Source organism: Sceloporus occidentalis, unplaced genomic scaffold, assembly GCF_023333645.1.
Source record: "Sceloporus occidentalis isolate IW3139 unplaced genomic scaffold, rSceOcc1.0.p SCAF_403, whole genome shotgun sequence".
Taxonomy (NCBI): domain Eukaryota; kingdom Metazoa; phylum Chordata; class Lepidosauria; order Squamata; family Phrynosomatidae; genus Sceloporus; species Sceloporus occidentalis.
The window spans coordinates 182,565-247,822 of NW_028317383.1; the positions used below are offsets into that span (position 1 = coordinate 182,565).

Here is a 65,258-nt window from a genome sequence, read left to right on the forward strand (position 1 = left end):
AAGGGGTTAAGGCATGACTAGGCAAATTTTTGGCACTGAAAGTGTTAAGAATTGGTGGCACGTGCAGGGCCAGAGGGGAGGGGGTAATTACCCTCCCTGAGGGGTATATAAGGAAGGGTCTTTTCACTACAGGGGCAATTATTTTAAAGTGCATTTTCCCGCCCCTCCCTCCCCTAATTTTTGGCATTAGCCGGGGGCTCAGGTTTTTAAGCTGGTGCGGTGCAGGAGTTAACCCTCTAGGTGCGGTTACTTGTGGTGCACAGAGGTGTAAGTGCAGGACACTCCAGGGGCAGGCGCCCCCTGTGAATCGTAGGGTCATGTGACTGCCGCGCTAGGGGATGCCGGCAGTTCCAGCAGGGATACAGGTGGACACGCCCATACCAGCAGGTTACTTATTTGGTTATTAATTGGTTACAATTGGTTATATGTATGCTTTCATTTTGACTATAAATATTGATATATATGTTGTGTCAAAATGTGTTGTGTTAATATTTGACACTTTGTAAAACATTAATAAAGGTTGAGTGTCACGGTGCTGAAGTTATTTTAGTCCGCAAATAATTCCATATCTGACGATTAATACAATTTTTGAAATAAAGAAGTGTCTCTTGTTTTATTTGTAAAGAGGGACCGAACACTGGACGCTACTTCATTCATGCAATCCGCGTTCTTCCATAACAGATGTTACCGTCCCTTTAAATGAAACCCAGCGCGGCAGGAATTACAGATCCGGAATGTACAGTTTGGTGATTCATAATTTCGCTGCTATAACAGTCCCCGGGGTTCATGTCCGCGAGGGCCAGTAACCGGCTGTGTGAGTATATAGAGAGAGACAGGCACGGGGAGACAGACGGAAGGGCGGATAGATGTAGCGAGAGGACATTCCTCGTTCCGAATGAGACGCGTGCGATCCGTGTTATCTCCGATACGTCCCCGGTAAGTCCCACATACTAAGCCGCTTGGGAATTATTAGCAGTATAAACATGAATAATAATAATATTTTTATAACTCTTTTTATTTATTTTTACAGAAATTCCCTGAATCTGAGCAGTACCCGGACACATCACAAAGAGAGACTAGAGGTATCCCGGTTTGGTTATTAATCCTTTAGGAGAGCTTTATGCGCATGATTGAATCCCGTTACTGTGTTTGCCTGAACTACTTCCACTGTATGCCGATTCCAGGTATCTACTACCCTTTCTCTAAGGTGGAATTTTCTCACATCGCCCTTCAGCCTCCCCTCTAACTATAAATCCTGCCGTTTCTCCCGAGCTCCTCTTTTTATTTAAAACGTCCTTTCCTTGGACCTTTGAATGATTCTACCGCATCTCCCTGTCCCTTCGCTCTCGTGATCTGTTTTGTTAGTAAGACTCTCGAGCATTTATTGGCCCTTCATTGAAGGGAATTATTTGTCATTTTAAAGCCGGGGGCTCCAGAACTGGACCCAAGATTCTAAACGAGGTATCGTCAGTGGTCTGTAGGGTGCGGATTGGGATCTTTTTGTTACTTTTATCTAATGTATTTGATTATATTCTTGTTAACTGACCATATAGAATGCACGATGCCCACCTGTGTCAGCGGTGGCTGTTGGGCTAAAGGGAACGAAGTCCCCAGCGGGCAGCCCTGAATTGAGACTCCGTGGCTCGGTATTTTAATGTTGAGTCTCTGGAGCCGCCCACAGCTTCCTCCTTTAATGAAGATCCGGGGTAGCTCATGGAGGTCACGTGATGTAGCAGAGAGGTCAGCTGATCGTATGCGTGTTACATGGTGGTTTACAGTGACCAGGAAGGGAGCTCAGACACACGTGACCGCTTCGGTTTAGTGGTCGCGTCTTTATGGTTGGATTATCGGAGGCTCAGATTAACAGATTAGAGATTGATTTTTGAACATGAAGTTTAGTTCACATAAACTTTAGCACCTCTAGGCCGGGACCCACAACGAAGTGATATAAACAAATACTTTATCAGCCGTGGCTGTATGCCGCTCCGTTTTTGGATTCATGTTTGTTTCGGGTTTGGTTTAGTTTAATCTCATAAACCATTTACCTTTCATTTAAAGTTTTTGCAGGTTGTGAAGTCACTCCATGAGCCAATAACAAAGCCATATATTTGCATGAAGATGTTCAACCTGAGCGATTACTAGACTTGGGCACCAGGGGGCTCTTCGTGTTCGTCTTCGTGCTCGTCTTCGGGGAAAAAAAAATCTTCGGATTCCGCGAATATTCGCCCGTTCCTGTCTTCTCTTCGGGCGAATATTCGCGGACATTCTTCGTGCTCGTTTAATCTTCGTTTTCCTCCTGGTTGCCTAGCAGGGGTTAATACGGGGTTAATAACACATCACAGCAGCAGCAGCTGCCGTGAAGGTACGTGTGTGCAGCTCTATTGGTCGTTTCGGCAGGGGGCTGGTCTGGCATCAACGAGTGAATTGCAGAACTGCAGAATGCACTTCATTCGTTGATGGCAGGCGAGCCCCCTGCCGAAACGACCAATAGAGTTGCACACACATACCGAGGTGTACTGTCCATAGATGTTTAATAAAAGAATAGGGAATATTTTACATTTTTAAATTGATTTTGGACCACTTTACATGCCTAACATTTGCTACCTATTTACAATGGCATACTTTGCAACAACCCAACTTACTTATTGGACAGGACTGGAAAATAGCAGGACTGTCCACCAAAATCTTGGGTGTGTTGGCAGGTATGCTGATGGAAAAATGTTGGACAAGAACTAAAAAATAGCTTAGGGTTAATGTACGGTTATGTTTAAGATTAGTAGCAGTGCACTGGTTTGGTTAAAGATGGATTATGTCTAAATAATAATAATTTAATTTTAATGTTTTTTTTAAAAAAAAAATAGGGGTTTATTTAAATGTATTTTAAAGTTAGATTTATTATTTAGTACTTGATTATATTTATTAAATGTTTATAGTAGCGTTACCTACCGAGCTATAACTACCTATGTGTATTTGCATTTTGCATACCTAGTTTAGCTAAATTAGATGGGACAGGACTGGAAAAAAGCAGGACTGTCCCTGAAAAAGTTGGGTCTGTTGGCAGGTATGTGGATGGAAAAATGTTATAGGGTGAAGTGTGAGTTATAGTGTTAATGTAATGCTATTAGTGAGTGAAGGCCAGGGCAAATAACAAGGAAAAGGTCCTTGTGTTTTGTGCATTGTAAGTGTGTGTGTATGTGTGTTATGTGTGATGTCACTGTGTGTTATATGTGTTATATGTGTTATTGTGTGTGTTATGTTTGGTTGGTTGTGTATCAGAAGGAAAATAATGAAATGGAAAAGGAAATGGGAAAGGCAAATGAGTGGGCAATTGGCGACCCGCTCACCTGTTTCACCCCAGGGCAAAGCGCCCAAACACTGTCAGTCTTAGACGTTTGGCAGCAGACTTCCAGAGCTCAGACACAAGGCCCTAGCGTAAGCTGGCCACTCCGGCGGAGGTAGCAGGCGTTGCCACACCGCAGACAGAGGCAGCCAGGGGGGAGAAACTGCCCTTACAATTAGGGACATTTTGGGCATGACTCTAGCCAGGAAGCGAACTGGCAGAGAAGAGATGCTGGCACCACCACCACCACCACCACCACCAGCAGCATTGAAAAATTGGAAAGGCGAATGAGAGGGCAATTGGCGACCCGCTCACCTGTTTCACCCCAGGGCAAAGCACCCAAACACTGTCAGTCTTAGACGTTTGGCAGCAGACTTCCAGAGCTCAGACACAAGGCCCTAGCGTAAGCTGGCCACTCCGGCGGAGGTAGCAGGCGTTGCCACACCGCAGACAGAGGCAGCCAGGGGGGAGAAACTGCCCTTACAATTAGGGACATTTGAGGCATGACACTAGCCAGGAAGCGAACTGGCAGAGAAGAGATGCTGGCACCACCACCAGCAGCAGCATTGAAAAGGCGAATGAGTGGGCAATTGGCGACCCACTCACCTGTTTCACCCCAGGGCAAAGCACCCAAACACTGTCAGTCTTAGACGTTTGGCAGCAGACTTCCAGAGCTCAGACACAAGGCCCTAGCGTAAGCTGGCCACTCCGGCGGAGGTAGCAGGCGTTGCCACACCGCAAACAGAGGCAGCCAGGGGGGAGAAACTGCCCTTACCATTAGGGACATTTTGGGCATGACTCTAGCCAGGAAGCGAACTGGCAGAGAAGAGATGCTGGCACCACCACCACCACCACCACCACCAGCAGCATTGAAAAATTGGAAAGGCGAATGAGAGGGCAATTGGCGACCCGCTCACCTGTTTCACCCCAGGGCAAAGCACCCAAACACTGTCAGTCTTAGACGTTTGGCAGCAGACTTCCAGAGCTCAGACACAAGGCCCTAGCGTAAGCTGGCCACTCCGGCGGAGGTAGCAGGCGTTGCCACACCGCAGACAGAGGCAGCCAGGGGGGAGAAACTGCCCTTACAATTAGGGACATTTGAGGCATGACACTAGCCAGGAAGCGAACTGGCAGAGAAGAGATGCTGGCACCACCACCAGCAGCAGCATTGAAAAGGCGAATGAGTGGGCAATTGGCGACCCACTCACCTGTTTCACCCCAGGGCAAAGCACCCAAACACTGTCAGTCTTAGACGTTTGGCAGCAGACTTCCAGAGCTCAGACACAAGGCCCTAGCGTAAGCTGGCCACTCCGGCGGAGGTAGCAGGCGTTGCCACACCGCAAACAGAGGCAGCCAGGGGGGAGAAACTGCCCTTACCATTAGGGACATTTTGGGCATGACTCTAGCCAGGAAGCGAACTGGCAGAGAAGAGATGCTGGCACCACCACCAGCAGCAGCATTGAAAAGGCGAATGAGTGGGCAATTGGCGACCCACTCACCTGTTTCACCCCAGGGCAAAGCACCCAAACACTGTCAGTCTTAGACGTTTGGCAGCAGACTTCCAGAGCTCAGACACAAGGCCCTAGCGTAAGCTGGCCACTCCGGCGGAGGTAGCAGGCGTTGCCACACCGCAGACAGAGGCAGCCAGGGGGGAGAAACTGCCCTTACAATTAGGGACATTTTGGGCATGACTCTAGCCAGGAAGCGAACTGGCAGAGAAGAGATGCTGGCACCACCACCACCACCAGCAGCAGCATTGAAAAATGGGAAAGGCGAATGAGTGGGCAATTGGCGACCCACTCACCTGTTTCACCCCAGGGCAAAGCACCCAAACACTGTCAGTCTTAGACGTTTGGCAGCAGACTTCCAGAGCTCAGACACAAGGCCCTAGCGTAAGCTGGCCACTCCGGCGGAGGTAGCAGGCGTTGCCACACCGCAGACAGAGGCAGCCAGGGGGGAGAAACTGCCCTTACCATTAGGGACATTTGATTCATGACACTAGCCAGGAAGCGAACTGGCATCGAAGAGACACTGGCACCACCACCAGCAGCAGCAGCAGAATTGGGAAAGGCGAATGAGTGGGCAATTGGCGACCCACTCACCTGTTTCACCCCAGAGCAAAGCATCCAAACACTGTCAGTCCTTGGCGTTTGGGAGCGGACTTCCAGAGCTCAGACACAAGGCCCTAGCGTAAGCTGGCTACATTGGCGGAGGTAGCAGGCGTTGCCACACCGCAGCAAGTGCAACCAGGGGGGAGAAACTGCCCTTACCATAAGGGACATTTGAGGCATGACACTAGCCAGGAAGCGAACTGGCAGAGAAGAGACACTGGCACCACCACCAGCAGCAGCAGCAGCAGCATTGGAAAAGGCGAATGAGTGGGCAATTGACGACCCGCTCACCTGTTTCACCCCAGGGCAAAGCATCCAAAAACTGTCAGTCCTTGGCGTTTGGGAGCGGACTTCCAGAACTCAGACACAAGGCCCTAGCGTAAGCTGGCTACACCGGCGGAGGTAGCAGGCGTTGCCACACCGCAACAAGTGCAACCAGGGGGGAGAAACTACCCTTACCATCAGGGACATTCGAGGCATGACACTAGCCAGGAAGCGAACTGGCATTGAAGAGAGACACTGGCACCACCACCAGCAGCAGCAGAATTGGGAAAGGCGAATGAGTGGGCAATTGACGACCCGCTCACCTGTTTCACCCCAGGGCAAAGCATCCAAGCACTGTCAGTCCTTGGCGTTTGGGAGCAGACCTACAGAACTCAGACACAAGGCCCTAGCGTAAGCTGGCTACACCGGCGGAGGTAGCAGGCGTTGCCACACCGCAGCAAGTGCAACCAGGGGGGAGAAACTACCCTTACCATCAGGGACATTCGAGGCATGACACTAGCCAGGAAGCGAACTGGCATTGAAGAGAGACACTGGCACCACCACCAGCAGCAGCAGAATTGGGAAAGGCGAATGAGTGGGCAATTGACGACCCGCTCACCTGTTTCACCCCAGGGCAAAGCATCCAAGCACTGTCAGTCCTTGGCGTTTGGGAGCAGACCTACAGAACTCAGACAGAAGGCCCTAGCATAAGCTAGCTACACCGGCGGAGGTAGCAGGCGTTGCCACACCGCAGCAAGTGCAACCAGGGGGGAGAAACTACCCTTTCCATTAGGGACATCTGAGGCATGATTTCAGCCAGGAAGCGAACTGGCAAAAGATACTGGCACCACCACCAGCAGCAGCGTTGGAAACGGAAAAAGGTGAATGAGTGGGCAATTGACGACCCACTCACCTGTTTCACCCCAGGGCAAAGCATCCAAAGACTGTCAGTCCTAGGCGTTTGGGAGCGGACTTACAGAGCTCAGACACTAGGCCCTAGCGTAAATTGGCTACACCAGCGGAGGTAGCAGGCATTGCCACACCGCAGCAAGTGCAACCAGGGGGAGAAACTACCTTAAACATTAGAGAGAAAAAATTTAACTTTCCAAGCTAAGAGCTGGGTAACCCAATTTGGGCAGATTGAATTTAAGAAAGGCAATCTGCTCCATCAGATGAGGTGCCATGCGTGAGCGCTGTGGACTCAGTATGTTTCCAGTCATAGAAAACACGCGCTCACTTTGAACAGTGGTTGGCGGACATGATAGAAGCTGCTGCGCAACCCATGAGAGTGCAGGCCACACACTCTTCTTTTCATCCCAGTAGCTAAGAGGATCAACATTAGGAGCAGAAGGAACTTCACAGAGGTAAAGTTTGACCATTTCAGCAGCACTACTCTCCTTTCTGCTGCTAGCTCTGTCAGATGGTCCAACTATACTGCCAAGTGCCTCTTCCCAAAACGCAGCTGCTCCACTCAGCTGTGTTGTGCTGCTTGTGGCACTGCTGCTGATGCTGCTGCTAGGGGTAGCAGACCACATCATCTCTTCCTCCTCCTGCACCTCACCCTCCTCGGACAGCATTCCCATTTTACGCTGCCAGTCACGCACCTTGTTGACCAATTGCTCCCGGTAGCTACTGAGAACATTGAATTTCAAAGCTAGCTTTCCCTTAATTCTTGGATCACAAAGGCACGCTAGCATCATTTCGGGACTCTCTTCCATTCGCTTGCGAAGGTGTACTTTTAGCAGATCCTTCAGCTTCCTGACTATGGCTGCTACGTCAGGATGTAGAGTGCCACCTTGAACAGCCTCACGGTTTCCAAGGAACACATCCATCTTGCTGCCTAGATGGGAGAACACTGGGATTACCTGGGCCAGACTGGCAGTGTTTGAGCTTAAATTTTCTGTGGCATCCCTGAATGGTTTAAGGACTGCCACTAGCTGGGCGATCACTGTCCAATCCTCCCTATTCAATGGAGAGGTAATCCCAATATTGTGCTCTGAGGCAAGATTATGGATTGCCCTCTGCTGCTCCAAAATCCTCTCTAGCATGTCTAACGTGGAGTTCCACCGTGTACTGACATCCTGACGTAGGCAGTGTACGGGAAGACCTGACCTCTCTTGCTCTTCCCTCAAAAGTTGGCTAGCCTTAACACTATGGTGAAAGTGCCCAGCGATCTTTCTGCAGCGGGACAGAACTACTGCTGCCACATTAGTTCCTTCTGACATTGCTGCCTTCACTACAAGATGGATGATGTGGGCTGCACAGCGCACACCAACAATATGACCATCTCGCAGCGCTTTCACCATATTGGCACCTCCGTCAGTTACCACAAAACCAACTTCAACATTGGTGCCCGCCTCTGCTCCCACCCAAAGGCTAAACATTTTCCTAATCGCATGCAGAATATTTTGGGAAGTGTGCTTTTCATCCATTACTTCTGCATGGAGAAGGAATGATCGGTAGCCTGCTGCAGCAACTTCCTTAGACACACCGGGCTGCCACCAGTGTGCTGTCAAAGAAAGAAAGGCATGCTGGGCGCTAGGTGCACTCCACAAATCTGTAGTGAAATGAACACACTGACCAGCAGCCTTGGAAAGCTCCTCTTTCACTGCTGCAACACAGGACCGATACAGCGAGGGGACAATGTTCCTGCTGAAAGTGGAACGTGACGGAACTGTGTATTGTGGAGCCACAGCCGCCATCAATTGTTTGAAAGGCTCCCCTTCAATCATGGAGAAGGATGCCCCTCCAACAGCAATGAACTGACCAATAAGTCGCGTTACTTTATTGGCCTGCTGTTTAGGCATCGTTCTCTTGGAGTGGAATGCCCCAAATTCTTCCAGGGTGGGCTGGGCATGCAGTGCTCCAACCTGCCTTGGTCTCTGGCTGCCAGCACTAGTTGCTGCTGCTGCTGCTGCTGCTGCTATTGGCTCAGAAGAAGAAGCTGTTGGGGTTTTTCCACGGCCACCAGCTATGCTGCCTGCACTAAGTTTTACCTCTGCATCTTTCCCCAATAGCACAGCGTTGTGTTGAGTGCTGAGGTGATGCTTCATGCTAGCACTGGTAAAATGGCCAGACACTTTCCCTCTGCTTATTAGCTTCCCACAATGTTTGCACTTTCCATAGCGCCCTTCTTCAACATTTTCAAAGTGCTCCCAAATTGGGGCGCGCATAGCCTTGGAGTGTGCCTTGGGTGCTGCTCTTACTGCTCGGGGTGGATGAACAGAGGCAGAACTAGTGGTGGTGGGACTGGTGGTAACAGTACTGGCCATAGTGGGACTGCTAATTGCTTTAGATTTGCTAGGTTTTGCTGCTGCTGCTGGTGGTGGTGATGGTGATGATCGTAGCGGAGAAGGTGGAGGCTCAGGGGAAAATTGTGCACTAGTCATTTGGACACTGCTCCCTGAGGAATCTGATTCCTGACCACTCATCTCCTCTACTTCCTCTGGCTCATAGTCTAGCTCTTCATTAGCCAGATCGAATGGAATTCCTGCTAGGCTGGAGCTAAGACTGATATCGTCGTGAGACTCGTGACTAGTAGTAGTGCGAGCAGGAAGAATAGACTCTGCACTTGGCCTCTCAGTCTCAGGCTCCTCTGCTACCTCGCTAGGTGGAGTTCCACTATGTGTAGCCCTCTCTCTAACTGTCTTTACAAAAATTTTGTAAGGACTTGGTGGCTTGCTAGAGGTACTAGGAGGACATGGCGTGGCGGTACCAGTGGGAACAGTAGGCGCAGCACTAGTGGTGGTAGAGGCGGGGGTGGTGGTGGTGGTGGTTTTCCCTACAAAGGAATGAGATCGCTTTGGTTTGGCACCCCTCTGAGTCTTGCTGCTAATTTGGCTCTGCTTGGTACCTTGCATGCTGCTGGTGGATGGGGAAGATGCTGCTTGGGGCAAAAGGCACTTCTTTTTAGTCACTGGGCTGGTACTACTTGTGCTACCCTTTAACTTTGAACGTGCTTCTGGTGCTTTAGGCTTTCCGTAAAAAACCATAGAGCTTGTGGGCCTAGCCGCACTACTACTGCCTGCTTTTGGTGCCTTTCCTTTACTTGATGATCCTTCAAGCAATGCTTCCCCAAATGATAAGCGAGAGCTTGGCCTACTTGGCCGACTAGACTGACGCAAAGGCTGCATCTTAGAACTGGTGGTGGTGCTGGTGGTGGTGCTGGTGGTGGCGGTGGTAGATGGAGCTTGTCCCTCCTTAGTCCCAAAAGGAGGATCCATTTCAAATTTTGTGTTGTGTGTGTAGTGTAGTGTAGTGTTTAAAAAACTATAAAAAAAATAAAAAAAAATAAAAATAAAAAAAAAGGAAAAACGAATTAAAGACAAAAAAATTAGAGGAAGTTCTCTTCAGTGCTACTGCTTAAAAAGTAAAACTATGCACTACTGCACTGTGCTGTGTGCAATCTGCCAAAATCCTAAAGTTATTGAAATTATTAACTCAAGATTAACTATTTAATAACTAGCAGTATTTTATTTTTAATTTGAATTTACACGGACCTAAGAGCTTAGCCTACCACTATGCTAGCCTAAAGCTATATTTCCTTACTATAAGTCTACCTCTAGGCAGACGCTCTCAAACCCACTAAGCTAAAGTGAGGTTAAATCAGATTCAGTATATGATTTATTAATTAATATTAAGTTATATAATATTAATAGATTAGAACTAATTTACTTATATATTATGTATTATAGATAGAAGAATATAGATTATGAATTAGAATTTAGAATTAGAATTACTTATATTATAGATTATGAATTAGAATATTATTATTTATAATATATTATAGATTAAGATTAAAGAAGATTAGAATTATTTTAGTACTACAGCTAGTAGCTTGAAGCTTTGCTTAGTACAGCTCGTCACAGTCAATTTTTCTTGAAAAGAATTAGAAATAAAATAAAATGTCACAGCAAAACAGTTATCTTCACTGCTTGCTGCACTCACTAGCCCAACAAGTTCACTTCACTGATGGACTGAGGTGAGCAAAACACTAAGGGTACTTTTAATAAAATTGAAATAAAATGTAAAATAAATGAGAAAATCTTTGCAAAACAGTTAACGTCACTGCTTGCTGATCAAAAAAAAACACAGCACTTATGCGGCTGCACTCACTAGCCCAACAAGTTCACTTCACTGATGGACTGAGGTGAGCAAAACAAATGAAATAAAATGAAAGATTAATTAAGAAAAATTGACTTGGTCTCTTACTGTTGCTAAAACAAAGCACAAACTATAGAGCTGCAGCACCAGTACTAATAAGATTAGCTGAACTATACGCTAGTAGTAATTAATTAATATTATTACTTTTATTTATAGCTAATTTAATTAACTATTAAGATAAGAAAGAATTAGAGAATTATTGATATTACTGATTTTAGATTAGACACTAGTAGATGTTCTGAATGTCTACAGTACACTCTACACTAGTATACTATTACTAACTATAACTGACAAATATATATATAATTTTATAATGAATTCAATTATTAATTATATTAATTAATATTACTGATTTTAAATTAGACACTAGTAGATGAATGTCTACAGTACACTCTACACTAGTATACTATAGTATATATATATATATATGACTGACAAATATATATATATAATATTATAATGAACTATTAAATTATAGATTCTATTAAATTGTAATTTATAAATTCTATTTAATTTATTTAAGCAGGACAGGCAATAGGCACTAGTGCCAGCCCAGGGCAAGGGCACCCCAGAATTCAAAAAACAGCAGCACAGGCATTGGACGAGACCCTTAGCGTTACGTCACAAGAGTGAGCTGATTGGACAGACGAGGATCAGCTCACTCCTGTTTGAAATTTTGGCGGTTGCGCGGCAAAAACGAAGACGATCACGAAGAATCTTCGATTCTTCGTGATTGTGAGTCTTCGTCTTCGCCTACGGTTTGCCGGCACTGTATTCTGTTCTACGTTCCTTCGGAACGAACAAAAAAACGGCCTCTTCGTGCTCGTTTTCATGTTCGCCCGAAGACGAATGCACAAGTCTAGCGATTACCATCCGGAATTTTTCATTCTGAGTGGGATTCCCGGGCTGGAGGACGTCCACCTCCTCCTCTCCGTCCCGTTCTGCTCCATGTACCTTTTGGCTCTCGTGGGAAACTCCGTTTTGATACTTGTGATTGTGCGTAACGAGAGTCTCCACCAGCCCATGTACACGTTCCTGCTCATGCTGGCCACCACCGACATCTTCTTGTCTTCTACTGTCCTGCCAAAAGCTCTCGCCATATTCTGGTTCCGTTCCCATGAAATCTCTTTTAACGGTTGCCTCATTCAAATATTCCTGGTTCACTTTAACTTTGGGACGGAGTCGGCCATTCTTCTCACCATGGCGTACGATCGATACATTGCGATCTGCCATCCATTAACATATTCCACAAACATGACAAACTCATTCCCCAAAAAGGTAGCCGTGTTGGCTGTCGCTAGATGTTTCTTCATAATAACGCCTTTCGTATTTCTCCTTAAAAGGTTACCATTCCAGAAAAGTAACGTCATCGAGCATACGTACTGTGAACACATGGCGATGGCCAGGCTGGCGACGGCAGACATATTGGTGAATATCGTGTATGGACTCGTTATAGCTGCTGTATCATCCGGTTTTGACATGATACTCATTGCAGTGTCCTATTTCATCATTATCCGGAATGTTCTACGACTCCCGTCTACAGAAGCTCGGTTCAAAGCATTCAACACGTGCGTGTCCCACGTCTGCGTCATACTCATGTTCTACGTTCCCGCTTTCTTCTCTTTTATCGCACACAGGGTCGGACATAGAACTGTCTCCCTGAAGGTCCACATTCTGCTGGCCAACCTCTATGTCCTCGTCCCACCGATGATGAACCCGATAATTTATGGGGTTAAAACGAAAGAAATAAGGCAGACGGTGCTTAAAATGTATAATAGAAACGTGTTCACAAACTAACGTTGCCTATTTCTATCCCTTTAAACCCTGTCCCCCAAAAAAAGAGACACGGGTCGGCTCCATGACCTCCAAGGATAGGACTCTGCGGAACTCTGCAGAACATTACAGAGGGATCCCTGAGCAGATTTTACACAAAGCTCTAACAAACTCCTGGGACTGGGAAGCTGGAGCGTTGGTGGGGCATTAATGGGGTATGAGTGGGGTATTAGTGGGATATTAGTGGGGTATTAGCAGCAGGTTCCATCATTGAGACAACTGCCGTTCTACCATTCAGGACACAATAGCAGAATAAGAGCAAAATCATATAGAAACATAGAATCTTCCAGCAGATAAGGCCCACCAAGTCCGCCGGTTATTCCTTCTGTAGGTAAGAATGACGTCATATTATATATTGTTGTTATTGTTATTAAAAATGATTGAAGAATATATTTCTCCTGTGATAACCGGCCCTGGTGCACTAAACATGTAAGAGGTATCGAGTGGAAGTAGCGATGCGCGTCTTCTAATATTCTCTCTGTAATTACCAAAAAACACCAAAATCCGAGACATAAATAAACCATATTAAGAAGAATGGCTTTTTTTTTGTTTTTTTACACAATATGTACTTTCTTCAGCCGCTCCGGTAACACAAATCGCTGTATAAAACTTGGAAAAAAAGATTTTCCTTTTTCTTGTACGTTAATATGTTATTTTTATACAAAAACATGGGTAATATTTACAGAAACAAACTAAGAGGAAGTCCCTGAAAGCTCGGAACAGTGCGTGGCCTAGGGGCGATAGAAGAGAATTATGGATTTAAAAGCTCGGATCCTTGGTGGTATTAATATGCTCAGCCACTAAAGGGTTAAACCAATGGCCAACTAAACTCTCTCACAGAAATATAATGACCATACCCGGGAGCTCGCAGGGCTTCTGCCCCAGTCTCAGGGTGAAGGGGCAGATTCTTGGGGTCACACAGCCTGACTCCTTCCTATTCCCCCCCTGCTGAGATTATATATAAGAAGGAGGAGCGCAGGGCAGGCCAGACAGGTGCTGGTAGTGGGGGACTCAATTATTAGGGGGACAGACAGGGCGATCTGTCACAAAGACCGGGATCGCCGAACAGTGTGTTGTCTGCCTGGCGCTCGAGTTCGGCACATCGCGGATCGGGTTGACAGATTACTGGGAGGGGCTGGAGAAGACCCAGCAGTCATGGTGCACATTGGCACCAATGACAAAGTGAGAGGTAGGCGGAGTGTCCTTAAAAATGATTTCAGGGACTTAGGTAGCAAGCTTAAGGCAAGGACCTCCAAGGTAGTATTTTCTGAAATATTACCTGTACCACGTGCCACACCAGAGAGGCAGCGGGAGATTAGGGAGCTAAACAAGTGGCTAAGAAGCTGGTGTAGGAAGGAGGGGTTTGGGTTCATGGAGAACTGGGCCGACATCTCTGTCGGATACAGGCTCTACGGTAGGGACGGGCTGCACCTCAATGGGGAGGGTGCAGCTGTGCTCGGGGAGAAGATGGCCAGAAGGGTGGAGGAGTGTTTAAACTAGGTAAAGGGGGGGAGGGAAACTACAATATAGAAGGGGAAGATAGTGTAGATAGAGAGCTGGGGCTTATAAATGTACCTGGGGGTGGAGCAGAGGGAGGGGTTAGAATAGTCAATAGGGATAGGCTTCATAGGGAAAAAAACCATACACCTCTAAATTGTATGCTTACTAATGCCAGAAGTCTGACCAATAAAACTGACGAACTGGAGTTAATAATGTCTGAAGAAAACTATGACATAGTGGGTATAACAGAGACATGGTTGGATGATAGCTATGACTGGGCGGTTAACATACAGGGGTATAGTCTATTCAGGAAGGATCGGAAAAAACGAAAAGGGGGAGGAGTTTGCCTTTATGTAAAGTCCAGCCTAAAGGCCACACTGCGGGAGAATATATGTGAGGGAAATGATAATGTGGAGTCATTATGGGTAGAAATATATGGAAAGAAAAATAATAAAATACTGATCGGGGTTTGCTATAAGCCACCAAATATAATGGAAGCAGCAGAAGATCAATTATTAAAGCAAATAAACAAGGCAGCAAATCACAATGAGGTGGTTATTATGGGGAACTTTAACTATCCCGACATAAACTGGGAAACCGAGACCTGTGAATCTCATAAAGGAAACCGGTTTCTGACTATAAGTAAGGATAATTATCTGTCCCAAATGGTACAGGACCCGACCAGAGGGGGCGCCCTACTGGACTTAATATTAACCAACGGACCTGACAGAGTAACTAATGTGCAGGTCAGGGGGCATCTAGGAAATAGTGATCACAATATGATGCATTATAACTTGTCCTTCAATAAGGGAACTCTTAGAGGAGCCACAAGAACTATGAACTTTAGGAGGGCACAGTTTGATCAACTAAGAGAAGCCCTTAACACTGTAAATTGGGAAAATGTCCTCAAAAACAAGAGTACAGACGCTCAATGGGAGATTTTTAAGAATATCTTAAATTCTCACTGTGAAAGGTACATACCGTATGGGAATAAAAGAGTCAGGAACAAGAGAAAACCAATGTGGATAAATAAAAATGTAAAGGGGGCAATAAATGGCAAAAAAAGGCATTTAAGCTACTAAATTAGGAAGGCAGTGAGGAAGCACTAAAAAGCTATCGGGAAAAAAATAAAATATGTAAAAATCAGATAAAAGCAGCAAAAGTGGAGACAGAAAGACTCATTGCCAAAGAGAGTAAGACAAACCCCAAAATGTTCTTTAACTATATAAATAGTAAAAAGGTTAAAAATGAAAGCGTTGGCCCCTTAAAAAGTAATGAGGGAGAAGTTATAGACGGGGATCAGGAAAAAGCTAATCTATTAAATATATTCTTCTCTGCTGTATTCACAGAGGAAAATGAAATGCCAGGTAATATACAGCAGGATGAGATAAATGCCCCAGTTCATGTCGCCTGTCTAACCCAGGAAGAAGTGCAGTGCCGCCTAAAAAAAATCAAAATAGACAAATCACCAGGTCCAGATGGCATTCACCCCCGCGTTCTAAGGGAGTTAAGCAATGTAATAGACAGACCCCTATTTCTAATATTCAAGGACTCTATAGTGACAGGGTCTGTTCCCCAGGACTGGCGCATAGCAAATGTTATGCCAATATTCAAAAAGGGGACAAAAAGTGACCCGAGGAATTATAGGCCTGTTAGTTTAACTTCTGTTGTGTGTAAACTGTTTGAGGGTTTCCTAAGAGATGCTATTTTGGAGAATCTCAATGAAAATAAGTGTATGACTCCATATCAGCATTGGGTTTACAAGGGATCGGTCAAACTAACCTGATCAGCTTTTATGAGGAGGTGAGCTCAAGACCGGATCGGGGTGAATCGCTGGATGTCGTATATCTTGATTTTTCCAAAGCATTTGATACGGTGCCACATAAAAGGCTGGTACATAAAATGAGAATGCTTGGGCTGGGGGAGAATGTGTGTATGTGGGTAAGTAACTGGCTCAGTGATAGGAAACAGAGGGTGGTTATTAATGGTACATACTCTGAGTGGGTGACTGTTGCTAGTGGGGTACCACAGGGGTCAGTTTTGGGTCCTATTCTTTTTAATATATTTATTAATGACCTTGTAGAGGGATTGTATAGTAAAGTATCAATCTTTGCAGACGATACTAAGCTCTGTAACGTGGTTAACACAATAGAGGACAGTGCACGATTACAAATGGATCTGCATAGGTTGGAGGCTTGGGCTGGGATGTGGCAGATGAGGTTCAACACAGATAAATGTAAGGTTATGCACATGGGGAAGAAAAATCCAGGCTGGGAATATGTATTAAATGGGAAAACACTGGGGATGACTGACATGGAAAAGGACTTAGGAGTTTTAGTTAACAGTAAATTTACCTGTAGCGACCAGTGTCAGGCAGCTGCTGCTAAGGCAAATAAAATCATGGGGTGCATCAAAAGGGGCATAGATGCCCACGGCAAGGAAATAATTCTACCCCTGTACAAGTCACTAGTCAGACCACACATGGAATACTGTGTACAGTACTGGGCACCAGTGTACAAGAAAGATATAGTGGAGTTGGAGAGGGTTCAAAGACGGGCAACCAGAGTAATAAGGGGAATGGGAGGACTACAGTACCCAGAAAGATTATCAGAATTAGGGTTATTTAGTTTGATAAAAAGACGGTTTAGGGGGGATTTAATAACTATGTATAAATATATAAGGGGACAGTACAGAGATCACTCCCAGGACCTATTTATACCCAGGACTGTATCTATAACAAAGGGACATCCTCTACGGCTGGAGGAAAGAAGGGTTCTACACCAGCACAGACGGGGGTTCTTTACAGTAAGAGCGGTGAGATTATGGAACTCTCTGCCAGAGGAGGTGGTAATGGTAAACTCAATAAAAGAGTTCAAAAGGAGCCTGGACGTGTTTCTTGAAAGCAATAATATTACAAGTTATGGATATTAGATTAATAGGGACAGAACGTTGATCCAGGGATTTATTCTGATTGCCATATTTGGAGTCGGGAAGGAATTTTCCCCCTGGTATGGGGCAATTGGCATCTGCTTCATAAGGGTTTTTTTTGCCTCTCAGGATCAGGTATGGTAATAATGAGGGTTAAAGTGGCATTAACCCTTTGGAGAGGCACAGAGACGGCACAAACCTGTTACCCGGGGTGCATTAACAACGGGGCAAAAGTGATGAACATCGTGATATTGATCAGCCTTCTGCGGGATATATCTGTCACACCTCCAGTTACCATGGAAACACTATAGACCATAGAGCTCTGGGTAAGACTGGTCCTCCCAGCATTCCCTCTGCTGTTACTAGTCCAGGAAGTGGGCGGAGTCAGCCTCTCCCTGCTGATAGATAAGGCCTGGATAGAAAGTACTGAAGATAATAATAATTATAATAATAAGTAAAATAACAAAAAAACATCATAAATAATGTTCTGTTAAATAATAATGTGGAGAAAAAATTATGATAAACATTTCATAAAATATTTGGCATAAATAAAACGGGAAAGAAAGCAGAAGGGGCGGAGCCTCTGATGATTGAGAGACAACCGCGAGGGCGAAAAATTACCAACACGAATGTGAAATTCTCACTAAGTGAAACTGATACTAGTAGTAGCATTAACATTATCTTTTAAATTATTATCACTATTATTATAACTATTAATAGCGTTAGTAGTAGTAGTGGCAATATTATTTTTATTATTATTTCTATTATTAGCATTATTAATAGAAGCATTATTTTTTTATTGTTACTATTATTATTACTAGTTTTACTACTATTATTAGCATTATTATTAGTAGTGGCAATATTATTTTTATTATTACTTTTATTAGCATTATTAGTAGTAGTAGTGGCGATATAATTTTTTTATTACTATTATAATAATTATTATTAGAATTATTATTAGTAGTGGTGGCAATATTATTATTTTTATTATTATTACTATTATTAGCATTATTAGTAGTAGTAGTGGCAAAATTATTATTTTTCTATTACTATTATTATAACTATTAGAATTATTATTAGTAGTGGTGGCAATATTATTTTTATTATTATTACTATTATTAGCATTATTATTAGTAGTAGTGGCAATATTATTATTTTTCTATTACTATTATTATAACTATTATTAGTAGTGGTGGCAATATTATTATTTTTATTATTATTATTATTATTACAAGGGGGGGCGACTCCTTGGAGACCTGCCCGGTCATGGCCGTAAGAACCAGAGATCACCTCCGGAGCGAGGATTATTCCCAGGCGGATCCACAGCAGCTGCTCTCAAGGACATAAATAAACCCGTCTATACGTGACGGACACAGGAAGAGCGGCGGAGAACCGGGATGGATCTCATCTGGATTCAGATCAAGTTACGCCAATGACTGGTGGGATGCGTCCCACTGATGGTAATAAGTGTCCGCTTTCCTTCTTATTTTACTAACTTCCCAGGTACAGACAGTTACCAGAAATAACCAAACATCGAAAACTTTGTAAAATCGTAGTAAGGTGGGCGGTGAGCCTCGGCCGGGGTTGGGTGGAAGGTCTCCAAAGAAGATGAGGGGCACAGGACGATACGAGACAGCTCAGGGATAATTGTTAGAGAGACTCCGGGGATTAGTGAGACACTGAAATCTAACGGATTATATTTTAAAAAGACGAGATGTGCTGCAGAGAGCGGCGGCGGCTGCGGCCGGTGCAGGCGGAAGGACGGTCCCTTCGGTTGCGTCTCCAGACGGCAGATTCATCTGGAATCGCGTAGAAATTAAAAGCCAGGTCGTTAGGCGTATTAATCAAAGGCTAATTAACAGTAATTATGATGTAAGATAATCGCGTGATGAATCCCGTTGGTGCCGACTGCCGGATGTGACCGGATCGCCTGCATCTAAAACCGGTTCCGAGGGTCGCCATACGGATCCCGAGAGTCTCTTTATACGATACCCCCCATGAAAGGGTTAAAGCCAGCGTTATATCACCAGCGCGTAATATATGTACTCATAACGGTACGGAAGCTTAGACGTGGCTCTCAGGGGCCCCTCGTTAATACGTTAGGAAATAGGAATTTCTGCTCTTTCAAACCAAAACCCACATGCCAGATGGAGAAACATTTTTGTAAAATTCTTTTGTTCGTCTGTAACTGACAGCGTTATATTCTATAGTTATTTATATTATATGTATATGAGGTGACCGGGGGCAGCCATGATGCAAACAGTTTAAGGTCCATCGAGTTATAAAATAAACCATTAAACCTCGGTTTTTGCCTTAGAATTCACAATTCCTTATCCTGTAGCTATTAAAATCTGAAAGTAAAATGAAAAGAAAAAATGGCGTCTGATAAACGTTTATTAAATGCATTAATATAAAACTACTGAACTGTATAATATGAAGGGATGGAAGTCAGGTATATACATCACCACTTCCACGGTGTGTGGGCGGCCCTCGAGGGTCAGTCGGTGGCCCTTCGAATACTTTTAAGAAGTGCTGCGGAAATTGTTGACGCAAATGATAAGATAATAATACAATAATAATAGTAATAATATACAATAATAATAAAAACATGTAAATTACATTTAAATGTAGTTAAATATTGGTAATATAAACACATAATAATAAGAAGAAAACAATAAGTGTCTCCTGCTTACACCATTAGGCAATTCATATTTTAATTTATTTTATATCATTATATCTATAAATATGTAACTATTAACAAATCAGGACGAAGTTAGACACCGTTGTTATCAGTAATGTCCAAGTATCTGCAAATTGTGAAGGTTAATCTCCGTTTTCTCCTTTCACAGGCTGTTTCACGTTTAAATGATGTCCGACTCAAATGAGACTTTCTACAGACCCCCGAATTTTATCCTAATTGGTATCCCCGGCCTGGAAGACGTCCAGTTCTGGATTTCCATCCCTATGTGTTTCATGTACTTCCTCACGCTCCTGGGAAACAGCGCCATGCTGGTTATTATCTTGTCCAACGAAAGTTTCCACAAACCCATGTACCTTTTCCTTTGTATGATGTCCATCATTGACCTGGTGGCATCGTGCACCACCACACCCAAAATCCTCAGCATCTTTTGGTTCAAGTCATTGGACATTGATTTTAATGCCTGCCTGGTCCAGCTCTTCTTCATTCATGCCTTCTCCATGATGGAGTCTACGGTACTGTTGGCCATGGCGTTCGACCGCTATGTTGCCATATGTCACCCTCTGAGATACACAACCATTCTAACCAATCAGACTATAATCAGGATTGGCATTCTGGCTATCATGAGAGGCTCCTTGTTTATGGCTCCTTGCCCATTTTTGATCAATAGATTGTCCTATTGTAGGACCAACGTCATAGCGCACACTTACTGCGAGCACATGGCCGTGGTGAAGATCGCCTGTACAGACACAACCATTAATCAGGTCTACGGCTTGACGGTAGCTCTCCTGGTGATCGCGGTGGATACAGCATGTATTTCGTTTTCGTATGTTGTTATAGTCAGGGCCGTCCTGAGACTCTCCTCTAAGGAAGCTCGTCGCAAAGCATTCAGCACGTGTGGCTCTCACATTATCGTCATCCTGATCTCCTACATCCCAGCGCTCTTCTCCTTCTTCACCCACCGCTTCGGACACATCATTCCACTCCACGTTCACATTATTTTTGCAAACCTTTATATTCTTATTCCACCCATGTGCAATCCAATTGTTTACGGCGTAAAAACCAAGGAGATAAGGGAGAGAATCGTATTGATTTTCCACTGAAAGACTAACAAATTGGCCAAAGTTACTACTGAACGTGTCGCGATATCTGAAGGTCATCTCTGGACTTTCTCGTAGGTCTCCAAGAGGCAGCTTCTGGCAGGATCAGCCGGCAGTACAGTGTTCTCCACGTCAGAATTTGGACAATCTCAATAAAATAAAATAAATTGTATTATATATATATATTTGTTTTGGGTTATTCCTCTGGAATTTCCAGAGTTTTATGAAATGTTTTGCTGGGAAGACTTTATGATTTGCGTTTTATTGTAATTAGTTTGAATCGCTAGTGGCCGTTATCACTAAAGAGTTAAATTGATGTGCCAAGACATCGACCATTTCCACATTAAAGAAATTCTGGTGAATGGCGCTTCGCATCAAAGTCAGGGGGCATTCCTGCTGACATCGTTGGAAACAACCCCATTTAAAGGGGAAATGGGCGGGGAGTGAGGCGTGTCCCTTGAAACGGAGAACCGGATAAGTGGTGCTTCTTCCGGGGTTGTCCAGGCCAAACCCGGAGACTTCCCAGGTATGGTGGTGAGGATACTTGTGATAAGATGAGAGGGGAGACCACGGCAGCCACGTGCCTCTCAGCATATGAAGACCTGAATCTGATCAATTCTTGTCCTTAACTTCTCTCCCCTCCCCTTACAAAGGCTGCATGAACAAATCAGCAACAACCAGTAACTTCACAATAGAGGAGAGATCACATAATGAGATGGGGGGCATCCTGTAGATCCTGAGAACAGGAAGTTAAAATGGCCGCTCCCGTAATCTGTGGGATTATTTCATTTATGAAAAGATAGAATTTAAGGAATGTGACGATTATTTCTGGCCCATTAAAATGTCTGGTCCTCACATTAAACCTCAATGTAAAGATTTTATGCCGCTTTCTATGTATTAATTCCAGAGTATCCCGGCTCTTCTGGGTCTGGACGGGCCTGGTCAGTATTAATGGAGATTTGGGGGGGCGCGGGACACCAGCTGGAACCCAGAACAAATGTATGTGTCCAATGAGATACTATAAAGATTTTAGGGCTTTCCTGTTTGATTGTGTTTTTTCCCCGGGGAGCTCGCTTTAAATGTGGAGTCCAGACGGGATAAAATATCCGATTCTCACAAAACCACCCTATCAGGATTGATAATACAGCAGGGGGTTTAAGAGGGAGACCGGACCCCCAAACATGGATTCACCTGTGTATCCAGGGAAAAAAAGGGTTAATATGAAAATGTTACTGCGCATCGAGGGCCGGTTATTAAAGGTTCAGGCTTCTGATTTCTGCTGATGAGGCGACACCGAGATTAAAATGCTTAATTCACAGAAATAAACAAATAATTATAAAAAATAAATCACGATAAAAGATCCTTCTGCCAGGGGCATAAATAGAAACCACAGCCCCCCGGGCTCCCGACAGCTAGTGTGTGCTATTACTGCTTCCACACAACTGGTCTATGTCTTATTTGCTCCCACTTCCAACATACAACATATGTAAACACACTTACACAAATTACCACTTACTCATACTCACGTCCATGCTCAGGAAGACAGGAAGGAAGGCCGAGGCCACGCAGACGTCTGATACACAGTTCAGGATCGAACGGCGACAGTAACAGTGTAAAATAACTCCTGGTCAAGGAAAGGAACTGGAAACCAGTGTAGGACTCTGGGGATTAACAGCCAGAGAAAAGCTCTACCTGGACTGTGAGTGAATAAAAAGCCTACAACACCTGGTATTCCCAGGCGGTCTCCCATCCAGGTACTAACCAGGCCCAACCCTGTTTAGCTTCCAAGATCAGATGAGATCAGGTGCTTTCAGGATGGTATGGGCGCAGGTGTGAAAGCTTTTTATTTTACTTCTCCTATTCTGTTGCTGCTGCTGGTTGTCGTCAGACAGAAAGAATTATAAGCCCTGGGACAGGACAGAGAAGGTGAGAAGGTGAGAAGGTTCAAATAAGGGTTTAAAGCTTTGATGATGAGCAAGAAACACATGGCAAAAAGCTCTCCCCGGACTGTGAGAAAAGAAAAAGCCTACAACACCTGGTATTCCCAGGCAGTCTCCCATCCAGGTACTAACCAGGTCCAACCCTGCTTAGCTTCCAAAATCAGATGAGATTGGGCGCTTTCAGGGTGGTATGGCCACAGGAGTGAAGCTGTTTTATTTTACTTCTCTTATTCTGTTGCTGCTGCTGCTTGACGTCAGACAGAAAGAATTATAAGCCCTGGGACAGGACAGAGAAGGTGAGATGGTGAGAAAGTGAGAAGGTTCAAATAAGGGTTTAAAGCTTTGATGGTGAGCAAGAAACACATGGCAAAAAGCTCTACCCGGACTGTGAGAAAAGAAATAGCCTACAACACCTGGTATTCCCAGGTGGTCTCCCATCCAGGTACTAACCAGGCCCAACCCTGCTTAGCTTCCAAGATCAGATGAGATCGGGCACTTTCAGGGTGGTATGGCTGCAGGCGTGAAAGCTTTTTATTTTACTCCTCTTATTCTGTTGCTGCTGCTGCTTGTTGTCGTCAGACAGAAAGAATTATAAGCCCTGGGACAGGACAGAGAAGGTGAGAAGGTGAGAAGGTTCAAATAAGGGTTTAAAGCTTTGATGATGACAGGGTGGTATGGCCGCAGGAACGAAAGTATTTTGTTTTACTCCTCTTCTTCTGTTGCTGCTGCTTGTCGTTATAAAACCTGGGACAGGACAGAGAAGGTGAGAAGGTGAGAAGGTTCAAATAAGGGTTTAAAGCTTTGATGATGACAGGGTGGTACGGCCGCAGGAACGAAAGTATTTTGTTTTACTCCTCTTCTTCTGTTGCTGCTGCTTGTCGTTATAAAACCTGGGACAGGACAGAGAAGGTGAGAAGGTTCAAATAAGCGCTTAAAGCTTTGATGATGAGCTATAAAATTAACTTGCAAAAATCCAAAATTTTGGGCATAAATATCCCTGCTACCCTGCGGTCGGCAATGACTCGCTCCTTCCCCTTCAAATGGCAAGACTCGGCCTTTAAGTATTTAGGTCTGTGGCTCCCGGCAGACTTCTCCCAAATTATTAAACTTCATTTTTCTGCCCTTCTGGCTACGGCAAATGGTCGGTACCCCATATCTCATGGTTTGGTCGCATAGCCGTACTTAAAATAAATATTCTCCTGAGATTTTTGTATCTCTTTCAGTGCTTGCCTGTATTTTTACCGACAAGCTTCTTTCGTGCCTGCCAGAGGGTCTTTACGCGTTACGTGTGGGGAGAGGGGACGCCTAGGCTGTCCTTTGCACACTTGTCTTGCTCCAAATCGAGGGGCAGCCCCTTGGTTGCCTGATGGCTCCAGGAGCCTTATACATTCCTCCCACCCCACTATCTCGGCTACTCTGAAGGCCTTCAGAAGGGTGACAAAGGGGGCTATACTTACCTCGACGCCAAGTCCGCTTCTCCCATTGACATGCAATCCTGAGTTGCCCATACACATCACTGACGACATGACAAGATCACTTACCTCTGCGCGTTCTGGTCCTTTACGGCTCTGTCACATACTGCAGGCAGGCACTTTCCGGTCTCTTAGAGACCTCCTACACTCGGTTACACCGTCCTTCCACATGACTTTTGTTTACCACGGGATCAAACATTATGTCTCCTCCTTACTGCCTAACACCCAACTCACCAGACCTCTGTCGGGGTTGGAACAGTTATGCTTGGCTGGTTCTGAGCCGGCTCACTTATTGTCCACACTTTATGCTATGCTTCAGGAGGCGTACGGAACCACTAAGCCCTTTTATTTTAGTTTGTGGGAGAGGGACCTGCAAACAACTCTGACTGACGCTGACTGGGAGAAGATGCTCCAACTTACACATAAAGGAGCAATATCTAGTTGGGTTCAGGAATGCAACTACAAGTTACTGTCCCGTTGGTATAGAGTCCCGGCCTAATTGCACCGATTCCTCCCCCAGGTTTCGCCCCTTTGTTGGAGGTGTGGGACTGAGAACGGCACTTACAGGCACATTTGGTGGGACTGCGCTCACATTCGCCCGTTCTGGCTCGCTGTGGTGAAAGTTATCCGTGATATCATAGACCCAGACCTTGAGTTCTCGCCCCAAGGCTTATTGCTACACCATACTCAGGCCTCGTTCACCTCTTACAAGAAATCACTGACCATTCACCTGATCCATGCTGCTAAGGCCATCGTACCCCGATTTTGGAAAGTGCCGGGCCCTCCCCCGATCTCCGCTTGGGTGGCAAGAGTCAATACTATCTCCCACATGGAAGATCTGGTGGCATCTGCCCATGGTCGAGAATATGCCACTGGTCTCAAGTGGTTGCCATGGGCGACTTTTGTATCCTCTCCTCAGCTGCTCGATCTATATCTTACGTAATGACCGCAGCCTTCTCCTGATTTGTTTATTAGGGGGTCTTTACAACCTTGGGCGCCCTGGTCGCTTCCATTCCAGGCCCCCATGTGTATCTGGTGAATCACTTGTCATATGATGCTCAATGACATACCCTTGGAGCACGTTCCTGTTTATATTTCTATTTTTGTTTCTCGTTCTTTTTTATTGTTTATTGACGATACCATTGTCATGATACGTCAGTCGTTACATTACCTGTATTGATTCTGTGTGACCCACTGTGATTTTGTCAGGATGCTTCCATGTTTGCGTACAGCTTCTCGGCTGACTTACCTGGTCCTCTAAACGCCTTGTTTTTGTGAGAAGGTGAGAAGGTGAGAAGGTTCAAATAAGGGTTTAAAGCTTTGATGATGAGCAAGAAACACATGGCAAAAAGCTCTCCCCGGACTGAGAAAAGAAAAAGCCTACAACACCTGGAATTCCCAGGCGGTCTCCCATCCAGGTACTAACCAGGACCAAACCTGCTTAGCTTCTGAGATCAGAGAAGATCAGGCACTTTCAGGGTGGTATGGCTGCAGGTATAAGAGGTTTTTATTTTACTTCTCTTATTCTGCTGCTGCTGTTGCTTGTCGTCAGATGGAAAGAATTATAAGCCGTGGGACAGGACAGAGAAGGTGAGAAGGTGAGAAGGTTGAAATAAGGGTTTAAAGCTTTGATGATGAGCAAGAAACACATGGCAAAAAGCTCTCCCTGGACTGTGAGAAAAGAAAAAGCCTACAACACCTGCTATTCCCAGGAAGTCTCCCATCCAAGCACTAAACAGGCCCAACCCTGCTTAGCTTCAAAGATCAGATGAGATCGGGCACTTTCAGGGTGGTACGGCCACAGATGTGGACGTGTTTTATTTTACTCCTCTTATTCTGTTGCTGCTGCTGGTTGTCGTCAGACAGAAAGAATTATAAGCCCTGGGACAGGACAGAGAAGGTGAGAAGGTGAGAAGGTGAGAAGGTTCAAATAAGGGTTTAAAGCTTTGAAGATGAACATGAAACACATGGCAAAAAGCTCTCCCGGACTGTGAGAAAAGAAAAAGCCTACAACACCTGGTATTACCAGGCGGTCTCCCATCCAAGTGCTAAAGAGGCCCAAGCCTGCTTATTATCTGAGATCAGACGAGATCGGGTGCTTTCGGGGTGGTATGGCCACAGGTGTGTTGCTGCTGCTTGTCGCCACAGAAAGAATTATAAGCCCTGGGACAGGACAGAGAAGGTGAGATGGATAGAAGGTGAGAAGGTGAGATGGATAGAATGTGAGATGGATAGAAGGTGAGATGGATAGAAGGTGAGAAGGTTCAAATAAGGGTTTAAAGCTTTGTTGATGAACATGAAACACATGGCAAAAAGCTCTCCACAAACTGTGAGAAAAGAAAAAGCCTACAACACCTGGTATTCCCAGGCAGTTCCCCATCCAGGTGCTAACCAGCTCCAACACTGCTTAGCTTCCAATATTCAATGAGATCAGGCGCTTTCAGGGTGATATGGCTGCAGGCGTGAAAGTTTTTTATTTTACTCCTCTTATTCTGTTGCTGCTGCTGCTTGTCATCAAACAGAAAGAATTATAAGCCCTGGGACAAGACAGAGAAGGTGAGAAGGTGAGAAGGTGAGAAGGTTCAAATAAGGGTTTAAAGCTTTGATGATGAGCAAGAAACACATGGCAAAAAGCTCTCCCTGGAAAAGAAAAAGCCTACAACACCTGATATTCCCAGGGGGTCTCCCATCCAGGTACTAACCAGGCCCAAACCTGCTTAGTTTCTGAAATCAGACGAGATCAGGCGCTTTCAGGGCGGTATGGCTGCAGGTGCAAAAGCTTTTTATTTTACTTCTCTTATTCTGTTGCTGCTGCTGGTTGTCGTCAGGCAGAAAGAATTATAAGCCCTGGGACAGGACAGAGAAGGTGAGAAGGTGAGAAGGTGAGAAGGTTCAAATAAGGGTTTAAAGCTTTGATGATGAGCAAGAAACACATGGCAAAAAGCTCTCCCCGGACTGTGAGAAAAGAAAAAGCCTACAACACCTGGTATTCCCAGGCGGTCTTCCATCCAGGTACTAACCAGGTACAAACCTGCTTAGCTTCCGAGATCAGGCGCTTTCAGGGTGGTATGGCCACAGGTGTGAAAGCCATTTATTTTACTTCTCTTATTCTGTTGCTGCTGCTTGTCGTCAGACAGAAAGAATTATAAGCCCTGGGACAGGACAGAGAAGGTGAGAAGGTGAGAAGGTTCAAATAAGGGTTTAAAGCTTTGATGATGAGCAAGAAACACATGGCAAAAAGCTCTCCCCGGACTGTGAGAAAAGAAAAAGCCTACAATACCTGGTATTTCCAGGCAGTCTCCCATTCAGGTACTAACCAAGCCCAACGCTGCTTAGCTTCCAGAGATCAGACGAGATCGGGCGCTTTCAGGGTGGTATTGCCGCAGGTGTGAAAGCTTTTTATTTTACTTCTCTTATTCTGTTGCTGCTGCTGCTGCTGCTGCTTGTCGTCAGACAGAAAGAATTATAAGCCCTGGACAGGACAGAGAAGGTGAGAAGTTGAGAAGGTGAGAAGGTTCAAATAAGGGTTTAAAGCTTTGATGATGAGCAAGAAACACATGGCAAAAAGCTCTCCCCGGACTGTGAGAAAAGAAAAACACTACAACACCTGGAATTCCCAGGCGGTCTCCCATTCAGGTATTAACCAGGGTCAACCCTGCTTAGCTTCCGAGATCAGATGAGATCGGGCGCTTTCAGGGTGGTATGGCCGCAGATGTGAAAGCTTTTTATTTTACTTCTCTTATTCTGTTGCCGCTGCTGCTGCTGCTGCTGCTTGTCGTCAGACAGAAAGAATTATAAACTCTGGGACAGGACAGAGAAGGTGAGAAGGTGAGAAGGTGAGAAGGTTCAAATAAGGGTTTAAAGCTTTGATGATGAGCAAGAAACACATGGCAAAAAGCTCTCCACGGACTGTGAGAAAAGAAAAGGCCTACCACACCTGGTATTACCAGGAATTCTCCCATCCAGGTACTAACCAGGCACAACCCTGCTTAGCTTCCAAGATTAGACAAGATCATGTGCTTTCAGGGTGGTATGGCTGCAGCTGTGAAAACTTTTTATTTTACTCCTCTTATTCTGTTGCTGCTGCTTGTCATCAGGCAGAAAGAATTATAAGCCCTGGGACAGGACAGAGAAGGTGAGAAGGTTCAAACAAGGGTTTAAAGCTTTGATGATGAGCAAGAAACACATGGCAAAAAGCTCTCCTCGGACTGTGAGAAAAGAAAAAGCCTACAACACCTGGTATTGCCAGGCGGTCTCCCATCCAGATATTAACCATGCCCAACCCTGCTTAGCTTCCAACTTCAAACAAGATCGGGTGCTTTCAGGGTGGTATGGCTGCAGGCGTGAGAGCTTTTTATTTTACTCCTCTTATTCTGTTGCTGCTGCTGCTTGTCGTCAGACAGAAAGAATTATAAGCCGTGGGACAGGACAGAGAAGGTGAGAAGGTGAGAAGGTTCAAATAAGGGTTTAAAGCTTTGATGATGAGCAAGAAACATGGCAAAAAGCTCTCCCCGGACTGTGAGAAAAGAAAAAGCCTACAACACCTGGTATTCCCAGGCATTCCCCCATCCAGGTGCTAACCAGGCACAACCCTGCTTAGATTCCAATATTCAATGAGATCAGGCACATCCAGGGTGGCATGGCTGCAGGCCTGAAAGTTTTTTATTTTACTCCTCTTATTCTGTTGCTGCTGCTGCTTGTCATCAGGCAGAAAGAATTATAAGCCCTGGGACAGGACAGAGAAGGTGAGAAGGTTCAAACAAGGGTTTAAAGCTTTGATGATGAGCAAGAAACACATGGCAAAAAGCTCTCCCTGGACTGTGAGAAAAGAAAAAGCCTACAACACATGGTATTCCCGGGTGGTCTCCCATCCAGGTATTAACCATGCCCAAACCTGCTTAGTTTTCAAGATCAGATGAAATTGGGCACTTTCAGGGTGGTATGGCCGCAGTTGTGAAAGCTCTTTATTTTACTCCTCTTATTCTGCTGCTGCTGCTGCGTGTCGTCAGGCAGAAAGAATTATAAGCCGTGGGACAGGACAGAGAAGGTGAGAAGGTGAGAAGGTTCAACTAAGGGTTTGATGATGAACAGGAAACACATGGCAAAAAGCTCTCCCCGAACTGTAAGAAAAGAAAAAGCCTACAACACCTGGTATTCCCAGGCGGTCTTCCATCCAGGTACTAACCAGGCCCAACCATGCTTAGCTTCTAAGATCTGATGAGATCAGGCGTTTTCAAGGTGGTATGGCGGCAGCTGTGAAAGTCCGCCTGGGGTTAGAGGAGCTTGGAATTCTACGCATTAAGGCGGACAACAGCAGCAGCCTCCCCTGTAGAAGATAGCAGAGGACTTAATATTACGTCCCCATCCCTAAAGGGTTAATACATACATATATTTGTGTGGGTTCAGTAAATGAGAAAGAGGGACACTGAATACAGCAGGACATCGAGGAACCGGATTAGGTTGCTGTCGTGGGCGGTACAGGGACTGGGGTTTGTTTGGTTGGGTTCCATTCAGCAGAGATGGCCTCCATTTTTTCGGGGGCATTCTATCATCACCTATATCGTGACCATCAATCTATTACGGGTGACAGTAGATAAAGAATTACAGCAGGATTACTATGTGGCATATGTATTGTATGCCATCTCTAGTTTGTGGGAAACTCCTCCTAGACGGTGTCATGTTGTGTGGCCCCGCTGGGTCCTGACTCCTGGCTGTGGTGGGGTGGATGGCTACTGGTGCTTTGCAGTTGGTGGCCAGATTATCCACAAAGCTCAGTTTCTGCCGGCTGATCCGGATGATCCATAACCTATGATTGTGTCAGGGTTCCAGTTCAAGATGAAAACATTGTAATTAGTTTAGTATTTAGTTTCATGACAATTCTGTTTACAGTAACGCCAGGAAGACAGGATAATGCGCTGGCGGATATCTGATTCCGATATAGAAATGGACGTTCTTCTTTGTCACGTCTCCCAATGAATACAAAGCATCTCAACTGAAAACAACTCAAAACATACATTTATTTTTGTTTAAAACATGTGGTATTATTTGCATGGAAGAAGATATAAAAAGCAAACATATTACATAATATTACATACTACATAATATTACATGCCATATACTATTACATATTGCATAATATTACATATTACAAAATATTACATATTAAATATAACATCATATTACATATTACATAATATTACATATTACATAACAATACGTATTACATATTACATATAACATAATATTACATATTACTTAATATTACATATTACATATATTACACACCAACCAGTATTATGAAAAGAGAGATTTTAATAGAATCATCGAGGGTCTCTAGGTAAAATGAGCGTTTGGTGAAAAGGTATCTTGCTTGGATGTCTCCACTCAGTCCATCTGAAATAGATTTATTCTGAAGAAAAACTTATATCCCTGCAAACAACTAGCACTAGTCTTTACAAAAATCCATAGGGTAGGAAGGAGGAGTATTCCACGGCCCCGAGTCCAGCAATTCCTTCAACCTCTACATCTAGACATTTAGTCGTATGGGAAATGTCAGGTTTTTTGGGCTATTTTGTTCCAAAAACGAGGGATTTTGTTGATGCATATACTTAAAACTGACAAAATAACGAGCGCAGAGCTACAAACGCCAGTTTTTTTGAGGTGAAAACCATTTCCGGACGTTGTTACGGATTTCCTTGGTCTTTATGCCATATATAATTGGATTGAGCATTGGGGGGATGATCAGGTACAGGTTGGACAGTATTATTTGAGTAGCAGATGCTGTGTGAGCCCCAAATCTTTGAGATACGAAGGAAAAGAGCGCTGGGATGTACGCTATAAGGATGACGCATACATGCGCGCCACAAGTGCTGCCTACTTTGTGCCGGGCTTCTCTGGATGGGAGTCTGAGGACAGCCATGATGATCATGGCGTAAGACACAGCAATGAATATGGAATCCAGCCCCACCACCAGCACGGCCACCAGCAGACCGTAGACTATGTTTACGCGGATATCCGCGCAGGAAAGCTTGGCAACCGCGATGTGTTCGCAGTAAGTGTGTTGGATGATGTGACTCCCACAAAACGGAAGTCTCTTGACCAAGAAGAGGTGAGGCATTATAAAGAGGGAGCCCCTCAGGGCCACTACTAGCCCTAGTTTCATGACCATCTGGTGTGTTAGGATGGTGGAATACCTTAAAGGGTGGCAAATGGCCACATAGCGGTCAAAAGCCATGGCCAAGAGGACGGTCGATCCCATGATGGAGAATGAATGTATGAAGAACATCTGAACGAGGCATCCTTCAAAGGAGATTTCTCGATGGTTGAACCAGAAGAGTAAGAGCATTTTAGGAAGAGCAGCGTTAGACTGGACGAGGTCAGTGAATAATAACATGGAGAGGAAGAGGTACATGGGGTGACGGAGGCTGCTGTCCTCCTTAATGATAACCAGGACCGAAGCATTGGCCAGGATGGTCAGAATGTACATAGAACAGAGCGGCAGAGAGATCCATAGATGTCGCTCCTCCATCCCTGGGATCCCGATCAGGGTGAATGAAGAGGCACTGAGATTGGACCCAACAGAGGTCGACATGATGGCTTAGAAATGGAATCATTGGTTGGGAGCAGGAACTGGGCCGGTGCTTTTCATGTACCGTGGAGCCGACACGATTGCGGGAACCATTGATAGAAGACTTTGGTTTCAACTGACAGGGACGTTTTCTCAAAAAATCTAACAATAAACACACACAAAAAACAGACAAATGTGATAAAAACATATAATAAATAACGCCTTCTCAAACACTCGCTGTGCTAGTTGCATCAACAGCTGTGGGGCAGGGACCCAAATGCCCTAAAAAACCAGCAGCCCTCCTCCCTGACCTGACTGTAAGAAATGAGAGCAACGGGAACATCAGTTCTATCCCAAGGTTATGATGGAGCCCAGACCACGAGAGACACAGAGATGGGAATATGACTCTTCCCCCATACTGGGAATCGGCATGAGAGTACAGCTACCCCAAAACAGATACCTTAGTTCAGGCAGGGCATTTAGAAGTATAATAATGGGGTTTATTTACTCCGTTTAATTTATAAAGCCGGTTCCTGCTGATCCTATACACATTATCGGGGCTTTAAGGGCTGTAGAACCCTGCGATACCCCCAAACTTACTTTGGTATTAACAGGATTTGAGGGCCTGGAGCTAATTTTACAGAATTAGTCAGAAAGAAAACACTGGAACAAATTCCGAGCATCTACATATACCCCAGTGCACCAGCGGCCCCCAGTGTTTGGAAGGTTCACCATTACCTTGAAAGGGTCAAATAGACTGCGATATATAAATAATAATAACACACTGTACAGCACCGCGGAGTATGACAGCGATATATAAATAATAATAATAACACACTGTACAGCGCCGCGGAGTATGATGGCGATATATAAATAATACCGTATTTGCTCGATTATAAGACGACCCTGATTATAAGACGACCCCCCAAAATCTGAATATTAATTTAGAAAAAAAAAAAAGCCTGAATATAAGACGACCCTATAGGAAAAAAGTTTTACTAGTAACCAGGGTCTAATAATATATATATTGTCAGCAGGGTCTAATAATATATATATTGTCTGCAGGGTCTAATAATATATATATTGTCAGCAGGGTCTAATAATATATATATTGTCAGCAGGATCTAATAATATATATATTGTCTGCAGGGTCTAATAATATATATATTGTCTGCAGGGTCTAATAATATATATATTGTCAGCAGGGTCTAATAATATATATATTGTCTGCAGGGTCTAATAATATATATATTGTCAGCAGGGTCTAATAATATATATATTGTCTGCAGGGTCTAATAATATATATATTGTCTGCAGGGTCTAATAATATATATATTGGCAGCAGGGTCTAATAATATAAATATTGTCAGCAGGGTGTAATAATATATATCAGCAGCAGGGTGTAATAATATATATCAGCAGCAGGGGCTAATAGTAAAGAAACTGCCAGTTCAGCTGTTATTTTGAAATCATGTTTCAATCATAGTCTTTACTTTAAAGAGATAATTACATATTATGTAGTTGAAACTGCACATCTAACGCAGATATATATATATATATATATATACACCTGTGTGCGATCTCATGCGCTTCATAGTGTGTCCCTGAATGGGAGAAATAAAATGTAGTCACCCTAGTCCGGTGACTCCAGGTGTGTAGCCGGGGCAGCGTGTAGAGCTCTACGCGATTCGCGTACACAACTTCTGCTGCAGCAGGAAGGGGGTGCGGTTAGCAGCGGGGGTTGTCTGCAGACCTTCCCCGGCTGTCAGAGATCAGAGTTCCCCTCACTGGTGCGGGGAACTCTCCTCACTGAGAGCTGTAGGCCTTTTAACCCCCTTAATGCCACTCTGCCTCCAGAAATGCCTTTTAACCCTCTATACGCCACTCTGCCTCCTGAAATGGCTTATACCTCCCTATATGCCACTCTGCCTCATAATATACCTTTTAACCCCCTAAATGCTAGAGTGGCATATAGGGGTATAAGGCAATTCTGGAGGCAGAGTGGCACATAGGGGGTCAAAAGGCATATCATGGGGCACAGTGGCACATAGGGGGTCCAAAGGCATATCATGGGGCACAGTGGCATTTAGAGGGTTTAAAGGCATATCATGGGGCACAGTGGCATATAGGGGGTATAAGGCATTTCTGGGGCAGATGTGCATAACTGGGCAGGTTGGAAAATAAAAGGAATAAAAACTAAATATTTTTCTCAATCATAGCTTTTATTTAAAAAAATGAATTAACATTTACTGGTAAAACTTTTTTCCTATAGGGTCGTATTATATTCAGGCTTTTTCTTTTTTTCCTAAATTAATATTCAGATTTTGGGGGGTCGTCTTATAATCAGGGTCGTCTTATAATCGAGCAAATACGGTACAACAGACTCACCGGCCGCAGGGAAGGCGTCCTCTGGATTTCACTGATAACGCGGGATTTCTCTGCTTTTATATCCAGGTCGCAACCGATTCTAACTCCATGCGCAGCCTCTCCAGAGACGCGCTCCGCCGGGAGACAGCAGCGATGGTACCGCTCCGAGACCGCCGAGACCTCTCCGTGCCCAATGTCCCTTATTTACAGTAAATGTTTAACTCTTTCATTCTGGGCCCTTTTCCTCCACATTCTGCTTCTTTCCAACGGAGGAAAAAATGAATTCTATCGTTATATATATATATAAAAAAAAAGAACAAAAAAATAGAGATTTTTAAAAATTTCTCACTGCAGGAAAAATCCGACATCCAATTATCCAGAAGTGTGCGGCGCAAATATTTCGGCATCTGAAATCTGCAGGCAACCGATTAAGCTACTGTAGCAGAAGTTCACTCACAGTATCATGCAGGGCTGTCCAATAACAGCACCTGAGGGCCACAAACAGGATGAAGAGTCCTGAAGAGACTACAGGTGTTATTTACTCATCACACATTAACTGTTTATTCTGCCCCACTGTTACCATGGATTAACATTCCATTGACGGTGATATATAAATAATAACATTATGTGGCTCCCCCACCATCTTCTATGGCAACTCATACTTACCTGGCAGGGGAGATACCCTGATCACGAAGGGGGTTCTCCCAGGGTGAGGCTCAGCCATTGCACTCCGGCTGTGCTGACCCCTGCGATTTCCCCAAATGCGGGAAACTCGACTGCATAATTTCTGGTAGTGGGGGACTGCGTTCGCGCTTTCCCCTGATCATCCCGGTTTAACGATAGAGCCCGCAGTATCTCCGGTATCAGCTGGTGGTTCTCCAGGCGTGGCCCTTGCCGCTACCTCCTAAGGGGGCTGCTCTAGCGCCTTAAGGCGTGCCTCCTCCGCCTCACCCCGTCTACGCATCCGCTGGGTTAGCTGTCTTTGCCGCTTCCAACCCAGCCTGCGCTCGGCGCCTCCTAGGCCGGGAGGAAGCTCCTTCGCCCTGTCTCTTCTGATGCTCTTGAAAGGCTGGCGACCGCCGCCCAGCAGCCTCCTCTCCTGCCGTTGGCTTTTCTTTCCTCTCTTTCCCGGGAACTCGCACCTGGGCTTGCCCTTCCAGAAGCACGCGCCGCCTAGCCTCTCGTGTTAATGACGCTTTATGCTTTGCCAGGAACCGCCTCCGTTATGGTTAGGGAAAAGGGTACCGCCCCAGACTCTTTGCGGCCTCATCAGGTGTTGCTCCTGCGTCAGAGACAATATATCTGCATAAGCCCCACCCCTGGGAGGTCTTAAATGTTAAACGTGTGGTCTCATCACTCACGCTTCCCTGGTTGGTTTTTTTTTCCTTCTTGCGTTTCCAAAGCATGCTTAAACGCCATCACAGAGCGTCCTCGGTCAAGCTGCTGATGTTGATGTTCTGCGCTGCCTCGCAGCCTGCCTTGGATGTAATGTATGTTCAGTGGTTGAATAAACGCAATCTAGCCTATTTCACGCATTGACTTCTAAGAAAAGCGTTACGAATTGGTTTTTTTTGTTTGTTTTCATAAGATTCATGCATTGCAAAGTCTTCTTCTCTTTCGGAGTTGTGCGAATGTCTTAACTTTAGTTTGTCGCTGCAAGCTATATAGCGATGCCTTTAGGTGGGACGGTGTCCCTCGCAGGGCGGACGTCAAGACTATACTTTCAGGGATCATTTCTATAGTGCCCGACCGGAGAAATGTGCTCGGTAGTGGTCAGGCTCGGTAACCACGCTGAAGAGCTCGCGTGCGTTCCCCTGAGCGCGAAGCGAGTATCAAGCACCGTGGCTAACGGCTGCTTGTTGCTTTTGATGACTGTTCCTTTCTTCGCGAGAGCAGGTTAGGAGGGGGAACGCGCAAGCTGAGTGGTTACTTCTCGTAGTGACGTTGAGCTGTGCTTTCTGCGGATACAGCCTTAATTGTGTTTGTTGGCTTCTTCGATGGCCTCGTCTGTTCCGCGTTGAGGGCCTTCATTCTATGCCGTCGTACTAGCTTTCAAGGCAGGCCTACTCTTAACAGGGTAGACACCTCGCGAGGGGCTTAATGTTGCCTATGTTTCATGAGCCTTTAATGGAAACGTTCTACGTACCAACCTGTTGCCCAGCTCGTGCTTTAAGGTCGCCAACGGGTAAACGCTTCCCAAGTTCAACGCTCCTTCCCCGCCGTAAGGTGATATAAAAATAATTATAACGCACATTGTACAACGCTGTGGAGTATTATATAGCTGCTGATGTTGGTGGGCCGGTGTCACTTGCGCGAGCTGCCCTTCATTGATTGACGCCAGAGGAGCCCCCTGCTGATGACCAAAAGTCCTTCTTACAGACCATTAAAATAATGGCACCAAAGCTGCTGCTATCTGTAATGGCATTAACCCCATATTAACCCCTGCTAAAAAAAGGGCAAAAAACTATGAGAAAAATGAACACAAATATGTTCGCCCGAAACGAACTCGAGAACGGGTTAATATTTGTGGGTTTTTTTCCCAAAGACAAACACTAGGACTTGGCCGGTGTTCAAGTGTAGTAAACAATGAAAGCAGCTCATCTTGCATGACTCAGTATGGAATCGCTTCGACAAAGTCTTTGTGTACAGGGTTACATAGTTACATAGTTCATAAGGTTGAAAAAAGACCTAAGTCCATCAAGTTCAACCCTTCTACCCAACCTTCCTATTCTTGATCCAAAAGAAGGCAAAAAAACCCTAATTAAGCGACTTCCAATTCTGCCATCAGGGGAAAAAATTCCTTCTTGACTCCAAGAGGCAATCGGATTTCTCCTTGGATCAAGAAGCTCTAAAATATTAATATTATTCTATTTATATCCCTGTATATCGTGCCTTTCTAAGAAAATATTGAGGCCCTTTTGAAGGTATCTAATGTATTGGATAACACTACCTCCCTTGGAAGTGAATTCCATACCTTAATTGTCCTCACTGTGAAGAATCCCTTCCTTTGTCGTCTATGAAATCTCCGCTCTTCCAGTCTCAGAGGGTGACCTCTTGTTTTTTGTATATTTCTGTTAATGAACAGGTCACTGAAGAGCTCTTTATATGGGCCCTGCATATATTTATATAATGTATATCGGCCCCGTGTATATTTATATAATGTATATCATATCCCCTCTGAGACGCCGTTTTTCCAGTGTATAGAATTTTAACTTTTTTAGTCTCTCTTCATAACTAGTACCTCCCAATCGCCTTATTAATTTCGTAGCCCTCCTTTGCACTTTTTCTAGTTCCATAATGTCCTTTTTAAGGACCGGTGCCCAGAACTGTACCGCATATTCAAGGTGAGGTCTTACCAAGGACCTGTAAAGAGGCAAGATGATATCCTCCTCCCTTGAATCAATACATCTTTTTATGCATGCCAAAACCTTATTGGCCCTCGCAGCTGCTTGCTGGCATTGTGCACTGTTGTCAAGTCTGTTGTCAACCGTTATTCCTAAATCCTTCTCATTGGTAGTTTCCGCCAAGGATATTCCATTTAAAGAATAGGTTGCATTTTTATTATTTTTACCATAATGCATAACTTTGCATTTCTCTATATTGAACCTCATCTGCCACTTGCACGCCCAGTCCCCAACTCTGTCTAGATCTTCCTGCAATGAAGAAACATCAAGATTAGTCTGAATTACCCGGCCTAATTTTGTGTCATCAGCAAAAACTGTGACATGGCTCTTAATGCAGCTTGGGAGATCATTTATAAATAAATTAAAAAGAAGAGGACCGAGGACAGACCCCTGAGGCACTCCACGTAATACCTGCGTACAGGCTGAGAAACATCCATTCACAACAACCCTCTGCATTCTATCAGGTTGCCTATCATTATATAATGATCCAGACACAGATGGTAGTACAGCATAACTCCTATGATTATATAGTGATCCAGACACTGAGGGTGGTACTGCATGACTCCTATTATTAAATAGTGATCCAGACACTGAGGGTGGTACAGCATAACTCCTATCATTATATAGTGATCCAGACACTGAGTGTGGTACTGTATAACTCCTATAATTAAATAGTGATCCAGACACTGAGGGTGGTACTGCATAACTCCTATTATTATATAGTGATTCAGACACAGACGGTGGTACAGCATAACTCCTATCATTATAGCTGGGAAAATCACTTCTGAAAGAGATCTGGATACCCTATGGGCAAAGAATTGTGATAAAATAGCCTTCTTTGCACGGGACATCCATAATGTACCCCATAAAGAAACAGAGATATCCTCATCTGGAATCCAGTATGAGAACCCAAGGAAAATGGAAGTCTCCAGAGAAAATAGTCATTGTGTGTGCAAAGCCTGTTTTCCTTAACACAATAAAAGAAGCCGTTATGTTTTAAGTATAGAGCATTTCACAGGGAAATTTGATTTTCACAGCAATTTTGCCTAATTTAAAATGTTAGCCCTTAACAAATATAGAATAATAGATCCTATTGAATCCACCCATGCATTTTCAAAAGGGACACAAGGGAAACATGAAGGGACCTCTAAGGCTGTGATAGGCATTAAGTGAGACCCGCTACTAGACCTAGACCTTCCTTTACTCTTGTAATCATCAACAGGGCGGGGCACCTGATTCTCTAGAGCAGCTAGGGGTCTCTCACCATGACACCCATTATGCTTAAGCACACCACAGAAGCTTTAGTGTAAGTGACGGCAGCCGTGGAAACTTTCAACACTAAATCCAGTAATAAGGAATAAAGCATTACTGTTATTAATGTACAATCGAAAGAAAATAATCATAATCAGTCTGAGATTGGTTGTTTCCTCACAGCAGAGTTTGTGCTCTCTTCGAAGATGAATCAAATATAATCTTTGGAAATGTAGCCATTTTGCCAGAACTGAACTGAGTAATGTGGTTTCACAAAATAACTACGATCATAACAGAAATACTTGAGAGTAAACTTGAGACTAATGATCCAAATAGTTTTATTAACAAATAAATGAGGGTTATGGTGGTACAGCATAACTCGTTATTACTGTATAGTGATTCAGACACTAACAGTGGTACGGTATAACTCCTATCATTATATAGTGATCCAGACACTGAGGGTGGTGCAGCATAACTCCTATCAATATAAGGTGATCCTGACACTGAGGGTGGTAGAGCATAACACCTATCATTATACAGTCATCCAGACACAGATGGTGGTACAGCATAACTCCTATCATTATATAGTGATCCCGACACTAAGGCTGGTGCAGCATAACTCCTATCAGTATATAGTGATCCAGACACTGAGGGTGGTGCAGCATAACTCCTATCATTATATAAAGATCCAGACACTGAGGGTGATACAGCATAACTCCATGCCCATACAATAATTGCTGGAATAGTGATCCCTATAGTTTCCAACAATTAGACAATTTAGATAGGTGCTGGGTGCTATAGAGAACTATTTCAAAATGCAGGGGCAATAGAACTACATAGATTCCAAAATAGCACTCACAGAAATTTAAATATAGGTAAATTAATTCATAACTTTATTCAATACAAAAATTCATATGAAAACGGCATTAGTGTGAATCGTCACATAAATATAATTGTTCAAACATAAATAAGTTAATTCAATATAAATCACAACATAAACTTGATTATTCGAGAATCAATAAATTAATAAATACAAATATAAATATACTATATGATATATATATATATATAATATAATAAATATAGCACAATTCCCATACAAACATAAATACCAATTCATATCATCGTAGGACAAGTGGCATCCCCGATTCAATTCTTGTATGGACCAAGCCTGGCAGAAGAAAATTCATTTCACCACAAAGCTACTTTAATGCTATAGCTCAGTCCCTGGGCTTTACACCACCGGCTCATCAGGTACGTTATTTATTGTTAATGTCATTCAAGACGATGTCGTGTGAAACAAAGATTGCCCAAATGGTCTAAAACTTCAATAAACACACGCATAGTCCCAGAAATATTTGACACAAGCCTTTGAAAAATATGTTGTGGCATTTTTTCCTCCTGATGAAGCCAAAGTTTGTCGAAACGCAATTTATTGAAGATGAGTTACACTGCGCTGTTTGACGCTAGCTGCGCGGCGCCTTCTGGAAGTGTTCTGGATATATAATTGCTGTTTATTTGCCGTGTAGTTGGTGTTCCCATCTCTCGTGTTTTTAGATATTATGGAAGTAAAGGCTTTCTGTGGATGAACGTGTTTGCACAAGTCCGTTTGTGAGTGAATCACAACACACATATATCATAAATTGTCACACTGTTAGACATATTACATTACTTTATCCACTTTCCCCAGTTGGGAAGGATATTTTCTTTAATATACATTTATTTGGTGGTTATTATTTTTACTATATATTTTTGATTGGTATGCAAATTCCACATCATGGTTGAACATGTAACACACGGCCTGTCCAGCATATGTAGTCAGGGTCACCGTCAGAGGGGCATGGGCAGTAGGGTTCTAGGCTGGAGGCAGTTTAGTCAGTATGAATTACCGCTATACATCTAAGGGCCTGGGGAGGTCATTAGGAAGGTTGGGACCAGGGGAGAAGGTGATAGATACGGGGACGGGGCAGATGGACAATCAGACAAAAATTGGCTAATCAGAGGAGTTTACTTGGGGGAGAGGGAAATGGAAGTCATAGTGGGGGATACGCTGGCAAGACCAGCAATGTGAGTCTCACCTGTGGAATCAAGCTCAAGCCTCCAGAAACGAAGAGAGAAGGAAGAGGTGGAGGTGTGTAGACTGTAATTTCTGACGACGGTTTTGGTAGTAATTAAGTATTGTAGCTCTTATTGCTACTCGGTTGTACATGAAAGTAAACGAGCTGCAGAACGTCGAATCTCCTTGGTCTTCACTCCATAGACAATGGGGTTCAGCATGGGTGGGATGAGGAGATATAGATTGGAGAGGATCACGTGAATGTAGGGAGCAATGTGGCCAATCCGATGGGTGAGAAAGGAAAAGAGTCCCAAGGAATAAAATACGAGGATGACACAAACGTGGGACGTGCATGTGCTGAAGGCTTTGTTCCTGGACGTCCTACAGGAAAGTTGCAGAATGGCCTTCAGGATTAATGAATAGGAGACTGTGATGAATGCAACATCAAATGCGATGACCAGCAAGACAACTGTCAGCCCATAGGCGCTATTTACTGTAGTATTGGTACAAGCTAACTTCACTACAGACATGTGGTCACAGTATGAGTGAGGGATATGGTGAGTGTGACAATAAGGAAGCCAGCTGGCCATCAGAGGACATGGGGTGACTATGGCAGTCCCTCTGATAAGAAGCGCTAAGACAATTTTAATTTGTTGCCATTTGAATTATTAGGATAGGATAACCGGGTATATAAGAAATTTATATACATAAAGATGGAGGCAAAACACACAGGTACTCCTTGCTTCTGTGTCTTTATTGAAACATATTAACTGCTTCTCTTCCTGTTCAGGAAGGAAGAGATAACAACATAAACTTTATTTATACTTATCTTAACCATACAATTGTATCACATAGGCTATAGCACTGTGAGAGCACTTTCAGATTATATCTCAACACCCCCACTTGCTCTCAAGTGTTTAATCCTTTTTTTTTTTTTTTAATATACATGACTTACATTCCAAACATATAACTCAAAAACTTTTCTAACTTGAGTTTTGTTGCAGGTTTAGTCGTAACATCTGCTACCATCTTGTCTGTTGGACAATACTCAAGAACTGTCTTACCCTCACTGATTACTGATCGAATGAAGTGGTACTTGATATCAATATGTTTGCATCTCTGTCGGCAAACAGGATTCTTTGAAAGAACTATTGAACCTTGATTGTCACCAAAAATTGTTACTGGTTCATTGTGATAACCATTGTCCATTCCCTTGAGTAACTGCACAAGGTACAGACTTTCCTGCGTGGTTGCAGCCAATGCCATGTATTCAGCTTCACATGTAGATAAAGCTACTGTGGACTGTTTCTTTGACTTCCATGCAATCAGTGGACCTTTCTTTGTTAGACTAAAGCAATATCCAGTCGTACTTCTTCTATCGTTCACATCAGAGGCCCAATCAGCATCGCTATACGCTTCAAGTTTCAAGTTTTCACTACACCTTCTGTAGCAAAGCTCATAGTCAATAGTACGTTTTAAATACCTCATCACATGCTTAGCTGTGACTAAATGTTGTTCTGTTGGTTCTGATAGGTATTGTGACAGTTTACTGATTACACAGCTTAAATCCGGTCTTGTACAGGTCATTGCATATAACAAGCTTCCTACTATCTCTCGATATCTTTTTGTATCTACCAGATCATTGTGATCATTATGGTCCAACTTCTGTTCACATGGTGTTGATCTGGGTTTGCAATCTGTCATTCCAAACTTCTCCAGAATCTTTGATATGTATCTCTTTTGGTTCATCTTTACCAAACCATCACTTTGTTCAAAATAAATACCTAGGAAATGTTTGATCCTCCCAAGGTCTTTCATCTTAAATTTTGCTGTGGCTCTTGTATCAGATTCTCTGTTCCTGCTCTGAATAAATTTTCCTTGAATGCAAACTTCACAATTTAGATTAGACTTATCAATCTTACCCTTAATTTTCATTCCTTCTACCACATTTTGTAGTTTTGCAATATCATCATTACAGTGACCTAGGATTTCATGCCACATTTGTATATCATGACATTCATGACAACTGTCATCATTTTTAACAAAAACCTTCAGATAGTAAAGTCTATTGTACTTCTGGATTGTGAATTTGGTACCGTTTTTATGCACACGTTCATTCCTGCCTTGCTGGAATCTGACTAATGCTCCACTGTTTGTTGCTGTATCTACAGAGAAGATGTCTTGGGGGTATGAAGGTATGTATAACGCATTCTTCAGTGTTATCATCTTTTGCTTTCCCTCGCTGTCAAGCAAACAAACCTCTGCATCGCCTCTTCTCAGAGCCACACCAGTTGTCTTTTTTCCATCTGCAAGTTCCATTGAATGTTTCTCCGGTTTAACAGTGTCATCAAAGCTCTTAAATTTTCTGATGTCAGTAATTATATGGGACGTTGCTCCTGTATCAACCATTAGTCCCTTTAGTTTTAACTCATCTAGTGGGTCATTTCTAATTTTAAAAGCAAATGAGTGTCTGTTGTCGGCGTCATCTGTTGCTTGTCTGACATTGTCTTTCTTTTTATGCCTGCAATTTGCATCTTTGTGTGTTGAGCTTTTCCAATAGCTACACCACAGCGATTGACCTTTATTTTTATTGTCTGAACACGCTCTGGCCCTGTGTCCCTTTTGGCCGCAATTGTAACAAACAATGCTAGGATTATCTCTCTCTTTAAATCTTGGAGTTGTGTTACTCACTTTTAATATATTATCATTAATTGCACTGCTGCTGTATTTTTCAGTATCCTCAAAACTTCTCAATTGTGTTTTAAACTCTGCAATTAAGTTACTTTTTCATCCCCTTGTGTAATGTGGATGGCAAATAGTTTAAATGATTCAGGTAAACCTTTCAAAATCATTGCAATCAACAGTCCGTCACTTAATGTTTCTCCAGCATTTCTCAGCGCTGTAATGGCTGTCTCTGTACGTATAATATAGTCAGTTACACTCTCATTTACAGCCTTCTGTAGAGATGTTAGTTCAGTATATAAACTGATTATGCGTGGCTTTCCTTTACCTGCATAATAGTCTCTCAATATTTGAAGTGCTTTTCTTCCATCATCAGCTGCTTCTCTCATAACCAGGGACAAACTTTTATCATCTAAAAATTGAATTAATTCAGCATATGCTTCTTCATTCTTACTGTTATCTTCATCCTCATCTTCAGTGTCTGCAGGCACATTCAGGATGGTCTTTTTAAGATTCATTAACCTCAGATGTCTCAAGAACTTATTCTCCCAAAGTTCATAATTATTTTCATCTCCATCAAAGCAAAGTCTGCTCCATCGGTTTCCTGCATCCTTCCTGGGCCCATAACCTGTTGCCATTTGAATTATTAGGATAGGATAACCGGGTATATAAGAAATTTATATATATAAAGATGGAGGCAAAACACACAGGTACTCCTTGCTTCTGTGTCTTTATTGAAACATATTAACTGCTTCTCTTCCTGTTCAGGAAGGAAGAGATAACAACATAAACTTTATTTATACTTATCTTAACCATACAATTGTATCACATAGGCTATAGCACTGTGAGAGCACTTTCAGATTATATCTCAACATAATTATTAGCGTGTTTGTCAGCGTGGTGGTGTAATGTAGGGGGGTGCAGATGGCCACATATCTATCAAAAGCCATCGCCAAGAGAACCCCTGACTCCAGTGAGGTGAAGCAATGGATGAAAAACATCTGAATGAGGCAAGACACAAAGTCGATCTCACGGAGGTCAAACCAGAAGATGCCGAGCATTTTCAGGGCGATGGAGGTCGAGAGGACAATGTCAGTGATGGACAATGTGGACAGAAAGTAGTACATGGGACTGTGGAGTCTCCGTTCCACGATGATGAGGAGCATCATGCTCATGTTGCCTAATATTGCTGTTAGGTACATGATGAGCAGGGGCACAGATAGCCGTGCGTGGGCCACCTCCAGGCCAGGGACTCCAATGAGAAAAAATACATTGGGGCGATGAAAAGAGTTGTTTGACGGGTCCATTTCTCCAAGGTAACTGCGTTCTTGCCTGTGATTAGAAATGGGCATTTATTACATTTATGGTTATTTTAGGGTCACAACCATTATAACGATACCAACATTTCTAAGATTTTTTTAACGCACTAAGCTCATTTGCTTGGGAACAATTCCAATCGCGCTGAGAAATTTAACCCAGAATTGCTCGGTTTCTGGTTTGATAAGTAAGGCTCAGCTTTAACATAGTAACATAGTAACATAGTTCATAAGGTTGAAAAAAGACCAAAGTCCATCAAGTTCAACCTATATACATATTGTGTCCCTACTGTGTTGATCCAGCGGAAGGCAAAAAACCCTTATGAAGCAGATGCCAATTGCCCCATACCAGGGGGAAAATTCCTTCCCGACTCCAAATATGGCAATCAGAATAAATCCCTGGATCAACGTTCTGTCCCTATTAATCTAATATCCATAACTTGTAATATTATTGCTTTCAAGAAACACGTCCAGGCTCCTTTTGAACTCTTTTATTGAGTTTACCATCACCACTTCCTCTGGCAGAGAGTTCCATAATCTCACCGCTCTTACTGTAAAGAACCCCCGTCTGTGCTGGTGTAGAAACCTTCTTTCCTCCAGCCGTAGAGGATGTCCCCTTGTTATAGATACAGTCCTGGGTATAAATAGGTCCTGGGAGTGATCTCTGTACTGCCCCCTTATATATTTATACATAGTTATTAAGTCCCCCCTAAGCCGTCTTTTTTCCAAACTAAATAACCCCAATTCTGATAATCTTTCTGGGTACTGTAATCCTCCCATTCCCCTTATTACTCTGGTTGCCCGTCTTTGAACCCTCTCCAGCTCCACTATATCTTTCTTGTACACTGGTGCCCAGTACTGTACACAGTATTCCATGTGTGGTCTGACTAGTGACTTGTACAGTGGTAGAATTATTTCCTTGTCGTGGGCATCTATGCCCCTTTTGATGCACCCCATGATTTTATTTGCCTTAGCAGCAGCTGCCTGACACTGGTCGCTACAGGTAAATTTACTGTTAACTAAAACTCCTAAGTCCTTTTCCATGTCAGTCGTCCCCAGTGTTTTCCCGTTTAATACATATTCCCAGCCTGGATTTTTCTTCCCCATGTGCATAACCTTACATTTATCTGTGTTGAACCTCATCTGCCACATCCCAGCCCAAGCCTCCAACCTATGCAGATCCATTTGTAATCGTGCGCTGTCCTCTATTGTGTTAACCACGTTACAGAGCTTAGTATCGTCTGCAAAGATTGATACTTTACTATGCAATCCCTCTACAAGGTCATTAATAAATATATTAAAAAGAATAGGACCCAAAACTGACCCCTGTGGTACCCCACTAGCAACAGTCACCCACTCAGAGTATGTACCATTAATAACCACCCTCTGTTTCCTATCACTGAGCCAGTTACTTACCCACATACACACATTCTCCCCCAGCCCAAGCATTCTCATTTTATGTACCAGCCTTTTATGTGGCACCGTATCAAATGCTTTGGAAAAATCAAGATATACGACATCCAGCGATTCACCCCGATCCAGTCTTGAGCTCACCTCCTCATAAAAGCTGATCAGGTTAGTTTGACAGGACCGATCCCTTGTAAACCCATGCTGATATGGAGTCATACATTTATTTTCATTGAGATTCTCCAAAATAGCATCTCTTAGGAAACCCTCAAACAGTTTACACACAACAGAAGTTAAACTAACAGGCCTATAATTCCCCGGGTCACTTTTTGTCCCCTTTTTGAATATTGGCACAACATTTGCTATGCGCCAGTCCTGGGGAACAGACCCTGTCACTATAGAGTCCTTGAATATTAGAAATAGGGGTCTGTCTATTACATTACTTAACTCCCTTAGAACACGGGGGTGAATGCCATCTGGACCTGGTGATTTGTCTATTTTGATTTTTTTTAGGCGGCACTGCACTTCTTCCTGCGTTAGACAGGCGACATGTACTGAGGCATTTATCTCATCCTGCTGTATATTACCTGGCATTTCATTTTCCTCTGTGAATACAGCAGAGAAGAATATATTTAATAGATTAGCTTTTTCCTGATCCCCATCTATAACTTCTCCCTCATTACTTTTTAAGGGGCCAACGCTTTCATTTTTAACCTTTTTACTATTTATATAGTTAAAGAACATTTTGGGGTTTGTTTTACTCTCTTTGGCAATGAGTCTTTCTGTCTCCAATTTTGCTGCTTTTATCTGATTTTTACATATTTTATTTTTTTCCCGATAGCTTTTTAGTGCTTCCTCACTGCCTTCCTGTTTTAGTAGCTTAAATGCCTTTTTTTTGCCATTTATTGCCCCCTTTACATTTTTATTTATCCACATTGGTTTTCTCTTGTTCCTGACTCTTTTATTCCCATACGGTATGTACCTTTCACAGTGAGAATTTAAGATATTCTTAAAAATCTCCCATTGAGTGTCTGTACTCTTGTTTTTGAGGACATTTTCCCAATTTACAGTGTTAAGGGCTTCTCTTAGTTGATCAAACTTTGCCCTCCTAAAGTTCATAGTTCTTGTGGCTCCTCTAAGAGTTCCCTTATTGAAGGACAAGTTATAATGTATCATATTGTGATCACTATTTCCTAGATGCCCCCTGACCTGCACATTAGTTACTCTGTCAGGTCTGTTGGTTAATATTAAGTCCAGTAGGGCGCCCCCTCTGGTCGGGTCCTGCACCATTTGGGACAGATAATTATCCTTACTTATAGTCAGAAACCGGTTTCCTTTATGAGATTCACAGGTCTCGCTTTCCCAGTTTATGTCGGGATAGTTAAAGTCCCCCATAATAACCACCTCATTGTGATTAGCTGCCTTGTTTATTTGCTTTAATAATTGATCTTCTGCTGCTTCCATTATATTTGGTGGCTTATAGCAAACCCCGATCAGTATTTTATTATTTTTCTTTCCATATATTTCTACCCATAATGACTCCACATTATCATTTCCCTCACATATATTCTCCCGCATTGTGGCCTTTAGGCTGGACTTTACATAAAGGCAAACTCCTCCCCCTTTTCGTTTTTTCCGATCCTTCCTGAATAGACTATACCCCTGTATGTTAACCGCCCAGTCATAGCTATCATCCAACCATGTCTCTGTTATACCCACTATGTCATAATTTTCTTCAGACATTATTAACTCCAGTTCGTCAGTTTTATTGGTCAGACTTCTGGCATTAGTGAGCATACAATATAGAGGTGTATGGTTTTTTTCCCTATGAAGCCTATCCCTATTAACTATTCTAACCCCTCCCTCCGCTCCACCCCCAGGTACATTTGTAAGCCCCAGTTCTCTATCTACACTATCTTCCCCTTCTATATTGTAGTTTCCCTCCCCCCCTTTCCCTAGTTTAAACACTCCTCCACCCTTCTGACCATCTTCTCCCCAAGCACAGCTGCACCCTCCCCATTGAGGTGCAGCCCGTCCCTACCGTAGAGCCTGTATCCGACAGAGAAGTCGGCCCAGTTCTCCATGAACCCAAACCCCTCCTTCCTACACCAGCTTCTGAGCCACTTGTTTAGCTCCCTAATCTCCCGCTGCCTCTCTGGTGTGGCACGTGGTACAGGTAATATTTCAGAAAATACTACCTTGGAGGTCCTTGCCTTAAGCTTGCTACCTAAGTCCCTGAAATCATTTTTAAGGACACTCCGCCTCCCTCTCACTTTGTCATTGGTGCCAATGTGCACCATGACTGCTGGGTCTTCTCCAGCCCCTCCCAGTAATCTGTCGCCCCGGAATTCCCTGTGTGAGTATTTATGACATTAATGAAGCGCCAGCAGGTGGCATTATTACAAAATGAACTATAGCATTAAATCCGATATTATATAAAACGAAGAGTGGGAAGAGAAGAGGACTCTGTTCCTAGGAGCTTACAATCAGTTTTATTTAGTAGGTAATTACAAGACAAGTTGGGTGAATTCACAGAGACCCTCAGAGTTTTAAAGGGGATATCCCACCAATTTAAAAATAAGTTTTCAGAAATATTTTTAGGGAAATGGACAAAAAATATGGGAAAAAAAAATTTCTGCCTTCACCCCGTCACCCAAATTATTTCAACACTTTGTGATTCCTTTGCCTGGAAGATTTGGGGGATCGAGGAGATCTGATTATGCATCAGTAATAGGAGCAGAGCAATCCCCCTGCTCACAGATGGTCCAAGAGCCCGGGGCCCCTGAATGCTCGTACCCCTCACTGCACCCCTGAGATATCACAGAGGGGCTGCGCATGCAGATCCTAAATCAGAGAAGTAGCAAAAAAACTTCCAGAGCGAAGCGGCCATCCCACCCAACAGCCCCGAAGCAGGTTTTCATTTTCTTACATTTACCCCGGGCTGGGATTATTCAGCAAAGACAGCAAAGAACGGGAATCAGCAAACGCCTCTCGTCTTTTATTAACAAGAAATGATGCTTGGAGAGTCCTGCGGGGGCCGATTCCTCCCGAGAACGAGCGACATCTCTTCTCGCCTGCAGCATCTGCCTCGCGGCTAAATGAATCCCTCGGCTGGGAAATAAATCCCAACTGAGATCAATTAATCTATTCTGTGATGGCAAAAACGGGGCGAGGATTCTCTAGTATTAAATAAATTCATGGTTGGTTAACCAATTATTCTCTAATCATGAATTGTTCAAATGATCATGTTTTCATGATTGAATGCGAGACGGAACGGCCCCCCACAGACCCCCATTACCTGTCTTTATTCCTGTGAACGGCACCCAATTCTCGTATGAACATTGTGGGGACAAATTAGTTACTTTCCATTCCCCCCATAACGAGGTTATCCTATAAACCCGAAACAATATCTTTTGTGCGTCTGGATTTACAATACATGGGCAGTCAGGAGAGGAAAGGTAAGTTGGTGCGACGTCGACACAGAGGGGCCACTGGAACCCAAGAGGTGGTGCAGATAGACAAGAGGTCCCAGAACTGACCCCGGAGACACCAACAGAGACGGTAGGGGAGAGGAAGACGCGCCAGAGAAGGAGACGGTAAAGGTACCATGAGAGAGAGCCGTGTCACAGATACCAAAAAAATAAAGGGTTTGCAGGATAAGGAGGGTATGTAAATGACATTGACAGATCCTGGGGGGGGCAAGGGGGCAATTGACCCCCCAAGACATTGGCAGATCAGGGGGCAACAGGGGAATTGAATTTGGATACATTAGCGTGTGAACATGTGTCTTTGTCTGGGTATGTTAACGTGAGTGCCTGCCTAGGTATGTTAGTGTCTTTGTTTGGGTGTGTTAGTGTGAGTATGTCTGGCTGTTTTTTTGTCATTGTGTTAGTGTGTGTATGTCTGGCTGTTTTTTTGTCATTGTGTTAGTGTGGGTGTGTTGGTGTGGGTATGTCTGGCTGTTTTTTTGTCATTGTGTTAGTGTGTGTATGTCTGGCTGTTTTTTTGTCATTGTGTTACTGTGGGTGTGTTAGTGTGGGTATGTCTGGCTGTTTTTTGTCATTGTGTTAGTGTGGGTGTGTTAGTGTGGGTATGTCTGGCTGTTTTTTTGTCATTGTGTTAGTGTGGGTGTGTTAGTGTGTGTATGTCTGGCTGTGTTAGTTTGAGTGTCTGGGTGGGTGGGTGTCATTGTGTTAGTGTGGGTATGTCTGGCTGTTTTTTTGTCATTCTCTTAGTGTGGGTGTGTTAGTGTGTGTATGTCTGGCTGTTTTTTTGTCATTGTGTTAGTGTGGGTGTGTTAGTGTGTGTATGTCTGGCTGTTTTTTTGTCATTGTGTTAGTGTGGGTGTGTTAGTGTGTGTATGTCTGGCTGTGTTAGTTTGAGTGTCTGGGTGGGTGGGTGGGTGTCATTGTGTTAGTGTGGGTGTGTTAGTGTGGGTATGTCTGGCTGTTTTTTTGTCATTGTGTTAGTGTGGGTGTGTTAGTGTGTGTATGTCTGGCTGTTTTTTTGTCATTGTGTTAGTGTGGGTGTGTTAGTGTGTGTATGTCTGGCTGTTTTTTTGTCATTGTGTTAGTGTGGGTGTGTTAGTGTGTGTATGTCTGGCTGTGTTAGTTTGAGTGTCTGGGTGGGTGGGTGGGTGTCGTGTTAGTGTGGGTGTGTTAGTGTGGGTATGTCTGGCTGTTTTTTTGTCATTGTGTTAGTGTGGGTGTGTTAGTGTGTGTATGTCTGGCTGTGTTAGTTTGAGTGTCTGGGTGGGTGGGTGTCATTGTGTTAGTGTGGGTGTATTAGTGTGTGTATGTCTGGCTGTTTTTTTGTCATTGTGTTAGTGTGGGTGTGTTAGTGTGGGTATGTCTGGCTGTTTTTTTGTCATTGTGTTAGTGTGTGTATGTCTGGCTGTGTTAGTATGAGTGTCTGGGTGGTTGTCATTGTGTTAGTGTGTGTATGTCTGGCTGTTTTTTTGTCATTGTGTTAGTGTGGGTGTGTATGTGTGAAGTGTGTTTTAGTTACGAGTGTCTGTATGTGGGTGTTGGTGCTGAATGTCTAGTTGTGTTAGTGTGAGTGTCCGTGTGCATTAGTGTGAGTGCCCTCCTTTAGGTCAGGTGCTGGATTCACCCTTGGTAAAGGACCCAATCGCCAGGAGCGAATCATTACCAGCTCCAAAATGGCGGCTCTCGTCTGCATTATTACAATTCTTCATAAAGCATGGATTATTCGCTCAGAGCCTCGTTAGCGTGTCTGTGGGTGGCAGTGGGGTCAATTCTGAGGGAAGGGGGTATTGACCCATGAGCAGATTCTCTTGTGACATTTTGCTATACATGGCTTTGGGAAGGTGGGGATCCTGTAGGCTCAGCCGTAGGACCTCCGAGGCACAGTTTGCTGTCGGGCCCAACTGGGGGCAGAGGGTTAAAACATGTAGGACCTGGAAATATTGTGGGATTATGGGAGGGAAAAAGAGTCCTGCAGGTCTGAGAACGTGCGCAGAGTAGAATATCTGCCCGAGAGAATCGATGTTGTTGGCAATCCAGTTGGAGAATGATGTGGGGAATGTGTGGCCTGTCTCCAGCAAATGGCTTCGGAAATTGCAGGTGACTTCTGTATTTACCCCGCAGGTACAAAGGGAGCCCGGTCGTTGGTGGTACGGAGGGGAGGTCCCATCTTTTGCCCGAGGTCATCCACAGGTCGTCACGTATTGCATGCGGTTGAAAAAATTTGAGCCAATCTACTTATACCATAATGCATACATTATACAGGGGGCCGGTCACTGATTTATCTATACATTATACAGGGGGCCGGTCACTGATTTATCTATACATTATACAGGGGCCGGTCACTGATTTATCTATACATTATACAGGGGGGCGGCTCGCTGATTTATCTATACATTATACAGGGGACCGGTCACTGATTTATATATACATTATACAGGGGCCAGTCACTGATTTATCTATACATTATACAGGGGCCGGTCACTGATTTATCTATACATTATACAGGGGCCGGTCACTGATGTATCTATACATTATACAGGGGGCCGGTCACTGATTTATCTATACATTATACAGGGGTCGGTCACTGATTTAGCTATACATTATACAGGGGCCGGTCACTGATTTATCTATACATTATACAGGGGCTGGTCACTGATTTATCTATACATTATGCAGGGGCCGGTCACTGATTTATCTATACATTATACAGGGGGCGGTCACTGATTTATCTATACATTATACAAGGGGCAGGCTCACTGATTTATCTATACATTATACAGGGGACCGGTCACTGATTTATCTATACATTATACAGGGGCTGGGTCACGGATTTATCTATACATTATACAGGGGCCAGTCACTGATTTATCTATACATTATACAGGGGGCCGGTCACTGATTTATCTATACCTTATACAGGGGGCCGGTTACTGATTTATCGATACATTATACAGGGGGCCGGCTCACTGATTTATCTATACATTATACAGGGGGCCGGTTACTGATTTATCGATACATTATACAGGGGGCCGGTCACTGATTTATCTATACATTATACAGGGGCCGGTCACTGATTTATCTATACATTATACAGGGGGCCGGTCACTGATTTATCTATACATTATACAGGGGGCCGGTTACTGATTTATCCATACATTATACAGGGGGCCGGTCACTGATTTCTCTATACATTATACAGGGGCCGGTCACTGATTTATCTATACATTATACAGGGGGCCGGTCACTGATTTATCTATACATTATACAGGGGCCGGTCACTGATTTATCTATACATTATACAGGGGGCAGGCTCATTGATTTATCTATACATTACACAGGGGCCGGTCAATGATTTATCTATACATTATACAGGGGCCGGTCATTGATTTAACTATACATTATACAGGGGCTGGTCATTGATTTATCTATACATTACACAGGGGCCGGTCAATGATTTATCTATACATTATACAGGGGGCCAGTCACTGATTTATCTATACATTATACAGGGGGCCGGTCACTGATTTATCTATACATTATACGGAGGGCCGGTCACTGATTTATCTATACATTATACAGGGAGGGCGGTCACTGATTTATCTATACATTATACAGGGGCCGGTCACTGATTTATCTATACATTATGCAGGGGGCCGGCCACTGATTTATCTATACATTATACAGGGGCCGGCTCGCTGATTTATCTATACATTATACCGGGGCCGGTCCCTGATTTATCTATACATTATACAGGGGGCCGGTCACTGATTTATCTATACATTATACAGGGGGCCAGTCAATGATTTATCTATACATTATACAGGGGCCGGTCATTGATTTATCTATACATTATACAGGGGCCGGTCATTGATTTAACTATACATTACACAGGGGGCCGGCTCACTGATTTATCTATACATTATACAGGGGCGGTCACTGATTTATCTATAAATTATACAGGAGCCGGTCACTGATTTATCTATACATTATACAGGGGGCCGGTCACTGATTTATCTATACATTATACGGGCTGGTCACTGATATATCCATACATTATACAGGGGGCCGGTCACTGATTTATATATACATTATACAGGGGCCAGTCACTGATTTATCCATACATTATACAGGGGCCGGTCACTGATTTATCTATACATTATACAGGGGGCCGGTCACTGATTTATCTATACATTATACAGGGGGACGGTCACTGATTTATCTATACATTATACAGGGGGCCGGTCATTGATTTAACTATACATTATACAGGGGGCCGGTCACTGATTTATCTATACATTATACAGGGGGCCGGTCACTGATTTATCTATACATTATACAGGGGCCGGTCACTGATTTATCTATACATTATACAGGGGGCCGGCTCGTTGATTTATCTATACATTATACAGGGGGCTGGTCACTGATTTAACTATACATTATACAGGGGGCCAGTCACTGATTTATCCAAACATTATACAGGGGCTGGTCACGGATTTATCTATACATTATACAGGGGGCCAGCCACAGATTTAACTATACATTATACAGGGCCGGCTCGCTGATTTATCTATACATTATACAGTGGGCCGGCTCGCTGATTTAACTATACATTATACAGGGGCCGGTCATTGATTTAACTATACATGATACAGGGGCCGGTCATTGATTTAACTATACATTATACACTGAGGAGAATAGATTCCACCCCTTACTGTCTGAAGTGGTTTGTTCTATGGGAGAATATATCTCACCTGTTGCCTGAGGTGGTTTGTTCCAAGGTAGTGAGGGAAATTGGGTCTGTCATGGTGTCTTAGAGACTGCTGTAAGAGGAGCTGTTGGCCCTGTGACTGAGTGCAGTATATCCTGTGAGGGCAGTAAAGTCAGTCAGTGAGGGCAGTATATCCTGTGAGGGCAGTAAAGTCAGTGAGTGAGGGCAGTATATCCTGTGAGGGCAGTAAAGTCAGCAGTAAAGCATACTTTGCGAGGGCAGTACTATCACTTATTGGGGGCAGTATATCCTGTGAGGGCAGTAGAGTCAGTCTGTGTGGGCAGTAAAGTCAGTCAATGAGGGCAGTAAAGTCAGTGAGTGGGGGCAGCATACTCTGAGAGGGCAGTACTATCGCTTTGTGGGGGCAGTATACTTTTTGAGGGCAGCATACTTAGTCATACATGTCTCAGTTTGCGCTGTTGGTGCTGATTATCTGAATTCCTGCCGGGGGGTCACTTCAACAGAAATAATGAATTTTATTAATTTACAAATAACCAAAACATCTCTGAATTAGATAAAAGCCGTGAGAGCTGATTCCTGATCTGGAGGAAGCGTTACGGCCAGTGTTCCCTCGAAGCTGTGTGCTTGTGTGCGCGCACATAGCTTTTTTAGAGAGCGCACATTTCCAAAATTTTTGCTCTGTGAAACTTTTTGCACAAGAGAAATTTTCTGCGCACGCCAACTAAGAAAAATTAGATGGAACATTGGTTACGGCTGCAACAAAAAAAAACAGAAAGAGCTCCATTTACTGATTTATCTATACATTATACAGGGGTCGGCTCACTGATTTATCTATACATTATACAGGGGCCGGTCAGTGATTTAACTATACATTATACAGGGGCCGGTCACCAATTTATCTATACGTTATACAGGGGCCGGCCACTTATTTAACTATACATTATACAGGGGCCGGTCAGTGATTTAACTATACATTATACAGGGGCCGGTCACTGATTTATCTATACATTATACAAGGGCTGGTCAATGATTTATCTATACGTTATACAGGGGCCGGCTCACTTATTTATCTGTACATTATACAGGGGCCGGTTCACTGATTTCACTATATATTATACAGGGTCCGGCCACTTATTTAACTATACATTATACAAGGGACCAGTCACTGATTTAACTATACATTATACAGGGGCTGGTCACTGATTTATCTGTACATTATACAGGGGCCAGCTCGCTGATTTATCTATACATTATACAGGGGCCGGTCACTGATTTATCTATACATTATACAGGGGCCGGCTCACTGATTTATCTATACATTATACAGGGGGCCGGTCACTGATTTAACTATGCATTATACAGGGGCCGGTCACTGATTTATCTATACATTATACGGAAGCTTCTGACACTGTTGGGGTTGCAGGGGGGGGGACTTGACTATCTTTAGGCATTTTTTTGCAGTTCGGTGAGTTTTACGCTTTTTTTGACAGGAATTATTTTACAGAAAAAATAAATAAAAATAAACTGACAATAAAAAACATATAAATACATAGATCGGTACCTGCAATTTTAAAAAAAAAATAAAAGAAAGTCCCAACACTTTTATATTTTTGGTGTCGCTGGGAAGTGTTAGGAGCTGCGCTCACTCTTCAAACTCTTTTTCCTCCCCTAACCGTCCCTGTCTGTCTGGATTCTCGCTGCGAGTCCCTCGGTATCACTCCCAGCCGGTAAAGGAATTTTAATCAGATCTCTGTACATCTTATTAGTGGAAAGGAGTTGGGCTGTGAGCGGCAGGCAGTGGGCTTTATTCACTAAACAGTGGGTTAGAGGAGAGTGAAACTATTTCATCTCCTGCATTTACCATGGAGGCTGGTTGGGGCCAAACAGCAGGAATAACACACAGGGCTGGCCCCTCATATTGCATTGACAGTGGTGTTGCTATAGGGCCCCCCCTAGGTTATTCCTTGCCCCCCCCGCCGAATTTGGAACCACCCATCCAGGGTCGGTGGGTTACATCGACTACATCTAAATATAAGTGAGTGACCCACTATATGGACAAAACTATTGGGACATCTCTTAATTATTGAAATCAGGGTTTGGGCACTGAAGGGACATCTTAATGCTTCAGCACCGAGACGCCCGGCTTCCAGCATTGTGGAGACAGTTTGGGGGAAACCCTTTTCTATTCCAGCATGACGGCGCACAAAGTGAGCTCCATAAAGACACGGCTGGAAGAGATTGGGGAGAAGAACTTGGCCGGCCGCACAGAACCCCCACCTCAACCCCATCGAACCCCAACGGGATGACCTGGAAGAAGATTGTGAGCTGGGCGGGGAGAAATTCCCTCAGAAACGCCCCAAAATCTTGTGGAAATCCTCCCCAGAAGAGCGGAAGCCGTTATATCTGCAAAGGGGGGAACAATACACCAATGTTGGTGTAATCGTCAGGTATCCCAATACTTTTGGCCATACAGTGCTGTGCAAAAGTTCTAAGCAGGTGTGAAAAAAAGCTGTAATGTAAGAATGCTTTCAAACACATACTTTTTTATAGGTTATTTTTATTATTTCATTAAATGCAATATGAGTAAACAGAAGAAATATCTAAATCTGATCAATGTTTGGACAGACCAACCTTCAAAACATCCTCCGTTCTTCCAGGTTCTCTCGCAGACACAACGTAACAAAATATTGTAGAATCTTGTAACAGTATTTTGTAATGACAAACTGTTGGGAATCTTCCCTTTATTAAGTCAAAAACGTGCTTCTGACTTAATCTTCTGACGGCATTGGTTACTGCGGAGAAGGTAGAGAGATATTGACAGAGAGAATGAATGAGAGTGTGCGAGAGATTGAGTGAGAGTGAGTGAAAGTGTGAGAGCAAGAAAGCAGAACAGTGGTAATCTAATAATTCCAAGTAAAGACACATTTCATACCATGGATTATAAAAGGTAAATATATATAAATGCGACACTATATTTTTATCACTGAAGATACATTTCTATTGTGTGACCACAAGATGTGGGGTGAGAGGTCAATGTCATGAACATGTTTTGATTTTACATAGAAGTTTCCACACGTGTTCACGGATCAGTTTTGTCTTTATGCCGTACATGAGTGGATTTATCATGGGTGGAACGAGGAGGTACAAATCTGATAGAATAATGTGGATATAGGATGGAATGTGTTTGCCGTAACGGTGAGATAAAAAGAGAAAAAGGCAAGCATGTAGAAGCTTAAAAAGACACAGATATGGGGCGTGCACGTGTTAAATGCCTTCAGTCGAGCTTCTGTGGATGGGAGTCTGTAGACTGCTTGGAAAATCCTGCCGTATGACAGTGAAATAAACAGCAGATCATTCCCTAACAGGGTGAAAGCCACCAGCAGACCCAACGCGCTGTTCACACGGATGTCCGCGTCTGCAAGTTTCACCACAGCCATGTGCTCACAGTAAGAGTGAGAGATAATATTAGTCTTGAACGACTTAAACCGTTTGACCAAAAGAATACATGGAACAAACAAAACTACTGGCCGGACACACAACATAACGATGATTTTCACTATGAGTCTGCTGGTCACGATGGAGGAATATCTGAGAGGTTTGCAGATGGCGACGTACCGGTCAAACGCCATTGCCAGTAGCAGGCCGGATTCAATGCTTGTAAAGGAATGGAGGAAAAACATCTGGACTAGACAAACATCAAAAAGGATGAGTCTGGAACTGGAGAAGAAGATGGACAACATCTTAGGGACTATGCTAACACCCAGCAGGATGTCATTGGATGCTAATAACATGAGAAATATAAACATTGGTCCATGGAGACTGGGAAATATTGGGATGACGACCATTAATGTCATGTTTCCAATCACTGCGATAATGTAGGCCAAGCAGAAGACAATACCGATCCAATGCTGTGAATCCTCCAGGCCAGGAATCCCGACCAAGATGAAGAAGGTTGGATGAAAGGAGGTGGCATTGTGGGCAGACATGCTAAATTGGAAGTTCATGCAGTCTGGGTTTGGAGGAGCTGCCTCTGAGGGGCTGTAAATCTGTCGGATAAATTCTGAAAGTTGTATAAATAGAAAATCTAATTGCACGTGATTGTTATTCGTAGGCTTGAGCCTTTTTTCCACTGTGGATTAACATACAAGGATCATAATAACACTTTGAGGATAAAGTCTATGCAGCAAAAGTATACTGTCCATCATTGAGTATACTGGCCTCATAGGCAAACAGGGCTTTGCTTTAGACAGACTTTGCTTTAGACAGTGAGCAAAACAAGACAGTTAAAAACATATAAATTAAATATATATATCAACAAATGTGAAAATAACAGAAATATGGTTAAAAACATGTTTTAGTTACCCCCAAAGGTCCCTCCGACACCACAAATTTACACACATACCTAAGAACCAACAAACAAAGCTCAATGATTCGTATCTTATCTGCTACTGAAATGGTCATTACTGGAAAATGGAAAAATCAAATAATTCTTTGGAAAATGTTAAAAACCAGATTAATTTAGAATGTACAATTTACAATATAAGGAAACATGATGGCCAACGAAGACATACGGGATCCTTGGATACAAGGGTTAAAAAAATCAGCAACCTGAACAATCTATCACTGGCCGTTTACCGCTTCCCGTCCCGCCGATATCCTGTTTAAATACCGTATTTGCTCGATTATAAGAAGAGCAAATGCTCTGAAAAATATCCCTCGTCTTATATTCGAGGTCGTCTTCTAATAATGTTACAGGCCTCAGTAGAAGTTAAGGTTAAGGACTGAACTACGCAGAACTAGTAGCTTCTGTTACATAAGATTTTTTTATGTTTTAAGATTAGAATGTTTTTGTATTCAGTAAAAATGATCAGCAGCTTGGCCTTGGTGATTTTCCTCTCCTGATTTTTTTATGACCGTTAGTACTATTTTTGAGGTAGCGATACGCAGGTCTAGTTACAAAACCTTTTATATATATATATGCAGACCTTTATTTATAATCTGGGGCAGACCGGGAGACTGAAGCGAGACTTCATATCGAGACTGGTATGTTTATTTTTATTTTTCATGCATATAAGCTTTAATAGCCATTCTATGTTATACTCTGTTTAATTTTGGATTTCTGTAATTTTTATTATTTTTAATAAATAAGTAATTACTATATTGAATTCTCAGTCCTTTCTTATAATTGTGCTCACGATTTCATTTATTGAATGTGAGACCTATCCACATGTATAAAATGAGATTTGGTAAGTTATCACTTAGGGTGGAGAATAACCTCTTTTTAAGACATTACATGGGAGGAAATGTGTGAACCCATCACAATAAGACATCAAATAGCGGTCTCACTACAAGACTAAAATCAAAGTCCCTGCAGCGCTGCATGGGACGTTTGCCGGATGCGCGTAGACAATCTCCACTGCTGCCAGCACTTCCGCCGGGGCTTCTGTGGAGGAGCACCGGAAAGTCATGTGATGCCGTCATTCAGTCATAGAAGCCTGGGAGGCAGAGTGACATGTAGGGGTGTATAAGGCATATCTGGGGGGAGTGGCAAATAGGGGGTTAAAATGCATGTCAGGGAGGCAGAGTGGCATATATGGGTGTATAAGGCATATCTTGGGGGCAGCGTGGCAAATAGGGGGGGTAAAAGGCATATCTGGGAGCAGAGTGGCATATAGGGGTATAAGGCATATCTGGGGGGCAGATGTGCAAAACTGGGGCAGAGTGGCACATAAAAAGAAATAAAAAAAAAAAATCAATCATAGTTTTTATTAAATATGAAAAAATAGTTTTACACGTGAATTAATATTTACTAGTAAAACTTTTTTTCTTATAGTGTTGTCTTATATTCAGTCTTTTTCTTTTTTTCCTAAATTAATATTCAACTTTTCGGGGGTTGTCTTATAATCAAGGAAATACTGTACATTACTTTTTTATTTATTTTTCCTTTTCTTTGGTACATGTTAATCAATACGATTACCGAGGAATATGATAATTAAATGTCATTTCAACCCCTTTCCTTGTTTCCGCTGTTGCTGTGTTATGAGTCTATTCTGTGTGAAGCTGCAGCTCGTTCATGGAGCTTTTACACTAAAATCTAGGAAATAACTGCAGAGATTTCTCTCGCTGCGGAAAGATCTAGAATTTATTATCATTCAGAAATAAATCCGTTTTCAGAGTTGGGGATCTCTGTGAGCGTCAGACAGGGAACGAGACGCCGGCGGATGCCGAGATGGCAGGAGAGTCAGACATATCCAGCTATTACTACTAATTACTAAAGGTAAATGCCCCACCGCCCCGCTCCTGCCCCCGTTATACAGACACTTACCTGGGTGCAGCTCAGACCCCGATCCTCGCCTCGGCTGCTGAATCTCACAGATATTTGTACCGTGTGACGTTTTCCCTGCAGGCCGATCCCCGCCTGGAAAGCCCAACGCGCCGAGCGGCTCCCAAAATGCTGCCGGTCATCAGTACTATTTTTAGAGCGAGCTCCGTGCAATAAACACAGGTTTACTTTTTTTGTTGATTAATATTTGGCCCCTAACTGTGTCATTCATTAACATGCCCCATAATTTTGGGGGCACAGTCACACTGCGTTCCGTTCCTCCAACCTGTCTTCAAGCAGGGAACGGGTACATTTAAGAATAATATTCAGCCCTCAGACTGGGAGAAATAAGAGATGTAAAGCTGGGTTTAATTATTTTGATTCTGTATATAACGCATATTCTGTCTGTGTTGCTTTATCATCAGTGCTGGTGCAGAGAGGGTTAATACGGTGAAAGAGGAGCTGTTGGTTAAATATACCCGGTTCTGATTCATTTTGGTGGTCGATGACCCTGACATCTACTTCAGTTTATGATTTAGTTACATGCAGGCCGAGACCGGGGGTGATGAGGCGGCGCTGGCACTTTAAGGCCGGTTGCCTAATTATATGAAGTGCATCCGGCGGCTGGATAAGAGAAGCCGCGCGTTACGTTTCTACTCTCACACACCGCAGGCGGCCGGGCAGATCCACCCGCTACATGCTCCAGGTCCTGATCTGCCGCTCCAGTGTGTGTGGCTTTCTCAGCTAGCGGCCCACCAGGAATTTGCCCGGTGCCAGATGGCCAGTCCAGGCCTGCATAGCTGATAAGTGAGTGACCCTCACGCCGCTAGTACTCCGGCCTGTCACAGCCCTGCTGCTTATTTGAATGATACAACTTAAATAGAAAATGAAATATAGAAAGTTTTCAGAAACTTCTCACAAGATTTATCTTCAAACAAACTTATCCAGGAAGTGCAGTATTAGGGTCCTCATGATCAGACCTCCCAAGTGGGGCCTCAGGGCAACACAGTTATAAGGGGCCCCTCTGTTCTGTCCCCACATGAAGGCGAATGAAGGTGTAACTGGTAGTGGCTGTGTGACTTTCCTACCTTCGTGTCCAAGCAGTGGAGCAGACAGGACCGGCAAAAGCTCAGGTTAGATGGATACACGTAAACACGGAGATTTGAATCAATGTGGGTTTATTTGACCCAAGTCAAACACAAACAATGATACTGAAACCTTGGTGTTGTCTGTTAATATCTTTCCTAAAGCTATCTGCTGGTCAAAAAACTGATGCCTTACGTGCCCGAGAGATGAATGTCCAGTCACACAGAAAGCAGATCCCTCTCATAAGGGTTGCAGGAAGTGACATGGACCCAGGCTCCTGAAAACACGCCCAACTTTATTAACAAGAACAGAGGCGTGCAGCATACGAATTCTGGCCAGCAGGTGGCAGCAAAACAACAATACATATAAACAACATGGTGATGGAAGAAGTGACAATATGGTGGACATTAAATAAATACAGTCCAGAGGACAGCACACTCCCCGTCTGAAATTCCCGAGGGAATTTCACTATGACTAATGTCCAAAAAATATATGGAACAAACCTGTAACAAACATGTTAGAATAAAACATTACAAGATAGTCCTGTTTCAAACTTGGAATGGAGAAGATCCACAAAATTCAAGTTCAGTTCTGTTTATCCTGCAGGGATGTTCTCGATGGGTAGTATCAGAATAAGTTCGTTAATTGGCCTTGCAAACGTCTTATGCTCACCCTTTCTGAAGATATTCAATTCCACCTTCCGGACCCTGCCATCTTTGCTAGGAAAAACCTTTGTAATAAGTCCCATAGGCCAGTGAATCCGTTCGGTTTGTTGCTCCTTCATCAACACGAGGTCTCCTTCTTTCAAGTTTGGTTTGTGGTGTTGCCATTTTCTTCTTCCTTGAAGAATCACAAGATACTCCTTTCGCCACCTGTTCCAGAAGTAATCCGCTAGGTATTGTACACGTTTCCATTGTTTCTGGTAGATGTTCGCATGGGTAAATTCTTTACTAGGTATTAGCGTATTCTCCGTTTTTTGGGTAAGGAGAATAGCCGGAGTCAGTATAGTTGGTGTTTCAGGATCCATAGACACTGGCACAAGTGGTCTTGAATTGATTATGGCTGAAACTTCAGCGAGAAGGGTGACTAGGGTCTCATGTGTGAGCCTTGAAGAGTTTACATCCATTAACATAGAATTCAAGATGCTGCGTGAGATCCCGATCATCCTCTCCCAGGAGCCCCCCATGTGGGAACTATGAGGAGGATTGAAAATGCAAGTGCAACCTTTCTCTGCTAACTGATCTTGAATGGGCTTGGTATCGATGTTCAGTTCTTTACTTGCTCCGATGAAGTTGCTTCCGTGGTCAGACCTCAACTGTTTCGCTGGTCCTCTGATTGCGAAGAACCGTCTTAAGGCATTAATAAGGCTGGATGTGTCCATGGATTCTATTACCTCTATGTGAACGGCCCGCACACTCATGCAAGTGAATAGTACAGCCCAACGTTTACTGTTTGCGTGACCGCCGCGGGTCTTGCGTGCAGACACCATCCATGGCCCAAAAATGTCTAGGCCAACGTAGGTGAATGGTGGCTCTGTACATAGTCTATCCACAGGTAAGTCAGCCATTTGTTGGTGTAGTTGTTTTCCTCTTGCTTTACGACAGTGCACACAGTCGTGCAGTATTTGGGCCACACGTTTTTTCATACCTATAATCCAAAGGCCTGCAGACCGTAACCTGCCCTCAGAGATTTGTCTGCCTTGGTGTTCAGCCTTTTCGTGATGGTGTCGGATCAGCAAGACAGTGATATGATGTTTGCTGGGAATGATGAGAGGATTTTGTTCTGCAACTCCTAGGTGGGCTTGATTCAAACGACCACCGACTCTCAGCAAGCCAGAACCGTCCATAACTGGATTTAAATTGGCAAGAGGGCCTTTTATTGGAATCCGCTGTTTGTTGTACAAGCACTTCCATTCTACGTTGAATTCTTCCTGCTGGACATGGCGTATTATGAGGGACTCACTATGAGAGATATCTTCAGCAGAGAGGGGTTTATGACAGACATGCCAACCAAGACAATCTTTATCTCCTTGAGTACTGTGATAACATCTCGCAATGTGCACTAACCGAGCGATAGTTCTAACGAGTCTCATCCAACGGGAGAAACGCTTGAAGCGCTGACAACCGAGGCTGGAGGTTTGCTTTATTCCAGTAACTAATGCACTAACTTCAGCGCGGATTTCTGGATCATTATCCGGATCCTGGATGCTGAAAACTTCCTGTACACATTCGTCCCTCTGTCTCAACAGAAACTCCGGACCTGTAAGCCAAGAAGAGTTAATAAAGGAACCTATAGACATCGGCCTAGTGGCGTGGTCTGCTGGATTAAAGTTGGATGGCACATAGTGCCATTGTTCAGGTTTTGAAGACCTCCTGATTCTCTCTATGCGGTTACTGACGTACACATAAAATCGTTTAGTCCGATTATAAATGTAACCTAAAACGACCTTACTGTCCGTGTAATACTGGACCTCTTCTATGTCGACACCCAGTTCTTGTTGTATGAAGTCTGCAATCTCCACTGCTAACACAGTCCCACAGAGTTCAAGTCTGGGAATAGTACGATCAGGCTTGGGAGCCAATTTAGCCTTACCAAAGACGAATCCAATGTGGCTTTGATTGTTGGGTTCTGTCACCTTCAGATAGGCAACCGCTGCTATGGCTTCCGTGGAGGCGTCTGAGAACACGTGGAGTTCTTTCTTTATGCTAGAGGTAGATGAGGTTTTGACATAGCATCTCGGGATGTGGATCTCATCCAAGGCACACAAACATTGTTTCCAGGCTTCCCATTTTTGCTCTTTATCAGAAGGAAGTGGGGTATCCCAATCCTTGACGGTTTCAGAAAGCTGTCTCAGTAGGGATCTACCTTGTATGGTGATGGGCGCTACAAATCCCAGCGGATCAAATAGGCTGTTCACCACTGATAGGACACCACGTTTTGTGAATGGCTTGTCTGTACAACTTATTTGAAAACCGAAGGAGTCGGCCGAGAGATCCCACCTGAGGCCCAAGCTCCTCTGCACAGGTGGACTGTCCAGTCCCAGGTTAATGTCCTTGAATCCAGGTGCATGATCACCTGACTCGAAGGCTCTCATTACGGCCAGGCTGTTTGAAGCAATTTTGTGTAGTCTAAGTTTAGCTTGGTACAACATTTTTTGAGTCCTCTTGAGCAGACTGATAGCCGCTTCTTCAGTCGGTAGTGATTTGAGTCCGTCATCTACGTAGAAGTCCTTTT

The 65,258-nt window shown here is 43.7% G+C and overlaps 4 protein-coding genes, 4 non-coding genes and 10 pseudogenes across 8 annotated transcripts; 4 read left to right on the forward strand and 14 right to left on the reverse strand.

Moving 5' to 3' along the window:
• The first annotated feature begins 11,727 nt into the window (after positions 1 to 11,727).
• LOC149272905 (olfactory receptor 52D1-like) lies at positions 11,728 to 12,675 on the forward strand. Its single transcript, XM_089506631.1, has one exon. It carries the CDS (start codon positions 11,728 to 11,730, stop codon positions 12,673 to 12,675), a length of 948 nt encoding a protein of 315 aa, XP_089362757.1.
• Positions 12,676 to 20,004: 7,329 nt separating this feature from the next.
• On the forward strand, positions 20,005 to 20,940 carry LOC149272906 (olfactory receptor 52P1-like). The gene has a single exon (XM_089506613.1). It carries the CDS (start codon positions 20,005 to 20,007, stop codon positions 20,938 to 20,940), a length of 936 nt encoding a protein of 311 aa, XP_089362739.1.
• Positions 20,941 to 22,650: 1,710 nt separating this feature from the next.
• LOC149272907 (5S ribosomal RNA) lies at positions 22,651 to 22,769 on the reverse strand. Its single transcript, XR_016279514.1, has one exon. It is a non-coding gene; the product is annotated as a 5S ribosomal RNA (ribosomal RNA).
• Positions 22,770 to 22,960: 191 nt separating this feature from the next.
• Positions 22,961 to 23,079, reverse strand: LOC149272908 (5S ribosomal RNA; annotated as a pseudogene).
• Positions 23,080 to 23,278: 199 nt separating this feature from the next.
• LOC149272909 (5S ribosomal RNA) lies at positions 23,279 to 23,397 on the reverse strand. Its single transcript, XR_016279513.1, has one exon. It is a non-coding gene; the product is annotated as a 5S ribosomal RNA (ribosomal RNA).
• A 2,329-nt stretch (positions 23,398 to 25,726) lies between these two features.
• LOC149272910 (5S ribosomal RNA) lies at positions 25,727 to 25,845 on the reverse strand (annotated as a pseudogene).
• A 191-nt stretch (positions 25,846 to 26,036) lies between these two features.
• On the reverse strand, positions 26,037 to 26,155 carry LOC149272911 (5S ribosomal RNA; annotated as a pseudogene).
• Positions 26,156 to 27,002: 847 nt separating this feature from the next.
• On the reverse strand, positions 27,003 to 27,121 carry LOC149272912 (5S ribosomal RNA; annotated as a pseudogene).
• A 496-nt stretch (positions 27,122 to 27,617) lies between these two features.
• On the reverse strand, positions 27,618 to 27,737 carry LOC149272913 (5S ribosomal RNA; annotated as a pseudogene).
• Positions 27,738 to 27,944: 207 nt separating this feature from the next.
• Positions 27,945 to 28,063, reverse strand: LOC149272914 (5S ribosomal RNA; annotated as a pseudogene).
• Positions 28,064 to 28,573: 510 nt separating this feature from the next.
• On the reverse strand, positions 28,574 to 28,692 carry LOC149272915 (5S ribosomal RNA; annotated as a pseudogene).
• Positions 28,693 to 29,183: 491 nt separating this feature from the next.
• Positions 29,184 to 29,302, reverse strand: LOC149272916 (5S ribosomal RNA; annotated as a pseudogene).
• A 183-nt stretch (positions 29,303 to 29,485) lies between these two features.
• Positions 29,486 to 29,604, reverse strand: LOC149272917 (5S ribosomal RNA; annotated as a pseudogene).
• Positions 29,605 to 30,986: 1,382 nt separating this feature from the next.
• On the reverse strand, positions 30,987 to 31,940 carry LOC149272918 (olfactory receptor 52D1-like). The gene has a single exon (XM_089506632.1). It carries the CDS (start codon positions 31,938 to 31,940, stop codon positions 30,987 to 30,989), a length of 954 nt encoding a protein of 317 aa, XP_089362758.1.
• Positions 31,941 to 34,941: 3,001 nt separating this feature from the next.
• Positions 34,942 to 35,105, forward strand: LOC149272919 (U1 spliceosomal RNA). Its single transcript, XR_016279508.1, has one exon. It is a non-coding gene; the product is annotated as a U1 spliceosomal RNA (small nuclear RNA).
• Positions 35,106 to 35,994: 889 nt separating this feature from the next.
• On the forward strand, positions 35,995 to 36,210 carry LOC149272920 (small nucleolar RNA U3). Its single transcript, XR_016279511.1, has one exon. It is a non-coding gene; the product is annotated as a small nucleolar RNA U3 (small nucleolar RNA).
• Positions 36,211 to 41,131: 4,921 nt separating this feature from the next.
• LOC149272921 (olfactory receptor 52N2-like) lies at positions 41,132 to 44,983 on the reverse strand. Its single transcript, XM_089506633.1, has 2 exons — positions 44,549 to 44,983; positions 41,132 to 41,641 (listed from the first exon to the last, which is right to left on the reverse strand). The coding sequence occupies exons 1-2, from the start codon at positions 44,981 to 44,983 to the stop codon at positions 41,132 to 41,134; spliced, it is 945 nt and encodes a 314-aa protein (XP_089362759.1).
• A 12,669-nt stretch (positions 44,984 to 57,652) lies between these two features.
• LOC149272922 (olfactory receptor 52A1-like) lies at positions 57,653 to 58,602 on the reverse strand (annotated as a pseudogene).
• Positions 58,603 to 65,258: the final 6,656 nt, after the last annotated feature.

Excerpts from the sequence above, each read along its gene's own strand:
- LOC149272906 (XM_089506613.1), top strand. The coding sequence starts at position 20,005 with ATGATGTCCGACTCAAATGAGACTTTCTACAGACCCCCGAATTTTATC.
- LOC149272918 (XM_089506632.1), bottom strand. The coding sequence starts at position 31,940 with ATGTCGACCTCTGTTGGGTCCAATCTCAGTGCCTCTTCATTCACCCTG.
- LOC149272921 (XM_089506633.1), bottom strand. The coding sequence starts at position 44,983 with ATGGACCCGTCAAACAACTCTTTTCATCGCCCCAATGTATTTTTTCTC. Across the intron at positions 41,642-44,548 it reads CAAACACGCTAATAATTATG|AAAATTGTCTTAGCGCTTCT; the intron begins TTGAGATATAAT and ends TGGCAACAAATT.
- LOC149272905 (XM_089506631.1), top strand. The coding sequence starts at position 11,728 with ATGCACAAGTCTAGCGATTACCATCCGGAATTTTTCATTCTGAGTGGG.